Genomic DNA, 72,089 nt, shown 5'->3' on the forward strand with positions numbered 1-72,089 from the left:
CTCCGCCTTCACACGAATCTGATGATACCCAGACCTCAAATCAATCTTGCTAAACACACAAGCTTCAACCAACTGATCCATCAAATCATCAATCCTTGAAAGTGGATACTTGTTCTTAATCGTTACTTTGTTCAATTGCCTATAATCAACACAAAGTCTCATAGAACCTTCCTTCTTCTTAACCAACAAAATAGGTGCACCCCACGGCGATACACTAGGACTAATAAACTTCTTCTCCAACAAATCCTCAAGTTGACTCTTCAACTCTTTCAACTCAGAAGCAGACATTCTATACGGATCCATCGATACAGGACTAGTTCCAGGAACTAAATCAATCGAAAACTTAACTTCACGTTCCGGCGGTAAATCACTTACATCTTCAGGAAATACCTCCGCAAAATCACAAACTATTGGCAATTCCTTAATGGTTCTCTTCTCATGCATATCTAAGGTTGCCAATAAAATAAACAACTCAGCACCATCCTTCATAGATTCATCAACTTGCTTAGCAGATAGAAACAAATCGTCCTTAACACCAATCTCAGGAAAGATAACAGTCTTATCAAAGCAATTGATATACACATGATTAAATTCCAACCAATTCATACCCAAAATCACATCAAGTTGCTCTAACGGAAGACAAACCAAATCAATCCCAAAATCTCTACCAAAAATAGTCAAAGGGCAATTCAAACACACAAAAGAAGTAGAAACAGAACCCATAGCAGGTGTATCAATAACCATACTTCTACGCATATCAGATAACACAAGATTCAATCTCTTAGCACAATCCAAAGAAATGAAAGAATGTGTCGCACCGGTATCAATAATAACAATCAAAGGTGTACCATTAATAAAGCATGTACCTTGGATTAGCCTATCATCGGTAGAAGCCTCCGCTCCAGACAATGCAAACACTTTCCCTTTCGCTTGTTCCTTCTTTGGCTTATCACATTTGGTGCTAATGTGGCCTTGCTCACCACAGTTGTAGCAAGTCACCTTCGAACCACCTCTACACTCGTTTGCCTTGTGACCACTCTTGCCACACTTGAAACATGTTACCTCAACTTTGGAACAATTAATAGCACGATGTCCCTCAACACCACATTTGAAACACTTGATCGGAGCACTAGATCCTCCCCAACTTGGCTTTCCGCCAAAACCAGCTTTCTTCTTATTATCGTATGGTTTTCCACGGAATTGACCTTTCTTATCATTTATAGCCTTGTAGTGAGAAGCACTCTCCCTACTATCCTCATCATAAATCCGACTCTTATTGATCAACTTAGTAAAACGGGTAATCTGTTGGTAACCAATCGCCTTCTTGATATCCGGTCTCAAACCATTGACAAACTTCAAACACTTTGACCTCTCCGCATTCATATTATTGTAGTGAGGACAATACTTGATAAGCTCTTGAAATCTAGCAGAATACTCCGCCACGGTACCATTTCCTTGCTTCAACTCAAGGAATTCCACTTCTTTCTTTCCACGACAATCTTCCGGAAAATAGTTTTCCAAAAATGCATCGCGGAAACGATCCCAAGTAACCTGAATACCTTCCTCATCAAATCTTTGAGCCATATTGCCCCACCAATCCTCAGCTTCCTTTTCTAGCATGTGAGTACCAAACTGCACTCTCTGAGCATCGGTACAATTCATGACTCGAAAAATCTTCTCAATCGCCTTCAACCAAGCTTGAGCTTTATCCGGTTCATGCTCACCCTCAAAGATAGGAGGATTGTTCCTCTGGAACTTCCCTAAAGCACAGTACTCATCATCATCACCATTCTGATTTCCAGCATTAGCTTGAGGCATTTGGCCAAGAGATCCAGCCAACATCCTCAATGCATCAGCAATGGCATCATCATTCCTTCCAGCAATCATCGTCCTACGACAACCAACAACCGAAGCAAACAAAACAGTATCGATCGTGTCAGATACACAAATCTAATACAACGGAAATAAAGACATTAACGACTCTGACCAACTGGTCGACCATGCTTTGATACCACTAATGTAACACCCCTTTTCTAATCCCAAATATATCATTCAATCACACAGAGTAATCATGCATAAGGAAAAGGGAGCCACATGTTATTTTCATCACAATGAAAACCTAAAACAAAACATCCAACACTCTTAATACGCAAAGATCATATTTGTAACACAAATGTATATCTCATGCTTTCATACATTATGCATAAACGCTTGCGGAAAACAATTGAATTGCTATTAAAATTTCAATGAATATATACCATCCTATATTCATCTACCAAATTCGAATTAACATTTAAATCCACAATCTTGGCCACATAGCCTTAAACAACATATCCGAGATCTCAAACAAATACATCCGAATATCTAACAAAACATAGGGAATAGCAATATCCAAACATAAGCATAAGTCTAAATAAAATCCCCCCAAGTGTTACATGATCAGAGCATATGACTCGCTACCTAATCCAATAACAAACTCAGGAGCTCCTCGGCTAAATCCTCGGACAAGCTACTATTCGTCGGAACCTGCACGTTATCAACGAAGGATAACATTCAAACAGAAGGGTGAGAATTCAACTTCTTATAGAAAACATAATAATGGGAAATGCAACATAATTAAGAATACATTTCAAGAATTCATCACTCTTCACAAAACATGTATTTATCTCTGATATAAAGTTAACATGTTCCATACCATCAAGCATCGCAATCAAATTCACAACCTCATATATTGACGATTTACATATATACACATACATCACTCATACATATACATATATTCCACATTTCACATCAAATATGTATCAATCACATATATCTCATTCTCTAATTCATATAAAATGATTCATCATTCCACATATATGCATATCAATCAAATTCACATCCACACATTCATACCACATAATCACACATAACAACATTTCACACCGACACGTGCGACTCAAGTGTGACTCTATGCGATATGCATGTGGATCCCTCCGTTATCGTTTCCGGTCATGCCGATTGTCATTCTCTCAAGACTAGATAACCACCTCAAAGCCCCATACTCGTTAAGCTTTCAAACCTCATACTTGTTATGTTTGGGACAAGTAAATAACCTTCGCGAGATTACCCAACACTGCCACTTTCAAAGACTCATGCTTGTGTACGTGTGCAACAAAACAAGACTCATGCATTTAAGACGATCTCTCTATCTCTTAAAATACACAATCATATCTTTACAACTTTGCACAACATTACACGACATGAAATTTAATCCAATATCACACATCAATTAACATTTAGCAATCAATCACATAATTCATGGTATTAACATCTCATAAGGCATCCATGAACATTGATCATACAAGATTCATCCATAACATACATATATAATTACATGTTATTTTCAATTAACATCATAATTAAATTTAAAAAATGCCAATCAAACCTACTCTATCATGTATAAAATCTCATTAGCTTTCTAACGCTTCGAACGGCGCATAAAACGGAGTTACGGATCAAAAGTTATGGCCTTTACAAAAATCTGCCAAAAATAGAATCTGCAGGTCGACGCAAAGAAAGCATAGGTCGACGCATTGTTGTTTTCCATCTCTCTCGGGTATGCGCTCGCCGACTCATATGTCGACGCAAGGATGCTATAGGTCGACTCATAGAACCTATAGGTCGACGCATGTTGAAGGAAAATGGATTTTCTGCTGTTTTAAGATGCTCAGGTCGACTCATACCTCTGTGTAGGTCGACCTATGCTGCGTAAAACTCAGAAAATCACCATTTTTATTCCCTACTCCCCTCATACAACACCCATTAACCCAAACACAATCCATACATCAATAAACATCAAATACAACCAGTATTCATCATTATTGAACAACATATATCATCAAAATCATATTTAATCATGTAAATCCATAGAAAATAGCATAAACCCTAACTTTTCTATGTGTTCATGAAATTGCAAAGATGAAGAGATAATCACAACAAGACACATTACCCAATCATATAGTCTATAAGAACTTGGATTCAAACCCTTACCTCTTGAATTTCTCCTTCTAACTTCAAGAAATCTACAATCCCCTTCTCTTCTCTATGCCTCTTTTCTTCTTTCTACTCTTCTTTCTATCTTTCTATCTAATTTAGGTTAACTTATAAAATTCTATTCTAACTCTCATTATCTCATTGGGCTTAACCCATCCACTATTCTTATTTCTAATTCCCATTAAGCCCAATAGCTAATTCTAATAACATTCTACCATTTATTAATTAGCTAAGTAATATATTACCACACAATCAAATAATTATTACTCAAACAATAATTAAATAAACACACAAACAATTATCAAATATCAAATAATCATAATTAAATAAAATCTAATAAAAATAGGATGTTACATAGGACGCATGAAGAAACTAAAGCGCTGCTAGGTGGTGTTTAAGTCATTTTGCTTTGGCTTTCTAATTAATATTTTATGCTAACTCTCTGTTTTTTTTCAGATGCTATGCCGTAGAAGGACGAGAAGGTCCTGAAGGTGGCCCAAGATGCCAAAAGGCTCCGGGCGGCGAAGAACAAGAGCTGGACAGCTTCCTCGGGCGATCACTCAGGGTCGGCTGGTTCTCCTTTAGTGATTACGTAGGGGGGAGGACCCCGAAGAGGGCGCGCCAGGGTGAGGAGCCGTCCAATTTGGGACCCGATCGTGGATTCCTGCTCCCTCCCTGCTTCCAGGAGGGTAAGTACTTTGAGAAGTATCCTCTGACTGTCTCCTCGGGCGAGGCCCGGCAAATTGAAGGGATGACCGCCCCTGCCCGCCTCAAATAGCTTGCCAACGACAGCGCTGCTGTGATGAGGGTCGTGGAGATGGCTCAGGTGCTCGCAAAGGGGGGCACTGTTTCTGCCGATGCTTTGAAAAAGGCGGAGGCCGATAAAAAGGTCGCCGAGGACGAGGTGGTTAAGCTGAAAGCGGCGCAGGAGAAGACGAAGAAGAATATCGAAGATCTTTTGAAGCAGAAGGACGAGGAGATGGAGGCGGAGAAGAAAAGGTTTACCGACCTTGAGCTGTCCTGGGGGCCGTCGGCGGAGGAGTCTTCGGATGTGGCCGCGTTGAAGTCCAGGGCCGAGTTTGTTGAAAAGATTGATGACTTGAAGCCCGAACTTGCCGATATGGCCGAAGCAGGGTTCAAGAGTGCAGTTCGGCAGTTGAGTTTTCTGAAGAGCTGAAGACAAACGGTGTTGGGCTCTCGTCGAGGATCGTGGACGGTCAGCTTGTTCCCGGTACTCCTGACGAGGATGTATGAATTTCTTTGTTTTGACGTTTTGGGCCTGCGTGCCTATGTTTCCTCGGCCTACGTGCCATTATTTCTTCTTTTTGGATTTTGGGGCTTTGCCCTTGGGGGCCCGCGTGCCTGTCTATTTTTTGTAATATTTGGATATCACCGGCCAATTTGGTCGGGTTTTAATTATATTCTTGTCTTTGCAAATTTTGTTTATGTTTTGACTTTCTTCTTTGTGCTTAGAATGTCTATTGCTGCAGGAAATTTGTGATCGGATTATGCTTTGTAATCCGGGCGAGTGATATTATAAGAAATATTATGTCATTGGATTATGCTCGGCCTTGGTTGATTTTCCAGGTGTGTGGGGTACGGCCCGAGTGCGCAGAGCATGTGTGCGCTATGAGCGAGTACGAGACCGCGGTCGGGGCCAAGTGCTCGCGGAGTGAACGGTCCCATCGCGAGCTGGGGTTCTGCCGTGCAGGTACTGCCACGGTGGATCTAGGTGTAGGGTTCCCCGTGTAGTCGGTTTTTTTCCTCGGATGGGAGTTCCGACTGTCGTTGTCATGGAGTGCTCGCGATCGTACCATGACGCGAGTCCGTGCCTGGCCACCCTCTCGTGTTGGGGTGAGTGCTCGGGGAGTGTTAGATGTTTCTAGCTGTAATAGCGTCTGAGTTTTTCAGCATTCCAGGGTCGAGCAAGTTTTTCGCCGAGGAGGTTCTCGAGGTAATAGGCGCCATTCTCGGTTTTATCGTAAACTCGGTATGGGCCTTCCCAGTTTGGGGCAAGTTTGCCTTCGCGCGATTCTTTCATGTTTCTGCGGAGCACTAGGGCGCCGACTTCGAACTCGCGTTTGATGACTTTGGTGTTATGGCGCAGAGCTATATGTTGCTTTAGCTTGGCTTCGCGGAGGGAAGACCCCGTTCGGATCTCTTCGACCATGTCGAGTTCTTCCCTCATAGCCTCGTTGTTGAGTTCTTCTTCGAGAGGTGACTCGGTCCGACGAGAAGGTTCTCGGATTTCCACGGGGATCACGGCTTCGGTGCCATAGGTCAATCTAAATGGGGTTTCGCCTGTGCTCGAATGAGGTGTCGTCCTATATGCCCAGAGTACGTTGTGCAGCTCCTCGACCCAAGCTTTCTTAGCTTCCCCGAGTCTTTGTTTCAGTCCTCGGAGGATGACTCGGTTAGCCGCCTCGGCTTGTCCTTTCGTCTGGGGGTGTTCCACCGAAGTGAAATGCTACTTGGTGCCGAGCTTGGACACGAACTCTTGGAATTTTCTATCGGTGAATTGGGTGTCGTTGTCGGTTATTAATGCCTGCGGCACCCCGAATCTAGAGAGTACGTTTTGTTTATAAAAATGGAGCACGTTTTGGGCTGTGATCTTGGCGAGCGCTTCGGCCTCGATCCATTTAGTGAAGTAGTCTACGGCGACCACCAGGTATTTGTTTTAGTATGATCCTACTGGGAATGGTCCGAGGAGGTCCATTCCCCAAGTGGAGAAATGCCATGGTGATGATAGGGATTTTAGCTCGTGAGGGGGAGCTAAGTGCATATCGGCGAGGCGCTGGCACTTATCGCATTTCTGGACATGCTCCTTGGTGTCTTGCTGCTTGGTCGGCAAGTAGTATCTCGCTCTGAGGGCTTTTCTTGCTAGTGATCGACCGCCGAGGTGTTGGCCGTTGATCCCCTCGTGAAGCTCATGCAGTATCTCGAGCGCTTGGGAGGCATCGACGCATTTGAGAAGAGGGATGGAGAACCCTCGCCGGTATAGCTTGTCTTCGACGATGAAGTATGAGCAGGCTCGTCTTTTGACTGCGGAGGCCTCCTTCGCGTCTGTTGGCAGCTCGTCCTTTGTGAGGAAGTTATACACCGGGGTCATCCAGCAATAGTCGTCGCCAATGGCGAGCACTGGCATGTAGGGCGCGCTCTTACCTACACTTGGTCTTGAAAGGATCTCTTGGATCACTGACTTGTTCCCTCCTTTCTTTCTCGTACTCGCGAGTTTGGACAGGACGTCGGCCCGGGAATTATGTTCCCGAGGTATGTGCTTGACTTCTGCTTTTGCAAAGTTTTTAATTTTATCTTTGACTAGCGCGGGGTACTCGACAAGGACATCGTTTTTGGCCTGGTAGTCACCGTTAACTTGGGATGAGACGAGTTGGGAGTCGGTGTATATCTTTACCTCCCGGGCGCCTACGTCATCAGCGAGCCGCAGGCCCGCTAGGAAAGTTTCGTACTCGACTTGGTTGTTCGACGTGGTGAAGGACAAGACTAGGGATACCTCAATGATGAGGCCTTCGTCGTTTTCCAAGATGACGCCGGCTCCGCTTCCCGAGCTGCTGGAGGCGCCATCTACGTAGATGGTCCACTTATTCTCGACAGGAGGAGGGGAGGAGGTGATCGAGGTCATCTCAGCCACGAAATCGGATAATGCCTGAGCTTTCAGTGCTTTTCTGCTTTCGTATTGGACGTCAAACTCGGATAGCTCGAGGGACCACTTCAGCATTCTCCCGACCATATCTGGTCGGCCGAGAAGTTGTTTGATTGGTTGATCAGTTCGGACGATGATGGTATGAGCAAGGAAGTAGTACCTCAACCTTCGAGCGGCTATTATCAGTGCCATCGTGACTTTTTCGATTTGCTGGTATCGCACCTCGGGTCCTTGTAGGGCTTTGCTGGTGAAGTATACGGGCTTCTGCCCGTCTTTAGCTTCTCGAATTAATGTCGTGCTCACTGCTTCGTTAGAGACGGCTAGATAGAGATATAGGATCTCGTCGTTTCCCGGTCGAGACAGGACGGGTGGCTCCGAGAGGACTTGCTTGAGGTGAGATAGTGCTTGTTCGCACTCCTCGGACCATTCGAAGGTCGCTTCCTTGCGCAGCAGTTTAAAGAATGGGAGAGCATGCTGGGCGGATTTCGTGACAAAGTGGGACAGCGCTGTGAGCATCCCGTTTAAGACTTGGATGGATTTCTTATTGTTAGGTGTGGGGAGTTCCGAGAATGCTCGGCATTTGTCCGGGTTGGCTTCTATTCCTCTTTCGGTCAAGTAGAAATCGAGGAACTTTCCTGCCCAGACGCCGATGGTGCATTTCTCTGGGTTGAAACGCATCTTGCAGGACCTGGCCTGCTCGAATACTCGTTTGAGATGTGTGGTGTGGTTGGTGTCCTCTCAGGATTTGAAGATCATGTCGTCCATGTATACCTCGAGGGTGTCACCGATTTCTCCTCGGAATACCTTGTTCATCATCCGCTGGTAAGTGGCTCCGGCGTTCTTGAGTCCGAAGGGCATTACATTGTAGTAATAGTTGCCCGACTCGGTCATGAATGCCGTGCACTGCTTGTCGCATCTCGCCATGGGGATTTGGTTGTAACCTGAATAAGAATCCATAAAAGACAACAATTTATAACCGGCCGAGTTGTCGACCAGTCTGTCAATGTTAGGCAAAGGGTAAGCATCTTTGGGACAAGCCCGGTTAACATCGGTATAATCAACGCACATTCTCCATTTTCCATTAGATTTTTTAACTAGTACAACGTTTGAGAGCCAAGTTGAATACTTGGCCTCGGAAATAAAATTTGCCTCTAGGAGGTCTTTTACAGCTTTCTCGGCAGCCTCCGCTTTCTCGGGAGACTGCCGACGCCTACGTTGAACTACTGCCTTCGCGGCTGGATCAATGGAGAGATGGTGGCAGGCGACCTCAGGGTCGATTCCGGGCATTTCAACTGCGCTCCAAGCGAACAAGTCGGCATTGGCTCGAAGGCAAGCCACGAGTTGTTTCCTCGGCAGATCTGGGATGTCTTTGCCGATCTTTACCGCCTTGTCAGGGTTGTCGCCCAGCGGGACGAGCTTAAAGTCGCCGTTCGGGATTGGTCGGACGAGGTGGGTTGTCCTCGATCGCGGTTCTTCGCCGTTCTTCAGTTCTTCTTTCGTAAAGCGGGCGTCGAGGTCGACTGAGCTAACGTTGGTCGGTTGTTGAAGGTCTTCTCGAGCTAGCTTGTCTTTGGCTCTTGGCTTCTTGTTGGAGCTGGAAGGAGGGGCGATCAGCTGTAATCCTTTCATTGACGCGTCGAATATCCTTCTGGCCGCTTCGATGTCGGCGTTATTGGTGGCCACTCGTCCCCTTTTTGTATAGAACATCATCTTGAGGTGCACGGTTGAGGGGACGGCTGTAAGTTCGACTAGAGTGGGTCGTCCGATGATGCAGTTGTAGAGGGTCTTACAGTCGATCACCAGGAATCATGTTTTATCTTGCCTGGAAGATTATCCTTCCCCGAAAGTGACGATCAATTCGACGTAACCCCGGGGTTTGGTGGTAGTCCCGTTGAAGCCCTGGAGATCGGAGCCTACATATGGAGTGAGATGGGAGTCGTCCAGCTTGAGGGTCTGAAAAAGATGGGAGTACATGATGTCGACTGAGCTTCCCTCGTCGATAAGGATCCGAAAGACATCAAAATTAGCCATACTTGCTCGAACGAGCAGGGGGATCGTGGCATTTGGGGCTCCTCCGGGGAGATCTTCGAGGTAGAAGGTGACTGGGTCTGATTTTACTCTGAACTTCTGAAGGGTCGGGCCAAGATCTGAATTGGCGCTGATCAGCTCGTCAAACATTCTTTTTACTGAGCCGATCGTGAGAGAACCTGGATCCCTGCCGTTGGAGATGACCATCGCGGTCGGGAATCCTTCCCATGTGCTAAAAGCAGAGGTCACTCCAACCGAAGATATGAAGTCCTCTGGTCGGGTGACGGACAGAGCAACCTGCAATGGTCGGCTATCTGGTGAGTTATCGTTGTCAGAGTTCCTTGCCCCTTCTCTCCGGGAAGATTCTCCCTTCTTCGTGTATTTAGACAGACGACCTTCCTTAATCAGAGTCTCGATGGCATCTTTGAGGTGTATGCATTCGTCGCTCAGATGCCCGTGACTTTTGTGATACTTGCAGTATTTGGATTTGTCAGTCCCTGGCCTGGTGGGATTTGGCCTCGGGGGCTTAACGTTGGAGTTTTTGAACTCGGTGCTCTTGCATTCGGATAGAATACGCTCGCGTGAAGCGTTCAGGGGGGTGTAGTCATTGAAACGACCAGATGGTCCCCTGTGTTCCTTCGTGTCGCGGGGCATGTCATCTTTTCTTTTTTCGTGGCCCCGGCGCAAAAGAGAGCAGTCTTGGCTTGAGCTGCGGGCAGTGTCGTTGCCTCTTGAGGCTTTCTTCACAACTGCTTCGCCTTCCTCGAAAGCAATGTAAGCTTGGGCTTTGAGGAGGAGGGCGTCCATGGTGCGCACCTTCTCAATTTTGATGGTCTTCTTGAAGTCGCTCCTTGGGAGGAGTCCTCGTTCGAGGAGGTATCTTTTCATATGGTCGGTCGTCTGCACCTGGACGGCCTCTTTGTTGAACCTGTCGAGATATTCCCGAAGAGGCTCGTCGGTACCCTGTATGACAGCTCCGAGGGTCGCTTCGGATTTCGGTTATCGGCGAGAGGCCGTGAAGTGGTTAGAGAAGAGCTTCTTGAGTTCTGCCCAGGAGTGGATGGAGTTGGGGGAAGATTCCTGTACCAGGTCATTGCTCCCTTTCTGATTATGGTCGGAAAGATCCGACATTTGATGGATCCTCGGACCACGTGGTAGTCCATGACGGCTTTGATGCTCCGAATATGATCGTCAGGGTCTGTGGTCTCGTCGTAAAGGTCCAGGGTTTGGGGTTTCTCCATTCCCCGGGGCAGGCGGGCTCGCCGGATCTCCTCTGACAGAGGGCTGCGGAAGTCTTCCTCGTTGCTTGGTCCGGGAGAGGTTGAGTGCCTTCCACGGTTGTTGTGCTTTTGCCGAGGTTTTTCTTGTGGTTTTCCAGAAGCTTTGCGATTGTCCTCGGGAGGGGAACGCTCGCGGTCTTTCACCACGGTCTTGGTGGGACCCCAATGATCTTGTTTGGGGGAGGGGCTTCCCGTCTCTACTTCCTCGGGTTTCTGGTTCTTCCTGCTCTTTCGCCGAGGGGAGCGAGAGTAGGACCTTTGACGACGGTACCTCTTGGGCGGGGAGCGCGAAGAAGATAGTGAACGTCGGCGATACCTCCTTGGCGGGGAGCGTGAGGACGAGGAGGAACGCAATCGATAGTGCCTCCGCGGGGGAGATCGCGATCGTCGCTTCCTTTCTAGCCGGTCAATCCGCTCACTTTGTTGCTAGATGAGGCGGTTGGTCTTTTTGAGGGCCGCAAGTAAGAGGATAGTTGTAGGGTCGGCATCCTCGGGGAAGTCGACTTGCTCCTGGTCGTCCTCGTACAGGGTTCCTCGCCTCTGGGAGGTATGAGTGAAGGAGGAGGTGGGTTGCCCGTCCCTGGAGTCAGCTTCGTTGTTCTGGACTTGAGCTAGCTCGTTCCTGTAGTTTTGAGCTTGCTCGTTCCTGTCGTTTTGAGCTTGCTTGTTCCTGCTGGGTTGGGAGATTTCATGCCTTGGTCTCCCTTGTCCGTCAGCAGTGGGCTGTTGTCCCTCCCGTCGGTGTCGATTCTTCCCGTCAACAGTGGCACCGTGAATGAGAGGATCGAGGTGGAAAGGGTCAGGACCTCCTCGGTTGTTGTTGTTGCCAGCCATGACGATTGTAGGATGGATTTGCTTTGATCTTTGTTTGTTAAAGAAGGGGAAGCTTGTTTCCCACAGACGGCGCCACTGATTGTACCTGATCAGAAGGATCGTCACGGCCTGCTCGGAACTGGATCTTTGAGAAGTGAAGGGGGTGTACCTACAAGGTACTCCGTTGCTAAAGTAAGAACACGAGCAAAGGAGTGCAAGTACAAGCTAAAGATTAGAAGAGAATGAATACCTGACCCTCTAGTGAAAGAGGGTATTTATAGCTCCCAGCGCTGGGCCATGATCTCGCTATTTGGGCTGGACGCCCAGGCCCAATTAGGAGACAGCCAGGTTTCCTGGGCGGAAATATCGGAGGTGCGTGAGTGCCCTCTGTCCTGGTTAACCGCTCCGAAGTTTAAGGAAGACGCGGTCTTTTAGGGACCACGTGGACTCCGCATTATTCGGGGGGTTGGATATGAAGGAGCCCTACGAGGAGCAGGGTCCTCGGCGGAGAGGATGCTCGCGGGGAGCACCCATGCCGGGCGCCAGGGAGCTCGCGGGGAGCATTATGTCGGGCATAGAGTAAACGAGCAGTCTTTGCTCTTCATGGGCCATGAGATGGTTTGGACCTCCGAGGTTAAGTGGGCCGAAAGTGGATTGGGCCGAATCTTGGCCCAGTCCAGAACAATTTCTTTAATTTTACTTTTACTATATCATCGATTATTAAAATTTTCATTTTCTAAAAATAAATAAATAAGATGTCGCAAATCTATCATATAAGAAAAGTAAAGAATTTTCTAACTCCTTGTAATGCCACATCAGCTACTCTTCCCACAAAATTTCACCTCAGCATTAATTTTTTTTATTGTTCAGCCTAACAAATCTTCCCATTTATTTTCCAAATATTCCATTTTACTATTTTTCTTATATACTGCATTTATTAGTTTTTTTATTCAAGATGAAAAAGTTATGTGAGACCAAAAACAATTCTCATCTCCATCTTCCCCATTCCAAAACAGTTTTATCATTACTCTTACGTATATAACCGATTCTCTTTCTTCATCTTCTCCATTCCAAAACGGTTTTATCATTACTCGTACGTATATTACCGATTGTTTTTATACAATTTTCCAACTGAAGGACTCTAACCACACAACTGTTAGTCTGCTTTTGTATATTTTTCATTATCTTCATATATATATATATATATATATATATATATATATATATATATATATATATATATATATATATATATATATATATATATATATATATATATATATATATATATATAACGAAACAGAGTTACATATATTCTGAAATCAGCGATGAGGATGTCAGACAATCATTTTAAAATTTTGGTTTTGGTTTAATCATAGATTTGTTATTTAAGTAATATGCATGTATGGTGCCTCTTTTTTCATGTGTTTTACGGGTTGGTTATTCCATGTGTTTTACTTTTTACTCAAGGGCAGTGCCACCATCAACTACCATTGATTGTGAAGTCTGAAATATCTGATATATTTGATTATCTTATTATGGCTGAAGATTCTTTGTAGAAAATATTTTTGAATGCATTATAGAAAATATCCTTAATCGATTTACACTGTGAGGTTATTGTTTAATCTATTTATATTAATTTGTACATACGTGAATCATGATCTTTGTAGGTTATAATTTCACATGTATTGCTTTTTAATTTCGTTTTTATGTTATAGTATTACTTTTTAATTTCGTTTTTATATTATAATTTCACAAGTATTGCTTTTTTATTTCGTTTTTATTTTCTACAAAATATAATTGGAGAACAATTATGTATTGATTAAATTTAATTATTATATAATTTTTCTCATTTCGAGAACAACTCTAATGTTTGATTGAATTTATTGAATTAAATTTTGGAATATTTACAAGAGGACACGTGGAAGAAGATTTGGCCAGATCTGAGATAGGATGACTATACAGGAATCACGGGAGAATCAGCTAGGGAGGATATTTCACTCTGATATGATATTGGAATATCATAATTCCATACTATTATATCGTTTAAAAATAATCTATTATTATATTTATTAAGTATTATTGTTAATAATTATTGTTCTTTAGAAATTAATTCAGATTCTTAACCTAAAATGTCAATTAATTTTTGCATCATATTAATCCTCATAATCTCAAAATATTTGAAATTATTCCATTTTACTTAAAATCATTATTGATTGTTACAATTAGCTAAAAATCAAATATTTAAAAATACCATATACAGTTATATACAACACAAGAATAATGTATAAGAATAAAAATAACACCAAAAATACAATTATTAAACAAAAAATGAGAAAATAATAATTAAAATTCAAAATATTATATTATAGTAAAATATATTTATTTGTAATAAATTTTAAATTTATTAAAGAACAATTAATGTTGCATTAAAAAAAAGAAACAGAATTTATAAAATTTATTTTAATATATTTAAATATTGACATCATAAATTTATTTTAAAATAAAACGGGAGAGGATGAGTCTACTTCTAGACTTAAAAATTAATCTTTGATCTACTCTCTCCGTCTCATAATAAGTGTTTTATTTGAGCTTTGCACAGTTCTTAGATATATTGATTTTAATGATAAAATTAATATCATTTATTAAAATACCCTTATTTATTATAAGTAGTGGAGTAGTTGAAAAACATGAAAGTTAATAAATAAGGGTATAGTAGTGGAAAATGTGATTAATATTGTATTGGTATTCTAAAGAGACATTTATTTTGAGACGTAGAAAAAGTGTAAATGAGACACTTATTATGAGATGGAGGGAATACTATTTAACTAGCTCACTCAATTCTTCACACTTTTTATTTATAACATATTAATCAATACTTTATTATTACATAAATGGTTGTCTAACATGTGCAATATCGCACATGTTAAGACAACTAAAATTAGTAATTTTTCATTGAAAAACATTATTTATTAAAAACTTATACATTTAATATAAAATACACAAGTTTTAAGGTAAACTTTTATCATATGCGAATTTGCAGATAGAAAAACTCTAAATAGTTTTTACTTAAAAGTAAGATCTTTATTCTTCCACTCCATATTTTTTTTCTCAATAAACTTCTCTATATATAAAAATATAGTACCATTTAAAGCAAAACCATCAGTTACAGACCAATAATTTAATTGGTGTACAATCAAGACGTACCAATAATTTAATTGGTGTACAATCAAAATGTAAGAATATATTCTCTACTTCAAAATGACTTTAATATTGTATCACAAATTGAATTAAACAAATTTACATTAAAAGCTAATAAGAACTAATTTATTCCACTTGATTGTTCTCAAAAATAATTAATAAAACTATCCAAAATTATTCAATATCAAGACAAATTGAAACTTTTGTAGGTTAAAATTTAACATTATCATTAATTTAAAATATCACCTAAATAACAATAAAGGGTAGCAATTAAATAATTTTTATTTAATTATTAACTTATTTATGATATTTGAAATATTCATTAATGAAAAAATTTTAACTATTATTTGTAAAAGAAGTTTAATTAAAAATAAAATTCTAATTGATTTAATTATATTTTAAAAATTAATTACTTCTTTTTATTTTATTTTTTAATAATTACAACAAACATTAAAAATAAAAATAATAATTTACATTATTTTTAGTTAATTTTGCTACAAGATAATACTATTTTATTTCATTATTTGTTTCAATATGGAGTTTTTAAAAATTTAATTTTAAAAATGAATTAATATATAAGAAAGTTTTGTCTTACAACACAATACAAGTTATTAAAATATTTAAATGCACAATATATTTATATTTGGGAAATATTATAATAAATGAGTATCTTGCTATTGTTCATGGGAAAATCAAATGTTTTGATAAATAGTTTTGGATCTATATTATTTGGATTACTTGTTAATTTTTTTTTTGAACAAAACAAACTCAACGACTTTCATTAATCAAAAGATGTTCAATATAAAGAGGAATCGAACTCAATAAACTACATCGAGCCCAAGAATTGGCCACCCTCGCAAGGGAATGAGCAACCGAATTCGTTTGACGTTTGACAAACTTTACCTTAAAGTTTGGGAAGGACTGTAATAAACTACAAATTGATTCAATAATAATACAAAATTCAGAGTCACCCTTTTTATTTGATAGGACAGCTTGTGTAACAATTTGGAAATCACTTTCGAAAAGCACAAACTCCAAATTCGAGGATATAGCACCAAGGATTGCTTCTTTAAGAGCCAAAGCTTCGGCTTCAATGACGGACAAAGTTCTTGGATCCCATGCTATACCTGCATATATAAAGTTGCCAAAGTGATTACGCACACACCACCCCCTGTTAGTAGTGTCGTTATTATTATTAAAAGCCGCATCAACGTTACACTTAAGCCAACCCACGGGAGGTGGACTCCAATCTAAAGCATGATTGGGACGAGCATTATTATGTTAGACGCTGGCCTGAGGATCTAGAGGGGGTGAATAGATCTCACAGAGTTTTTCGGAATTATTTCGAACTAAAACGAAAGCGGTTCTGAATCGACTTGCGTCTATTCCGGACCGTTATTGCAAGGGTCGTATATGTGACAAAACCACAAGATAATTGAGATTAACGATGAAGTGATATGTTATCGAATCAATACGTTTCACAGCTGAAAATCAATTAACTTCTAAATTGACAAACTTTGGTTTGCAATGCAGTAATAATGGAATAAGCAAAACGACAAACACTTGGTGATAATGTTCAAATTGATGATGATTCAAGATGTGGTGAATTGTGATGTTTATGCAGAACCTTAATTCACAATTTTAACACTTGAATCGTTAATCAATTTTGCAATTATGACCAAATATGACCAGAACGTAAATGAAAAGATAAAAGCGAAAAGAACACGATATTTGTTCAGGCAGTTCGTCGATCGTCCTCGCTACGACTACGTCTGCCCCCAATTCCAAATTGAAATTGGGAAATCTTCCATTAATGTTGAAAGTAGTATATACAAAGAAGAAAACAAAGCGATAAACAATAAACCAAATTTGTCGATCCTTTGAATCTTCTTCCCCCTTAATCTTGAGTCAGATTAAGGTGATCCAAGAGCTTCACTTGATCCCTTTTCTGCAGTGTCTTGAATTGCCTTGAACCCTTGTTCTTCAATCTTCACACTCAGATGGATCCTCGATGAAACCTCTTGATAAAAACCCCCAAGAAACACCTATCTTGGAGGACAAAACCCTCGGATTTTACTCACCAAAAACCCCACAAATCTTCACCCACTAGGAATCTTCAATTCCGTTCCATGGACGTTATCGAACTCGATCACTAACCCTCAACGCAAGAATGATTATGTGTAATTGTGTTGGAGATGACGAAGAACGAAGATGAGAAGCCTTTGTGTATCTTTCAGTCGTTGGTGTGGTTTGCAATAATTGAACCTTGGATAATATATGTGAGTTGCTGGTATGTTGGAGCAGAGTGAACACATGATTTGGGAAGTTTTTAGCAGATAGGTCGACCTACCTTGGTGCTTAGGTCGACCTAACAGAGGTAAGAATGAGTCAGAATGAATTTGTTGCCAGTTGAGTCGACCTATTGCCAGGTTAGGTCGACCTAGAATCAGTTAATTTAGCTTTTTGAAGAATTCTTCAGATTAGGTCGACCTGTGGATGTGAGTGGGTCGACCTAACAGTGATATGACAAAAACTCTTCAGTTTAGGTCGACCTGGGAGTGTGGTTAGGTCGACCTACTTGTGGTATTTCTGAAACTTTCTTGTTTTCTTAGTTTTGAGTCGACCTAGATATATTGCATGTCGACCTGATTTGTCTTGAATAGCCAACCTAGCATTTCCTTGAGTTCTTTTGCTTAAGCCTTGTTGTTTGTTTGCTTGTGGAGTTTGCCTTGGATCAAAAACTTCTTTGTGAATGTGACCTTGTATTTACATATTAGTCAATCGCTCTTGGGCTTGAAACCATTCATTCCATAAGTAAGTCGCTTTTAATCCCAAAGTTGACGCTTCTTCTTGCTCATTATGCCAAACATAATCATTCCTGTTTTTCCAAAGAACATCTAACATAACAGCAAATCTTCCTGAGACTTCTTTTCTTTCCTTCGAACAGATATCAAAAATAAGAGAATTAGTATCCTGAAAAGAATGTAGTCGGGAATCTATAAGGTGAGACAAACCTGCTGCCCTCCAACATTGATTAGTAACCGTACAAGTCAGAAAAAGATGTCACTCATCCTCGATTGTACTAGCACAAAACTGGCAGTCAAGCGGGCACTCCACAAAGCGGTTCCTTAGTTTCTCTCAAGTAGGAAGGCAACCCTTACAAATTCGCCAAATAAGGTGCTTGACTCTAGGAGGAGCTTTGATCTTCCAAACATTCCCCCAATTCTCTGAACTTCCCACCACCTCCTTACTTCTAGCCGTGTTATGCCAAAGTTTATAACCCGTTCTCACACTATAGACACCATCCTGTTCATCCTTCCAAATCATTTTATCTTTTGTAACTTCTTCAAACAAGGGAACCTGAAGAATTTTTTCCATATCCGACGCTTCAAAAAGATTTCTAACGATATCAACATCCCATTGCTTAACATTGGCCTGCATAAGATTATTAACAGACATATGGTAAACCTCCTGTTTCTGCGGCCCCCTTAATGTACCTTCAATGCTGCCACGAAACCACGGATCCTACATAATATTTATCTGACAACCATCCCCAATACTCCACCTGCATCCTAGAGTTAGAACCTCACGGGATTTCCAAATACTCCTCCAAACAAAACTCGGATTATAACCAAGGGAAGAATCAAAGAAAGAATTATTTGGAAAATACCTTGCTTTGAGGATTCTAGAGACGAGAGTATCTGGCTTCGATAGTAAGGACCAACCTTGTTTTGCGACCATGGCCATGTTAAAAGCTTTAAAATCTAGAAATCCTAAACCTCCTTCTTCTTTAGAGCACGCTAATCTATCCCAAGACATCCATCGAATTCCTCCGCCTTCCTTCCCACCTCCCCACCAAAACGCATTCAACATCCTTTCAATATCCTGAATAACCGCCTCCGGAAGAATAAACAAACTCATAATGTACGATGGTATAGCCTGGAGAACTGATTTGATCATAATTTCTTTGCCTGCTTTTGATAGAGATCTCCCTTTCCAAGAGTTAATCCTATTCCAGATGCGATCCTTAATGTACGCAAAAGTATCCTTCTTACTTCTCTCAATCATAGAGGGTAAGCCTAGATATTTTCCCGTTCCTAACACATGACGGACTCCCATAATACTGGCTAGATCCTCCTGAGCAGGTTTGGATAAATTGCGACTAAAAAACACCTCCGATTTAGTCAGATTGATTTCCTGGCCTGAAGCCTCCGCATAAGTCTCAATCACCTTCATCATGTTTCTCACTTCGGTTAAGTTTTCCCTACAAAACAAAAAACAATCGTCAGCAAAAAGTAGATGGGACACTTTAGGTGCCCCTCTACAGATTTGTATATTTTATTAGACTTGTACGAAAGTGTATATTTTATATACTTAGGCTCTGTTTGGTAACACATATTTTCGAGCTTATAGCTTATGTCTTATGTCTTATAAGCTCATATGATAATTTAGACCCGTTTGGTAACGGTCTTTTCATCACGAGCTTATAGCTTATTTTACTAGCTTATAACTTATTTTCCAGACGCTATTTCAAATAGCGTTTTAGCTTATGTCTTATAGCTTATTACTTTTTCTTCCTTTTTTATCCTTATTATTTCAATTAAAATCCATTTTTAACCCTTATAATTTATTTTAATTTAAAATAAAATAATTATATATTAAATATCTTTTATTCCATTTTACATTTATAAGTTAATTGAACCGCTAATTTTACCAAACACTTCAATGAGCTTATAAGCTATCAGTCTCAACCATCTGCTATAAGCTATAAGTCATCAGTCATCAGCCATCAATCATAAGCTATAAGCTATCAGCTAGTTTATCAGTCAACCGCTATTTTTACCAAACATACCCTTAATAGAAAAAAATTTACACTATTTTTTTTGCCAACAAAATTTAAACACATTATTTAATGACTATTATTATAAAATAAACACTAATTAAATATTATTATTATTTATACAATTAAAACAATATTTATAAATACTAAGTTTTAAGTAAAGATATATATATATATATATATATATATATATATATATATATATATATATATATATATATATATATATATATATATTACAAATTTGGAATTAGGGATGGCAATTTGGCGTATACCCTGTGGGTACCAGCAAAAAAACGCCAATAACGGGTAGGGTAAAAATTCGCAAAATAGGTACGGGTACAAACACAGGTAATTATCCATTAAAATAAGCAGGTATGGGTGCGAGCACGGATATTTTACTATCCACCCCGCCCCATACCCGCATTGCATATTTATATAGTAACATTTGTATTATTATATAAAAATGCATGTTTATGCATTTTTTAAAAATATACCGCCATTAAACGATTATGCATTTGTATTATTATATCGAATATTAACGGAAATATTAAATTACTGATCAAAATATTGAATATTAACGTGAACATGAAGTTACTGATCAAAATATTGAATAATATCATAAACGTGAATTTACTAATTGAAATATTGAATATTAACGGAAACATGACGTTATTGATCAAACTATTGAATATTAAGGGTAACATGAAGTTACTGATCAAAATATAAAAGATTAACGGAAAAATAAAGTTACTGATAAAAATATTGAATAATAACGAAAACATGAATTTACTGATTAAAATATTGAAATTAACGGGAACATGACGTTATTGATCAAACTATTGAATATTAACAGATTTTTTTTAAGCCTTTTAATCCTAATATATTAACTAACATTAGGCTATATAATTAAATATTAATTATATATTGAATATTATACGCTATATAACTAAATATTAATAATATTAATTTTTTTAAGCCAGTTAAGTTATACTATTAGGTTACATACTTTGAGAAATACTTAGGTCCAGACTATTAAAAAATAATTTCTGTTTTTCACACATCTTTTTACCTTATATTAACTTCTGACCTAACTTTTAATCTTTTACTAAGGTAGTGTTTGACCCAACTTTTTAGCTACTTTTCTTCTCCTTATAAGGAGATGGAGGGCCAAACACATTTTTTATAAAGCTCTTATGAAAAAAAGTAGCTTTTTTTTCAAGGCAAAAAATTAAATAAAAGGAGCTTGTAAAAAAGGCGTTGAAACCAACTTTTTCAGAGCTTAAAACATGTGGTCGCGGTTCGAATCCCAACGAAAGCATTTTTTTTTTAAATTGTGCTAGTGCAGTAAACGGAAATTTTTCAATTTTTTCTACGGTTCATAACATCTAGAGTTATGTTTTATTTTATTTTTTTCTTCTTCTGTTTACATCATCATTTTTGTAGATATTAGTTTTGTCCAACTTTTTATTCGTTTTGTATATTATATCTTATTTTACTATATAATGATTTTCAATAATAATATTATTAAACTATACACTATATTATAGATGTTAATACAACAATTAATCAATACGCATTATATATACAAAAACGACGGATACTCGAACGCACATGTATTACATTGAATCTTATCAAAATAAGTTGTCTTAACTAGACTCAACCATTCGCATTTATTACACCACTTTTTTTTGGTGTTTGACCAAACATTTTTCAATTTAAAAAAAAAAACAAAAAAAAAACATTGGTCAAAAAATATAATAAAAATAAAAAAACAATTAATAAATGTCCCATAATTTGACAGCCACTCACTCTCCTTCTTCCACCTTTAAATATCCATTGAATTGAAGAGGAAAGTTACAAAACCTACATACTCTTCCTTTACTCCACTGTCTCCTCTTTTCACACACAACAACAACACTGTTCCAAACAAAAACAACCGGGACCATGATGTTGTTTCAAACACACAACAACATCGTCATCATGTTTATGATCATGTTCTTCATCATAAACACAATCTTAGTAACATCATCATCACCATCAATTCTCCGACCTGGGTTTTACTCAAAAACATGTCCAAAAGCTGAAACTATTGTCAGAGATGTCATGAAAAAAGCACTTCATAAGGAACCCAGAAGTGTTGCTTCTGTTATGCGCTTTCAATTTCATGATTGCTTTGTTAATGTACCATCAAAATTCAATCTTTTTTTCATTCATGATTGCTTCTTTTTTTTGTTGATTTGGTTGATTGGTTTGTTGAATTTGTGAAGGGGTGTGATGCTTCTATGTTGCTTGATGATACACCAACGATGCTTGGAGAGAAACTGGCCCTTTCTAATATAAATTCTCTGAGATCATTTGAGGTTGTTGATGAGGTTAAAGAGGCTCTTGAAAAGGCTTGTCCTGGAGTTGTTTCTTGTGCTGATATCATTATCATGGCTTCTAGAGATGCTGTAGCTCTGGTTTGTACTATTTATCTTTTCTTATATGATTTATGAAAATATGACTCTTGTAGAAAATCAATAGTCACTTTTTTAGTTTCTTATTATAATTGGTATTCGAGAGCGCTCGGATGAGATGGTAAGAGATCTCTTTCCTCGTCCTGAGCTCAGCCTGAGTCCCGACTCGAGGGATTAGTCTATGTGAATGTAATGAATTTGTTTCACTTTTATTGCAGACAGGAGGACCTGATTGGGAAGTGAAGTTAGGAAGATTGGACAGTTTAACAGCAAGTCAAGAAGACTCAAACAATATCATGCCAAGTCCGAGAGCCAATGCGACTGCTCTCATTACCCTCTTCGAAAAATACAATCTTTCTGTCAAAGATCTTGTAGCGCTATCAGGATCTCACTCTATCGGCCAAGGTCGTTGTTTTTCGATCATGTTTAGGCTGTACAATCAATCGGGAAGCGGTAAACCCGACCCTGCAATTGATCCTCGCTTCAGAGCCGAGCTTAACAAGCTATGTCCACTTGATGTTGATCAAAACAAGACAGGAAACCTTGATGCAACTCCTGTGATTTTCGATAACCAGTATTTCAAGGACTTGGTTGGCGGAAGAGGGTTTCTGAACTCGGATCAAACACTTTACACTTTCCCTCAGACACGGGGTTTTGTGAAGCTTTATAGTAAAGATCAGAGTAAGTTTTTCAAAGCGTTTGCGGAAGGGATGGTGAAAATGGGTGACTTGCAGTCCGGTCGACCGGGCGAGGTCAGGAAGAATTGCAGAGTCGCCAATCCTCGTCCTGAGCATTTCCTGATTGAAAACAACTTGCAGGACAGTGATCTACCAATGTAAATTACATGTTTGTACTTAAAGACTAGTGGATCAATAAGATGTTATCTTAGCTTTCAATATATGAACCAAAATTATGAAATTATTATAGTTTAATGCATCATGGATAATTTCACCATATCAAGCATCTTATTCTCATCCCAATGGCAATTCACATGATATGAAGTCTCTTAAAACATATTGTGTTCTCTGATATAAAAAAGATGTTGGATTAATAAACATCCATAGGTGGTTTAGGATGAATACAATGGGCCATAGCCGGTAGCATTAATTTCAAGTACATAGAAAGTGATTTGGAGGAAGTGGTTGTAGTGTCCACACATTTGGAATATACTTGAGTTACACTCAATCAATGTTGCAGAAAATCACGGTACCTTGGAAAAGAAACTTTATTCTTTTGTTGGAATATTCTCTGTGAAGGCAGTGGAATATTTTGGGAGAAACTTTCTCCGTCACTCTAAAATAAATCACTTAAAATAAAAACTTATTCCAATTTCATGGCTATAAGTAACTCCTAATCACATGACAGTAACTCTAAAGGTTGTTTCAAAACTCTGAATAAAGCAAAATGCAAACCAGTGAAGGTTACGCTGGTATAAAGTAAACAGACTCAAACTTCTAACGACAGCCGAGTAGGGTTGTTATATCAAGTTAAAACCGAGTTTTCGTAAAAGTTATTTACATTAATTGTTTTGCTTACAGTTTTAATAGATCTTAAATGTGACAAAATTATGAGAGAAAAGAATGCGAGTAGAACGAAAAGAAAAAATGGATGAATTTTGTATATGAGTGGAAAGATAATGAAAAGGAAAACCGAGAAAAATGTTCCCTAAAGATAATGAAGACCAATGCATTGAAGTTGTCATCATCATATCTCAAGGTTAAGAGGAATAATCATTATTTCAACTTTTCAGATCTTCTACATCAGCAAATAAATAGGACAATGGGATTGGGGAAGAGAAAAACAGTACTAGTACCATTTACACACAGTTGCAAACCAAGAACAGAAATTACAAAGTACTAACAATAATTCAAATGAATCAACTGGAGAAACCATAGTTAAACATGTAAGGAAACCTGATGACTTTTACTATATTGTTTCTTTCTTGGTACTCATTTTAAGATCAATATGTCATTATTGTATGAATGAAAAGTGCTGGCAAAGTAGCATCAGTCACTTGGACACTCTTTTCAACACTCACTATCTTAATTAGTGAAGTTTATGTAGGGCCCGCCACTTTATGTGGGACCTATTCCCAAAATGACTGGACCAACATCAATTTTATCCAATAAAGAGAGTTAGAATGAGTGTTGCTCACACTAGTCTTCTTTATGAATTTATGAGTAAACTTAATCCATAGTCCAGATCATTACCAGCAGTTACAGAAACATTCAAATTTCAAGTTCTTAGAAACCTCAATCTTCTTCGTACACCGTGCTTATACGTCCCTGTCAGTCTTTGATTGTTCCCCGCCCTGCAAAGTTTATAATAATAACCGACAGCAATCTTAATCTCATAATTGACTGATAAAATCCAGCCAAGGGAAAGGAGGCAACCCCTATTCAACACAAATTAGGGATTATAAAAGCCAAAGTAAGGAATGCAAAGAGTAGAAGTAAATGGTTGCAACATCACCTCTCCTATTGAATTAATCCACCAATAACAAAGTAATAAGAGTCAGAATGTTTGTAGATGAAAAAGTAACATAAAAAATAAATGCACAATCTATTAATAATATGATAAAATATGAGTTTCATCCAAGGCATAAAAGAAAGACCTAAGAATCATTGATGATACAACTGTATTGTAACCTTTACTTACTAACTAGAAATAGTACATGTCGGAAAAATCATAATAGTGGCGATAACAAATCCATATCCATTGGTAATACAATCTGGCCGCGGAGCTTTGTACATCAACTCTCCTCTATCCAAGAATGAATAACATAACATGGAGATATAATAAAAATTAAAATCTCCACAATATAAGAGCACATGATCAAATCAATGATTGAACGATCAAAGAATGTTACACTGCTACCTCAATCAAAAATCCTCTCCCCGGTAGAAAACAACACGAATATCACAGAACTAAAAACACACAAAAGTCCCGGAATGAAAAACACTGCCCTCCAACTTTCCGGACTCGAAAGATCCAAATCAGATGCCTTAGCGGCTTCAAGCAGTTTCCCCGTAAGATCAACACCAACAATACCAGCCAAAGTACCAGCCGTATTCGAAACACCCATCACAATTCCAGCATACCTCGGAGCAATATCCATATGATTCACCGCAAACCCAGCTCTACCAAGCGCCAAAAAACCAAGAGCCACCGAAGAACAAAACACAGCACCAGCCGAAGTTCTAAAACTCGGTATCACAACCAACGCAAACGAAGCAACTAAAAACCCAACCGTATTCAAAAACTTCCTCGTCCTAGTCACCGACATTATCCTCCTCGTAATCAAATAATCAGCAACAACACCACCAATATTCGAAAACACAAACATATTCAGATAAGGCAACATTTTCGACGAACCCATTTCATGAAGACTAAGCTTAAGCCCTAACTCAAAATAAGTCGGCAACCAATTCATCAACACATACAAAGCATAATGAAAAGTAAAATTATTAACCACAATAGCCCAAACAGGTAAACTAGTCATAATCTTCCCCCAAGGAATCCCAACTCCCGTCTTCTTAACACCATTTCTCTCAACTCCAGTCTCCACATTTCGATCCGAAACCTTCCTATCGAGTTTCTTATTAACCGGCAAAAGCGATTCCCCGGCTCCCGAAGCCGAAGCCTTAGGATCAGAAGCATATCTAAACCAAATCATCGACCAAACAAATCCCAAAAACGCTTCAGCAATAAACACAGATTGAGGACCTTTAAACTTAACCAAACTCGGAAGAAACAACATCCCCAAAGCAGCACCAAGATACATACCCGAAGTAGTCAATGAAACCGATCTAGATCTCTCATGAGGCGGAACCCACTGAGCTAAAACAGTATGAATCGAAGGAAAAATAAAACCTTGCGCAACCCCAACAAGCAAACGCGCGGTTACAAGAATTAGGGTTCTGTTCGGATCTAAGGGAAGAAGCGCACACGTTGAAGACCATAATAGAAACGAAAGTAAAAGAACCTTTCTTCCACCGATTTTCTGCGCGAAGTAACCTCCGGGAACTTGCGAGAAGGCGTAACCGTAGTAAAAAGTTGATAAAATTGTACCTTTTGTTGATTGGCTAACTCCGGCGGCGTCGGCGGCGACGGTGTAGGCGATTGAGAAGCCGACGCGTTCGATGTAACAGACTGAGGTGCAGATGAAGGTTAGGAGTACGATTAGGTATCGAACTGGAAGATTCTTGATCTTCATTGTTGTCATGAATTATTGATTTGTGAAGAACAATTGGAACTACATGAGTGTGATTGGTGTTGATTGTTGAAGAAAGTGTTGATTTTTCTGTGATGTGATTGTTGATTTTGATTTGGATTGGGATTTTGGGATTTTGGAATTAGGTCAACTGAAAGACTCTGAAACTGAACACTGAAAGGTTAACGATGAAGCAGAGACAGAATCAGAGAGTGGGTGAATAAAACGGCGTGTTTTTCTTGCGTTTTGTCTTGATAGGAGTAATGAATTGAAAATTTGGGTGTGTTTTGATAATTTGAAATATTAAATATATGGTGGATTCTTTCTTTGATATTTTAATTTGTACTATTTTATTATTTGAAAAATTTGAATGATATGTAAGGAATCTTTTAAATTGTTTTACTTTATTATTTAAAATATAATATAATGCAAAAAAAAAAATATTTCTATTTAAGAGAATAATTTTACTACATGAATAATGGCTAGTTGGTGTCTTATCTGATTTCCAAATCAAACACTTGCAACAGCAATAACCATCTTATAACTCTTGAATTTGCATATTTATTTGTCAATAAATACTTATTTAGAAAATTTGTGAGAAGTTTTTGATATATAATCACTTATATAATCAATCATTTCTAAAAAAGCTTTTCACTCTTTTTACTAATTTTGGAGGTGGAAACGTCTCAATACTTCAATTTTTATTTGGTCAACTTTCAAAAAAAAAAAACTTAGAAATCTTGTGCCCCAACATTATACGCTTTTTAAGCATAAAATAACATTTTTCTCAATTAAGAACTAAATTGATTTTCTTCACATATCTTAAATACTTGCCTCAAATTTTATAAACATGTATGAAATTATTATTCAACCAATGAGAAATCATCCATAAATATTTCAAAAAAAATATTTCAATAAAATGGACAACCATGCACATTTAAAAAGTCGTTGGAACATTTCACAAATCAAAGAGCGTTTTTATAAAGTAAAATATTTCCATAAAAATATGTAAAAATGGTATTTTCTTGATTCTCACTGACTATATCGATCCGGTCATACTCTAAGTAGTCATCTAAAAAACAATAAAATTTTAATCTTGTCAACTTATCCAACATATAATCAATGAATGGAAATAAGAAGTTACCATTCTTAAATAATTTGTTAAACTACATGGAATCCTTGAAAAGCTTTGTTCTTTCAATTCTTCAAGATCTTCTTGCAATTGATCCATCTCACTAAAGTGTTCAAACTTCGATAAGTGTTCAAACTTCCATATATATGATCATCAAGCACCTCATGGTTAATTCATCCTTTTAAACATAAATCATGGCTGCAAAAGAATATTTTCTTTTTATAACTAGTTATAAGTATTTTTTTCAATACCTTCAAAGCTTTGAGAGACGTCACATCTCTACATAAAACATTAAGATGTTAGGTAAATGAATTATCTTTCTTATAAATTAAACATTTCACTCATTCATAAGGAATGGGAGATTTTAACCACCCACACTTGCATCCAAAAAAGAATGATTTTATATTGATAGAAAATACACAACTTGGTCTTCCATTCACAACATTGAATAAGCGACTAACTTGATTTTCCAAGTTCTCTGTGTCATAGTCAACATATCCTTGAATTTAATTCTCATTTTTGGCACAAAGATCTCCATCCTTTTAATAGACCCATGGTAAATATTAGTTATTATATATAGTTTTAACAAGGAGAAAACATTATCTATTTGACTTGTTCATAAGCCTTTGTTTAAGATACCTAGCTATTGTAGAAAAAAATCTCTATTTGAATGTGCACTAATATAGTGGTATCAAATAGGGGTGTTCAAAACTGAATCGATTTAATAAAAAACTATAAAATTAGAAAATTTCTTTACCCACCTCCCTATGGGGGGTCACCCCCAGCGAAAACCCAAAACTGCCCCTGCTTCGGAAATGAACTTCCGAAGTTTTTTTTTTTTTTGAACTTTTTTTGACTTCGGAAATGCATCTCCGAAAACACCACTTTTTTGGTGTTTTCGGAGATGCATTTCCGAAGTCATAAAAAATTCAAAACCGTGAATATTTTCGGAAGTTCATTTCCGAAAATATTTCTGCATATACAAATTTCCCTCCTTCACTATTTCATCATTTTTCTCCAAAACTTCTCAAAACCCTCTCTAAAACCCAATCAATCTCCATCAATTTTTCGCCCTAAAATCAAGTTTCAAACCGTTGATCACGTTAAAGGGAGCATAGAAAGCTACAATTTCAAGTAAACATCTCTCATTTCATCCCCTATTTCACTACATTGATTCAACAAATTTATGCTGAAAACTGATATGGTTCGGAAGTTCATTTCCGAAATATATCACCTAATAAATTTCGGAAATGAACTTCCGAAATATGCCCTGGCAGTTAAAAAAAACAGTTTTGGCCAATTTTGATAATTTTTGCATTTGTTAGGTATGGTGCATCCGGACAACATTGTGCAAGACGATGGAGTATTAAATCCGGAAATTGTCAACGTTAATAACGATCCGGTTATTGACGCTACTCCCATGATCAATGCGGTCGATGTTAGGCAACATTTTACAAATGATCGGAGTTTCGGTAGTCGAGAACAATTGATTGATTGGGTTCGGAAGGAAGCTAACAAACATGGATTTGGAATTGTTATTTTAAGGTCGGACAACGGAAATAGTAGGCGGAAAGCTTTCGTTGTTTTGAATTGCGAACGGGGTGGTAGATATGTACAATCAAACCGGGTGCTAAAACACGAGGACACGGGATCGAGAAAGTGCGGGTGTCCGTTTAAGTTGCGTGCCACTCGGAGGGTTGATGATTTGTGGCGGTTAACCGTAATTTGTGGAATGCATAATCATGCCTTGGATGTCAAGTTACACGGGCATCCAATGGCGTGTCGTTTGTCCCGCGAAAGAACAATTGCGAAAGATCGCATTTCCGGAGACCACCGATTTGAAACCGCCATCTCAACCGGTTAAAACGAAAGGTGCACCGAAAAAGTCCAAAATTACACAAGATGACACGTCAACAAAACGATCTCCTTCCTACTTTGAACATGTTGATGCATCGTTCCTGGAAATTCATGAGACACCGAAGTCTAAGTGTAATGGTAACAAAGGAGCCCGTATTTCGAAGCCACCTCGTACACCGCCGATCAAAAAATCACCAATTATCTACATTGATGAGATGCCACTTTTTATGCACAAATATATCGATAACATCGTTGATGTTGGAGGTGACGGCAATTGTGGATATCGGGCCGTTGCGGGTTTGCTCGGTAAAGGGGAAATAATCACACTTTAGTCCGACGGGAACTCATTGCGGAGTTGACTTCGTATCGGGACATCTACGGCTGACTATATGAAAATCAAGAAAAGTTTGCAAAAATTCATGATGCACTTGTTCCATCACTTACCGGTATCGCTCCGGTTTTGAAGTGGATGTCATTCCCCGATATGGGTCATCTAATAGCAAGTGCGTATGATATGGTGTGTATCGATTTGACGAGGTTTGGACTAAGTGAGACTTTCTTTCCACTTCATAGTCGACCGTCGTTGGACGCGTCGGGCCGCATCATATGCATCGGGTATCTACAATCGCGGCACTTCGTTCAAGTGTTTTTGAAACCGGGTTGTCCTATACTGGCTACTTCTTGTCAATGGACGGCACATCGTTCAAATGAGGCGGAGACTTGGCCGGATCCGTTCGTTTCGAGGATGGCGGAGTTTGAAGAAATGATGAGCAAAGAGCGCGAGCAAAATAGAGAGCGGTCGAAGAACGTGTCTATTTTGGACTTAGGATCCACCGATTGGTTCGGTGAATTTTAGTTCGTTCCGGATTGTTTTTGTTTGTAACGATCATTTTTTGTATGTATTGTTGTTTATCATGTAAAATCGGACCGATTCAATACATATATAATATAAGTATGTTTTATGTTGTCATTGCCTATTTTATGCCTATTTTGTATGCTTTTGGTATTGTTTACACAAAATAGAATGCAATGCACAAAATGCAAAATTCACCTCTGTTTCAGCATAATTCGGAAATGAACTTCCGAAATATACATGTCTGGAGCCTATTTTCGGAAGTTCATTTCCGAAATGTCCCCTGAGGCAGGATAAGGTTTGTTGGGCCATCAATGCTCCAATAAGTCTATAAATACTACACACTCTTCTTCATCCTCTTCACACCACAAAACACAAATGATACAAACCTACCTCCACCTAGCATTCGTCTACTTTGAAACCGGCTACCCGATGCCGTTCCAATTTCGCTTCTCGCGCAACACGCCGTTTGCGGAATTGATACCGTCGCTCAACACGCTTTTGCGCTATCCCGAGAATCGAAAGGTTGTCAAGCTCGAGTACCGCTCGCCATCGCTTAACGACGAGGGAGGCATTAAGTTCACACCTTTTGAGATCAAGAACGACGAAGATTTAGCGGTTATGTGGACAACGTTCGACCGATTTTCTTCGAAAGGACCGATCGAGTTGGACGCCAAACTTCAAAGATCGGCAGACGACGTTATCAAAATGTTGACTCATCCCCACCTACCCGTGTTCAACAATATGTAACTTTAATTCTCAGTAATATTATTGTTGTAATCTTCACCCGATTAAATAAAGCGAATCGTTGTTGTTTTTCATTTTTCTTCTGTCCAGACATAAATTCGGAGGTTCATTTCCGAATTCCATCATGGGGGTGCGTTCGGAGATGAACTTCCGAAACACCACATTTTCTGAAAATGTAACTTTATTTCGGAGATGCATCTCCGAAACCAATATTTTATATTAAAAAAAACACGTTTTCGGAAATTCATTTCCGAAAACACCTTTTTTTCAAAAAAAAGTACCGTTTCAGAAATGAACTTCCGAAACAAGGGGTAATGTTGTAAATTCACCAGGGGTGAGCAAGAAGGTTAGGAGGTGGGTGAAGAAATTCTCTAAAATTAAACCGAATCAAATCGAAACTGTAAAAAATCACATTTGATTTAGATGTGTTTGAGCCATTTTTTAATAAAATCCGCGGTTTAGTTTGATTTACAATTTGTATTTTGCAAACCAAATCACATTATGTTAAAAAATATTATTAACTAATATAGATTTTTTTATTTTTTTTTATAGAGAAATAGTATTATGGGTATATTTTTATTTTAATTTATATATCATTAAAAAACAAAATATTATTTATTTATTAACAAAATATATTTTATCGTATTAGATTTATTTACGAATGCAAACTCATGTATATCATTCTTTAGACCTAAGATAAAATTGTAAGACGTATTTTTATGTATTTAATCATAAATTTATTTTGACAATTATAAACTTTTTTATGGTAGTGTATGAACGATTAAACACAAAATTATACGTATGTATGGTTCAATAATTTTTTTTATAAAAAATCGAACCAACCCCAATCACATTAGTTCGGTTTGGTTTGGTTTATTTTGGTTTTATTTTTAAAAGTTAGCCGAACTGAACTGCACGTTTTTTTCTCTTACCATTCGAATAATTTTTAATGTCATAGCGGCCAAAACTGCACCGCGAACCCTAGTATCACATGGTGCAAAGTATACAGGTTTGGGGGCAAGAAGCAAAAATAAAATGATAGAAAGTATTTTAATACTCTTCATTCTTTCACATATAACCATAAACTAATATTTGAAGTAAATGAACGTAGAAAGTGGTTACAAAAAATAAAAAACAAAATGACACTATTTTATATGATATATCATTCTAATTTTCAGTACTACTTTAATTCTAAGCACACAAGTTTATACAAAATAAATTATATTTTGGAGAAAAAATCATATTAAATATTATAGATTATTATAAAGAACTGTATTACAGAAAAGTCTTGCAAAACTAAGACAGATACATTTCAGCTAATCGTACCTTTGTGTAGTTAAATCGACTCACTGTAATATGGAATGCATGATCGTATATTTGACTTTTCAACATATATATATTAATGAAACTACTTACTTATCAATCTAGCATATATCATCATATTAACATTTAACATAGATGGTTCTAGAGATGCATCTCTGAATTCACACCAGATAGTATCCCAAGATGTGTCTCTGTAACTAGACTAGAAAGTAAATTTTAAGTTTGTTTTAGTGATGCTCGGATGAAATTGTCGATATAGTAAAGGTATATTATGATGAATTAGACAATACAATCGATACGTATAAAATGACACGTATAAAGAATAAATCTAAAGCACACAAAAAAGTTGAATTAAGTCAAAATGAAATACAACAGAAAATAAATCCAAAGTCTGAATACTATAAACCACTGTGTATGACAAACTCGGCCTTGGGACCCCCCTGCTCCTACGGTGCCTCATGTACTGCAGTGCCTCCTGTGTATCCGTCATCGTGGCATCTACAACGTCCCTCGCTTCAGAGTCATCCATAAAGAGTCGTTTTTCAATACTGTCTGTCCAATCTCCGTGATATGGCGACATCTAGCTAGGAAACACAACAACAACATGATCTACCCTAGCCTACTCCTCCTCTGGTATCTCTAAGAGAGTTGGCCTCGGTGGATCTTTTGGAGCATCATGTATCATATAAGGATGTGACACCCTAAAGAACCATCAGATGTAGCCGTCTACTTAGCTCCAGTCGCTCTCGGCTATGGTATTTTGTGCCTCCTCCGATACCAGGTGATTAAGATTACCATCAAACATAGCATTCATATATCAATGTGTCATAGTGAAAAGAGCAGACACAGAAGAGTCTTTGGGAATGTACTGCATGTAGCCAAACTGATACATGACGTGCGCGCTAAGGAAGATGAGCAAACGCCAGACGTGAACCACAAGCCAACCATATCGAATATAAGACTATGTCATCAAAGAGACGTGTCTCACAGTGATCGACGTAAGAATGGAAGTGTATATCCTCTACTACTAAGCGGTCAAGATACACTTTTAACGGCTCTGTCGCATAATTTCCTCTAAGTGTAGTGAATGCAGAAGCATGTGGCATATCCTTAATATAAGTCAATACACATGACCAGCTGGAGATGTGTGGAAAGTGCTGGAGGATTCAAGCCTGAAAAGTGTTGGAACACGTGAATTATTAGTTAGCAACGGCGTTGCAATAATGTAATGAAATGACACATAAACATTAAAAGACCAAGAAATGTTTGTTAGACGATATGTTGCGATCTAGAGGGGGTGAATAGATCGTAAATGAAATTTTCTTACTAAAAATTCTATTTTAAAAATGTTTTAACTATGACGTTCGGAAACAATCTTAGATTGACAATTGTCTAGGTTTAATTGAATTTTTTTTGGGTTGGGGGTAATTGAATTTTCTGGGTGTAGATGAAAACATATATGGAAGAGGATGAAGATGAATGGAAAATGATGAAGATTAGAATAAAAATTCATTCATTCTTTTTAAAAAAAAATATCTTAAATTTTATAACATAGATTTAGGTTTTTTTAATAATTAAAAGGTTATTTAAAATGTTTTTGAAAAATGAAATATTACATTTTAAATTAAAAATTCAAAATTAATTAGTTTTAATGATGTGGTTGGTAACTGGACAATTATAGAGGTGTCGTGTGTAACACCCGTATTTTTAAATTATTAGATAAATTGAATTTTGGTTAATTATTTAATTAAAATTTAGTTTATGAATATTTTTGAAAATAATGGAGTAAATGAATAAGAAGAGAATATTGGACTTTTGGGGATGTGAGGTGTAATTAGTGGGTGTATGGAGCAAAAAGCTCTACACTTAGTCCTAATTATATTATTGTTTTATTATTGAAAAAATAGAAAAGAAAGGAGCAAGAGAAGAATTGGGAGAAAAAGAGTTTATCGTAGAAGTGAGAAGAGTAAAGGAAGGAGGAAAAACCCCAAAGTTCAAGGATCAATTCAAGAACCTCCATCAAGGTAAGGGGAGACTTTTCCTTTTAGTATCTCTTATGTGATCTTAAGTGATAGGTAGATTGATGTATGGTTTGGTTCAATTAGATATTGAGATTGTTAGGTTAGAGTGTTATAGTTTAGATTGAATTGATGAAAATTGCATGAACTATTGATTAATAATGAGTTTAAATGATGGTTGTGGTGTATGATTGAATGTATGATGATTGTATGCATGTATATGATGTTTATAGTTGATTTTGGACTTAAAATATGGGAGATCGCAGGGTTTGTCGCAGACCTGAGAATTTGTAAAATCGCAGGTCCGCTAAGCAAAGGGGGGTCCGCTAAGCGGAGGACCCGACCTAGTTAGCTTCTGTCGAAGGTCGCTAGTGGTCCGCTGAGCGGAGGTCTGAAGGTAGTTCGCTTCTGTCGCGAGTCGCTAGTGGTCCGGTGAGCAAACCCTGCTGTGTTGAAATTTTTCTAAACTTTGAGATAGCGTATCTTTTGATCTGTGTACCCTTTCTTAGTGTCGTTTTGGGCGTTGTAAAGGTAATTAAATGTTTTATATGATGAACGATGAATATGGGCAGTGGCCGACTTTATTTTTAAAAAACTCGATTTAATTACTTGGTGAGAATTAAGCATTGTGTGCATATGAGATAGGTGTGACAATGTATTTGATGTGGTGATGAATTGACTGTGATTATTATTATGACTGTGATGAATGCATGGATATTTGAATGATGTTGAAAACATGTACATAATTATTCGGTGATGTGGTGTTGAGATGAGTTGTTCATCGTGATCGGTGATGTTTTTAAGTATGTTATGCGTGTTCATTGATCGGTCACCATTTCTACCAAATTTCTATCATGGATTCGGTCTAAATTTGTTGATTCGGTAACACTTTGATCAATGTTTTATTGTTTTTGTTTAAGTATTTCATGTTTGATTATTTTTATGTTTACTTTGCATTATGTTTTAATTTAAGTTGTTTAGATGCTTTTGATGTCGTTTGGTTAGTTGTGTACAAGTTTTAGCTTTGAACAAGTCATCTTAAATGTCGAAGCAACCATGAAGGAAGGAGAAGCAAAAGAAAGATGAAAATTCAAGGTTCTGGGGTCAAACACGGCCGCCCGTGCATCCACTCACGGCCCGTGTCAGATGATCAACTCTCCTCCATACAAAATCCAGGGGCGACACACGGCCGCCCGTGCTTCCACGCACGGCCCGTGTCAGGATGGCTGGGAGCAAAAATAAAAATAAAGAGCAACACGGCCACCCGTGCGTCCAAGCACGGCCAGTGCTGCTGAAAGCGTGAAAACTTCCAATTTTAGGGCTTTTTCATTAAATCTCCACCTTGAGGGCACTTTAGACATTACATTTGGCTGAGATTTGTACCTAGACTATTTAGTTGAGTTTGAGAGGATTATTGAGGGACTTTTGCATCATATGATAGAAAACCACAGAGGAGAGAAGATAGCTTCATCAGGAGTTTTGGAGACGGAGAGATTCAAGGGTTTCCACCATTGAAGATCAAAGTCACCTTGAGTAATGTCTACATTCTTTATTATGTCTTTCTTGAATATTATGAGAGGCTAAACCCCCCAATGCTAGGGGGTGGTCCTGATTTGGTTTTTGTAATAACGATGAATTTGTGATTTCGTCAATACATTGGTTTATATTATTCAGTTAAATTATGCAATGTTCTTCTTGTTTTCTTTATCGGTCAAATAAGGATTAATCTATGGCTAACAAATACAGGACTGTAGTTGTTAGGGTTTGTGCATAATTTGATTATAGTAGATATCACCTAGGACTAGGGATACCCTATAATTACCACATAATCTTGATTATATAAAAGCTTGGTTTCAATTTAGGTTCCTAAGGACTTAGGATTTAGGTTGGAAGACCAAAGGTTTCCTCACTAAGGACTTAGGAGGAAACACCCTAAGGATCTGGTAATTGAATGTTATGAACTTGTTGAAGAGATCTTAATTCTGAGTGTTACATGCCAAATCAACCACTCACCCTAGCATCTCATATATTTGATAACAAAAATCAATTTATTTTTCTCATTATTTTACTTTGCAAGGATTTAATCCCCCAAAACATTAATCTTTTGTTCAATTGAATCATATTTTACGAATCTGTATTTCCTACGCAGTCCTTGAGATCGACATTCGGGGAATTTCCCCTATTATTACTACAGAGGCAAAAATAATACACTTGTTATTTTTCCGATCAAGTTTTTGGCGTCGTTGCCGGGGACTGCCAAAATACAGATTTTTAACTTAAGTTCAATTGAAATTTTGTTGCTCTGCGACTAAAATTTTATTTTCTGCACTTTTTATTTTTATTTTTTTTTATTCTAAAAATTGTCTAATCTGTTTATGCGAGGTAAGGCCTCAGCTGAATTTCTTTTTGACGTAGAAATCGAAAGAACTTTGCATGCAAGGCGCAGACAAGCTCGTCGAGAAAATCTGGAATTTGAAGAAGAAATTATTTCAGTTCATTCTGGTTCAGATTCTGAAAGTGAAGGAGAAGTCATGGGAGAGAATCCACCAGCGCCGGAGAGACTCCTTGGTGACTACGGTGCTACAAACACGCCGGGAGGTAGACTGACAATTGTCAACCAACCGGTAAATGCGGCTAACATTCAATTGCATCTGAGCACAATAAATCAGCTGGAAAGAAAACCTTTCACCGGAAAGGTTAATGAAGATGCAAACAAGCACCTACAGAGGTTTCTTACCATGAGTACGACTTTAAAAATTGAAGGGCATACCGAAGAGGCAAAGAAGCTGAGAATGTTCCCGTTCACCTTGGCCGAAGAAGCAGAAGAATGGTTCTATTCTCTTCCAGCGGGCAGTATCACGTCATGGGAAGAGATGGAGAAGGCTTTCTTGAATGAGTATTTCCCCGCCTCGGTCTTTATAAGGAAGAGGTATGATATTTTGAATTTCAAACAACAGGAGGGTGAACTCTTAGGAGATGCTTATAAAAGATTCAAAAGGACCCTAGTGGCATGTCCCACTCACAACATGGACAAAACTGACCAAATGCAGATATTTGTGAATGGGCTCAAAATGAAAACAAAGCAGTTAATCGATACAGTAGCTGGAGGCTCGACAAATTTCACAACAGCCTCCGGAATTATCAAGATCATTGAAGCGATAGCTGCAAATGAGCATTTGGAGTTGTATGACAGGTGTACCAATAAACCTGAAAGAGTTATTGATCTGAAGTTGGAAACCTCAAAAATTCGGGTTGAAGATGCTATAGCTACAGAGGTAGAAAAGAGATTAAAGGCTATGAATATAGGTACTCAACAGGTTGCTCAAGTCCAACAAGCTCAACCTGTAATTTGTGAAATTTGCCAAGGTCCTCACCAAACTGTATACTGTGTTGCTACTCCCAAACAGATTGAAGAAATCAAATTCCTGAGGCAAAACAATCCGTATTCTAACACCTACAATCCAGGGTGGAAGAATCATCCAAAATTTGCTTGGAAAGAAAACCAACAACAAGGCCCTCAGAAGGCGGAATGGGAAGTGGCTATCGAGAGATTGGCTGGACAATGCCTTCAGTTTCAAGAAGAAACCAGAAACAACCACAGGAACACTACAGCTTCGATCAAAAATTTAGAAGTTCAAGTGGGTCAAATAGCACAACATCTCACTCTACAGGCACAAGGTAACTTTCCAAGCGCAACTGTGAAAAATCTGAAAGATCAAGAGAAGATTAATGTTGTTACAACAAGGAGTAAAAAGGTTTTAGAATCGGAAAAAGAAAAAGAGGAAATAGATGACCCTATGGTAATAGAGGTGGATCTGGAAATAAGAGAGAATCCGAAAGAGCCAGAAGTTGTGACACCACCGGTTAAACCCGTTGAAGAAAAAAATAATAAGAAAGATGCTGAACCGATGATCAAACTACCCTTCCCCTCCAGAGTGACAAAGAAGAATTCAAAAGAGAAAAACTTTGAGAAGTTCACTAAATTGTTCAAAAAGCTAGAGGTAAATCTACCATTCTTTGAAGCACTTGAGCACAAGCCCTTGTATAAGAAATTTATGAAGGAGGTGTTGGCAAAAAAGAGATCACTGGGAGGAGAATCAAAAATTGGAACTGAGAAGTGTGGAATAGTCTCGTCAGCAAGAAAGATCCCAATAAAGAGGAAAGACCCTGGAGCGGTGGCGATACCATGCACTATCAAGAATATAACATTTAAAAAGGTACTCCTCGATTCTGGTTCTAGTGTGAGTTTAATGTCGTTGTCCATTTTCAAAAAGCTTGAATTGGAAAAGATTAGTGAAAGTAAGACACAATTAAGGTTCGCCGATCACACTGTTAAGAAATCATATGGGGTAGCTGAAGATGTACTAGTGGAAGTTGATAAGTTTGTATTCCCTGTTGACTTCCACATCATGGACATTCCGGAAGACGAAGAAACTCCTATCCTTCTTGGGAGACCATTTTTGTCGACAGGCCGCTGCAACCTCAACATTGAAAAAGGGACACTAACACGGAGATCTTTTGATGAAGAAGTAACCTTGAAGATGTTAGGAGTTAAGAAACATAGGGCGGTTGTAAATGATCAAACTTTTGGTGGTATGACAGCAAGTGAGGAAAAATACAAAAAGCCAAACAGTTCCAAGAAAATGTTTCAAGCATAGCCTCTCGGGTGGAACCAACTTATGTAGCTGTCAAAAGTCCTAAGAAAGCTAAGGAAGTCAAGAAGAATTTGGGAAGTAAATTGAAGAGAAAAGTTATCCATGCTTTTCATCTTCATGAGTTCGTGGTTGCGGAAGTGAAAAGCAACAAGGTTTGGAAAAGGAAATACCCTCCATAATAAAGGGTAATGGACCGTCGAGTCATGCGACGTTAAACGAAGCGCTTCGTGGGAGGCAACCCACGGTTTTAATAATTAATTTCTTTGTTTGTTTGTTTTATTTTCAGGAAATAAAAGAGAGCATCTCTAGTGGAAGCTAGGAAGTGATCATTGGAATGCAATACCTCTGTAAGCAACCTCTCCAAGGCTGGTTCTAAAACATTGAGGACAATGTTTAGTTCAAGTGTGGGAGGGGTTCTTTTCATTTTCTTTTAGTTGTTTTCCATTTTTGTTTTTGTTTGTGTGTTATGTTGACATTGTGTTATAGATTGACTTATGGATACCGAATGAATGATGAATGGTATTGAGTGGATGAAAGGTGCAACCTGAACCTATTCCCCCGAGGCACCCTGGAAGTTGATGCAGCCGAAAGAAAAGTAATTGTTGGACGCGACTTGCTGATAGTGGACCAAGAGGATTGTATGGTATACCTGCGCCGGAAAAGAGCCACATGACACGAGGAGTGCTTTGGAACCTGTAAGCTTACCCAACATGGTGAGGTTATAAAAAGCCAAACACAACAGATTATCATCATGAGAGTACATTCAGGTATGACTTTATCATTCTGATTTTGCGTATGTTCTACCGACACAGCATAATATGAGGACACACTCTGAGGCATTTGTTTGTTTTACCACCTGATCCTTTCTAGCCATCCTAAATTATATGTTTATCCGTTGTTACCCCAGTTGAACCATATCCTTTTGTTTGTTATAACCATATCTGTAACCCGCAGCCAAACACTTCCAACCCTTGCTCGGCATAAATGTTGTGGTTTTCAGAGTGGTGCTAAAATCTAAGTTTGTGGTAGTAATCATCAAAGAAATGGGCAAGTAAAAAAAATGAAAATAAAAATTTTGAGACATATGAAGGTATGTCCCACAAAAAAAAGAGAAAAACTTGCCCGAATGAAAGACTCAGTTACATTAAGCACTCACGGAAGAATGAGTGAAGCAAAAGAGTCTAAGTCGAATAAATTCCCAGTGTAACAAGTAGAGCACAATTACGAGAAACACAACATGAATGTCGAAGCCAAAACCAATTGTTTATCCATTTCCTTGTGTATCCCACCGTACCTAAACCCCATTACAACCCAGAAGACCTCGAAAAGTGTGTGAACTTTGTTAGTGTAGTGAAGGTAGAATTTATTCAAAATTAAGAGTTGATATTGCATATCTTTATTTCGTGAGTGCACAACACTTTAACCCTGAGAGGTTTGGTGAGAAGTGTGAAAAAGCTTGCAGGTAAAAAGGTACTCTGAAGTGGAAGTGTGGTAGAAAGTTTGGTTCGGCAAGCCAGAGATTCTATTAGAAAGGTAGACGCAAGTTGCGAATAACATCGGCAGTGTTGTGGAAAGAAAAATCCAGGGTGACCTCTATTTGGTCTCTTGCATCGCTTGAGGACAAGCAATGAGATAAGTTTGGGGTTGTGATCGGTCACCATTTCTACCAAATTTCTATCATGGATTCGGTCTAAATTTGTTGATTCGGTAACACTTTGATCAATGTTTTATTGTTTTTGTTTAAGCATTTCATGTTTGATTGTTTTTATGTTTACTTTGCATTATGTTTTAATTTAAGTTGTTTAGATGCTTTTGATGCCGTTTGGTTAGTTGTGTACAAGTTTCAGCTTTGAACAATTCATCTTAAATGTCGAAGCAACCATGAAGGAAGGAGAAGCAAGAGAAAGATGAAAATTCAAGGTTTTGGGGTCAAACACGGCCGCCCGTGCTTCCACGCACGGCCCGTGTCAGATGATCAACTCTCCTCCATACAAAATCCAGGGGCGACACACGGCCTCCCGTGCTTCCACGCACGGCCCGTGTCAGGATGGCTGGGAGCAAAAATAAAAATAAAGAGCAACACGGCCACCCGTGCGTCCAAGCACGGCCAGTGCTGCTGAGAGCGTGAAAATTTCCAATTTTAGGGCTTTTTCATTAAATCTCCACCTTGAGGGCACTTTAGACATTGCATTTGGCTGAGATTTGTACCTAGACTATTTAGTTGAGTCTGAGAGAATTATTGAGGGACTTTTGCATCATACGATAGAAAATCACAGAGGAGAGAAGATAACTTCATCAGGAGTTTTGGAGACGGATAGATTCAAGGGTTTCCACCATTGAAGATCAAAGTCACCATTATTTTTGAGTAATGTCTACATTCTTTATTATGTCTTTCTTGAATATTATGAGAGGCTAAACCCCCCAATGCTAGGGGGGTGGTCCTGAGTTGGTTTTTGTAATAACGATGAATTTGTGATTTCGTCAATACATTGGTTTATATTATTCAGCTAAATTATGCAATGTTCTTCTTGTTTTCTTTATCGGTCAAATAAGGATTAATCTATGGCTAACAAATACAGGACTGTAGTTGTTAGGGTTTGTGCATAATTTGATTATAGTAGATATCACCTAGGACTAGGGATACCCTATAATTACCACATAATCTTGATTATATAAAAGCTTGGTTTCAATTTAGGTTCCTAAGGACTTAGGATTTAGGTTGGAAGACCAAAGGTTTCCTCACTAAGGACTTAGGAGGAAACACCCTAAGGATGTGGTAACTGAATGTTATGAACTTGTTGAAGAGATCTTAATTCTGAGTGTTACATGCCAAATCAACCACTCACCCTAGCATCTCATATATTTGATAACAAAAATCAATTTATTTTTCTCATTATTTTACTTTGCAAGGATTTAATCCCCCAAAACCAAAACATTAATCTTTTGTTCAATTGAATCATATTTTACGAATCTGTATTTCCTACGCAGTCCTTGAGATCGACATTCGGGGAATTTCCCCTATTATTACTACAGAGGCAAAAATAGTACACTTGCTATTTTTCCGATCATTCATGCATTCATATGCATTCGGTGACGGATCCCGGTGATGTTTGGATTGATGGTGGACATATTTCCCATTGTGTGGAATTTGTGTCGGTGGGCCGTATCTCGATGAGGCGTAGATCGGTCAGGTGGGTTAATTCCACGGTTTATTGATACCACATGCATAGTGTCAGTTGAGTCATATGCATTTTGTTATATCATGATTGAATGGATTTCAGTGTTATGTGGTGTAATATATTATTGTACGAATTGATGAATAATAGTTGTGAATCTGAATATTTATGATTGGGTGAACGATATATTATGATGCTTGTTGCTTATGAATTGCATAATATTTACTAAATGAGAATGAGACTCACCCTTACATGTTGTCATTTTCAGATTGAGGATAGCGGCTTTACGACTTGGTGAGGATTAGCTCATGAGTCAGTGTATCTAGTTTAGCGTCAGGTGTCATGCTCTGATATTGTAACACTGGGGACGCGAGTTTTGATCGTTCATGTCTGATGATTTCATTGCTTTATTTTGAGTTTTATGGATATAGTTTCGAAGGTGTTGGACTATTCCGTATAATTGTTTTTCGCTGTATTTAACATGAGTTACTATGAATTATGATGAAACTCCTTAGTGTTTGCATGACAAAGACGTATGATGTTTGTTTTAAAATTTGAAATTGTGACACCCTTGTTCCATGTTACTCTGATATATTTATTTAAATTGCCGCAGGGTTTAGAAGGGAGTTATATCATGTCATTAAAAAATCTACCAAATAACTAGAGACTAACAAAAGTTCACTTAATTTGATATTTGGGGACCTAATAGTTAATTTTTTTTATGGGTACTAAAATGTTAGAAAAATCAATATAAGAGAGCAAAAGTGCATTTAAACCTTGTTCTTTTTAACTTCATTGTTTCGGCTATGCTTCTCTCTTTAATTTTTTTTTCTTTTTGATCTTACTATTGAGTGTTGAAGAGTAGTTCGGGTAATTTTTGGTTTTAATTTCTTGCGCGGTTAAATCAATGCATCCATTCTTTGTCTAGACTCTTAAATTCAATGCTAAGAGTGTATTAAATAGGTTAACCTATTTCATAAAAAAATTACACTGCTTTCAGTTTAAAAAATTACTAAATATTAAAAAGAAAACTGACTGCAAAACTTATTTCACTAACAAGTCCTGTGAGTTGCACTTACAAGTTACAACTGACACTATCATATCATCAACAGCCAAGTCATACATAATGGAACCCAAATCATTCTCGTTCAAGAAGAAACTTAATTTTATTATTTTCAACTCAGTCGCAGTAATCAGGACTTTTCTGAATACAATTTGCCTGACACCCTAAGAATATAGCAAGACATATATTGCGACCAAAAAATTTAACATAATAATCCAAATTTTTGCAAGATCACTATAGATAGACTAAGCAACATACAACAAAACCTTTACATAGTCTCTTACAGCAGATGTAGCGTGGCAAGATTTTCTGCAATTTCCTCCTTTATAGCAAATGTCTCTGAGCATTCAACATGATTGTTGCATAAATATACAGTCTGAGAGAACAATAACAGAAGCTAGTTACCCCAACAAATCCAAAAGGTGTGGCTGCTCAGTGCTTGACTTTGTATGAGAGGGCTGTTTGGTTGAAGTAGCACCCCTCCCTCTTCCCCGCCCTCTACCCACTGTGGTTGAAGGGGGTGGAGCAAGTCTAGGTGCAATTTGCTCATTCTTGTTGGAAGAAAATATTGATCCAAGATCGGTTGATTTAACGTTATTATATGATGACGAAACAACATTTGATGCTGGAAAGGCCTGGCTTTGTTTTAGGAGCCCAATAGGACTCTGAGGTTGAAAGCCATTATTCGGGTTGACAGACCAATTGTTGCTGGCTTGAAGATTGCTTGAAATGCTTGTCATTGAATTATGCCCTAAGTTGTTTAGTGGCATTCCTGAAGTACCATTGTTAGAATTTCCAAATCCACCAGATAATGGGCCACTAGTGCGCGGAGGCCAGTCGGCAAAAGGATCATCATCTTCATTATTAGATGTGGATGAGGTTCCTGCTGCAACTGTTTGCCTTTCGGTATCGCCAAATTGTGAGGTAACTCCTGAAGATGCACGGGGCGGCCACTCTATATCTACTGAAGGACATGATTTGGCTGTCTGTTGATTAGATACACCAGATAAGGACAAAGGATTTTGTAAAGATGCTACTTGGCCCACAGGGTTTCCTATCACTGGCTGACTAGATGTATTAGTAGGATTTGTAACATAATTAGCTGTTCTCGTTGTTTTGGGACCCCAATCTGCATCCCAAGAGGAGCTGCTTTTTGTTGGAGTAGAAATAGTGCTGTTGATTGTCCTCGGAGCATCAACCTGAAGGCCATTAACTGCAGGAGATAATTTTACCTCTGGGAGCCCAGAATCAGTCACAACAACTCCACGCTTCTCTTCTATCTTCCTGCATGAAATATGGAAAGTTCAGAAAGAAATTCAAAGAGAAGCTTATCAGAGATTGAGAAAGTAAGACGAACAAAATGACAAAATTAGAGGATGACAAATATTTCGAAGGAAAAAAAATATTACTGGAGTATATTCTTGACAAAAAGCATATATTTGGCAAACTGTTGAACATTGAGTTGTTGAGCAGTCAGGAGTGGCATAAGCAATGGAAGAACATGTTCAGCAACATATTCTACTCCATACTGAACAAGAGAAATCAAACAAGATTTAAGTAAAATCCTAACTATTGCTGATCACAGCAGTCAATAACCTAAACTGCAGTTCATGGTTCAGGCTGTTATTGTGATTACCTGCTTAAAAATAGAATTTGCAACCCCAAGGGTACACATAAGGGTTGGAGGAGAATGGTCAACAGCGGTACAGCGCTGAATAGTTTGCAAGATTTCCAGGACAGCATTTTTATCAAGTCGGTTAACCATTTCTCCTAGGCACAGCAAAGCGTTGACTCTAACCTGTCAAACCAAAGAGACAGTTACAGACTAAAAGTTTACCCTCTACATATAAGGTGAAACTACTAAAAGCACACAAGCACACAAGGTAGAATAAGGAGTAGAGATGTAACTTTAAACACAGATAATATTTCCTTTCAATTAAATAACTAACATGGTAGAATAAAGACCTGATTAATTTACAAAAATTAGGATATGTGTGCTAAAAAGACACCAAATATACAATGACTGTCTGAGGCATTTGAACCAAAAGGTAAAAGTTCAAACAAAATAACATACCGCGGCAACCGTTGTTTTGAGTGCTAGTCCATGAACACGGGGTAAAATCACTTGCTTTACCAGCTGAAAGAAAGACAAATATTAAGGGACTTCAAAGAAGTTGCTGTTTTAATATCAGAGAACAGAGTACCAGACATTTAAAGTGAACTTGAGTGAAAAAGTGGCCCAGGGATATCTGATATTGGGCTAAACAGTACTAGAGTTATATAAAAATATAAGCCTCTAATTTGAGTAACAAATAAACTGCAAGGACATGTTGATCTGCCTCTAATTTGTTGTCTCTAAAGTTTTGGAAGTAATTTTGTGTATGGAGATTATTGCTCTAGGTTTCTTTATTCTGTCAATGCTGCTTTGCAGATTGAAGACATGCGGCACAAGTAAAGGACCCTTATTTGTGTTACTGGGTGGTATGACATGCCCGGCTTGGTGTTTTGAATACCCTTGGTCAGTACTGGGGGTATAATGCTCAACTCAGTGTTTTGGAAAACATTTTGGAGGTTAAGGTCATTAAAGAGAAAGGTCAAGATTCCATAAACTTATGGCATTTACTTGAGACGTGTGCCAAAGCAACTGAGGACCCTTTAAGGAGCCATCTACCCAAGGCATTACCAATATTTATGATTGAGGAAGAGTCCTAATTGCCTGTCTTTTTTTATGTATTTGCTACTTGTAGTAGCTAGCTTATGGTTTGAAAAGCTTTAACTTGAGGGAGGAGTTGTAAGATTTTAGGGATATTAATTTCACTAGTATTGGGATTAGATTTATGCTTGTACTAATTAGTGATACCGATAAGTGCATTAATTAACTTATTGTAGTTGAAATAACATCTTATTATTACTCTCGTCGTAATGCAGTGTTAGCATTTTTTTTTCCTATTCATTGTCTAAATGCTAAAGTTTCAACAGTCCCTAAAAATCTTCATACATCGAAACAATAAAACTTAGAAAATGTATAAACCAATTTAAAAAGTACTCAACAGATAATATGTAATATTTCAAAACAATTTACACACACTCAAAAATATAGAAGTCCTGTATGATTGAAGTATAGCATTCACCTGGGGATCAAGTTGTTTGGTGAGGGATACAGTCTTTTTCAGGACCTCTTCTTGTAAACGTGCATCATTATCATCATAGGCCCGAACAATCATTGGAAGAACATGTGAAATTAAATGTTCTTGAGTAGTCTAATAGAACAAAGAATGGCATAAGTTAATACAAATATAGTCATTAGACTCGACGATTTTTCAATCTTCAAAATAAAGGAACCACATTTAAACTCAAAAATACCTTGTTTATTATTAGATCAGCATGCTTCAGAAGCAGTAGCATTGTGTCACCAGAAGCAGTGCTTAAGACAGGGACAAGGGCTGGAAGTGTTGATTGCTCAAAATCATTTTTGTCCTGAAAAGAAACTTAAAATCTTTGTTTCCTTCATCTTAATGAATTTCTTTCTTTTTATTGAAAAACAATATGGACGCAGAGTATTCTTTAACTAATTGTTGGAATATGTGTGAATAGTGCCTAGGTTCATTGTATATAGGCTAAGACTAACCATAATCTTGTAGTTATGGTAATAGATTAGGATACCTGCAATCTACGTATTACTACTTTTTATATATATTCTCTCTTTGCTGTTTAGCTTGCTGGACAGTACGCCATCTGGTTTGTACGTGTCAATGGACATAACAATTAATAATTTGTATGTAGCTAACTTGATAAAGTTGGTTCCATTGATGTTAAAACAGGAAATTTGGCTCCACATAGAATAGAAGCTGCTTTGGTCTGGTGCATCCAATTATACTTCACCCTTGAAGTGTGCAGCGACAAGAACTCAGGAACAACAAAAAGCTTCTCCTTTACACTAAGACTCTTATAGCCACTACTAAATGGCGATCAGCTTAAGGAGAACAATTTCAAGAATATGGACCATTGAATTATTTGTAATAAAGCGGTTGATATTTAGCTTTGATTTATAGAGCACATTATGCCTCAATTTAAAAATGTATTGATAGAATGGGCACAAATTTTAGATTAATATGGAATTTTCTAAGCATAGCATGTATCATGTATATTTTCAACACAATGGTGGACTCTAAAATATTCACTCTACAAAAGAATATTTCTTGATGCATTTGTGTTTGATTAACATTGTTGTCAATACTACCATTATGACTAATATAGGAATATAGGAACTTTATCGAAGTGATGAAAAGAAAGAGAGAATAGTACCTGAGACTCTGCAATGGTCAGAACCATTGGTAGAATCATTGGCTGTATCACTACATTCCTAAGTTCTGCACAAAGTGGTGGAAGGACCTGCATGAAATTTATTTTGTCAAGATTACATTCATGACAAAAGAGAATAAAACTCGTAATTCTATAAATTTAATAGATATTGGGGGTAAAGAAACAAATGTAATTTAATTACTACCTCAGTCCCAAATTATAAGTCACTTTGCAAAAAATATTTGTCCCAAACTATAAGTCACTTTGGAATTTCAATACAACATTAATGACATTTTTCCTAATATACCCCCTCTAACATTTATTACTCTTTCTTCTTCCTATTTTTTAATTTCGCTTTCCAATGTAATTAATGAAGGGCATTTTGTAAAGACATAGATCATTTCACTTTTTCATACAACATAATTGCATTTCTTAATTCGTGTGAAATACTCAAAACGTCTTATAATTTGGGACAGAGGGAGTACATATATTAAGGAAAAACAAGATGACTAAAACATGTTTTGACATTTCAAAATGCAATTATTGACATACTCAGCTTATGTCAAACCCAAAATCAACGAAGTCGCAGGACACACTACCAAGTGATTGATGAATCAAGAGTGTGGTGAAATATATACAGGGAAAGAGAACTAACATAAAATTGATTTACAGTAGTAAATGAAGAAACATATTACATAACCAAACGATGGGTTAGGATCTTCTCCGTTTCTATGAAGAAATAGAGGGAATGGAGAGGATGCTAACTCCCAAACAACATACCTTGTATCGCAATACACGGGAATCAAAATCTTTCCACATATCTGACAAGGCTTTTAAGAACTCTGACTTCTGCATGTTATCTCTTTCCTGAACGAAAATAAGTTACTTCATTAAGAAATTCACATCTAAATATTCTGCATGTTACCAATTTGTGATGCTAACAAGCGAAACTTAAAACTCTTACAAGCATGTGGTCCAAGAAGCGCAGAGCACGTAACCTAGTGTCATTCCGAAAAAACTGTGAGCCTGCAAAACAAGGGACATATATCCTGTAAAGATAACCATAATAAAGGTTGTAAATAAAATTATTTTAGGACTCATATTCCTTCTGTATTATTTCCCCTTTGAACATAATTCCTTTGAATTATGTACTTCGATACTCGGATAAAACGGGAAAAAAAATACTTGTTTTAAAGCTTTTTGCATAGTCTTGCTCTACATTATAGGAGAAACTATCAAGAAAATCCTTGAAGTGAATTGTCTGAATAAAGACTTGATATATAATAGAGCATTATGGGATTTTATTTTGCCGTGTTCATAATTAAATCATTTAAAATTATTTTTTGTCACCGCAAAACCAAACACACAGCATGTCGGCTTGGCTCAACTTAACATGTCTAGCTATGTCCTGTCCGAAGAAAAACATCCATTTGTTTGCCTTGATACTAGTTACAAGTTGGTTGTTGGTCGTCTCTTTAAGTCAATCTTATCCTGATGTGTCTTCTCCCTTCACTCATTAGTCATTGGTCCTGCCACACCGTCAACAAGTAGTCATGTCATCTAGCCACTATCAAGGCTAATCCACTGGTACCGGATCGAAAACTTAGTGACCATAAATATAGTTAAATTGATTGTTCCCTAGTTCTAGTTTGTTCAAAAGACTATCCAATAGTTGTTCTAGTTTTGCTTGTTCCGGTTGTGTCCCCCTAGTGTGGTTCGTGCTTTCAGGTGCCTCTTTGGTGTTACTATTAATACTGTTTTGCTATGCCATAGTTGATTCCAGTGTTGTCAATGGCGGATGCGGTTCATAACGGAGAGCCGAAATCCCGCCATACCATCCGCTTTGCGGCGTCGTTATTGCGGATTATGGAAGAAAAATGCACATTAGGGGCCGTTATTTACCATTGCGGCAAGCCCAAAAACCGCCATGTATATCTGCCATAGCGGCCATGGCGGGGCAATTTGATAACACTGGTTGATTCCAAGCTTTAGTTGCTTCGGTTTCATTCTATGATATGACACTGATAGAAAACCAATCAATGCACAAAAGTCAATAGAGCGAATCCCTTTGAAATGCAGAATTATACCCCAGAACTCAGAGGGTCTGCACCTCCTCTAATTGCTATAATGGCCCCTTTCAATCAAGAACTTAGGGTTTGCACCTCCCCTTGTGCCAAAATGGCCCCCTTTCCAATCAAATTCCAAGATAATAAACCTCATCTATTTCCCCCTATTTATTATAAACATAAGTAGAGAATTAGTAAAACACAAATGCTACAAATAATATAATAATTTCCTAATAATTACTTCTAATGATATAATAATTATCACTTATAAACATAATCAGTTTTCCTTAATGTGATGTCTAACAATACTCCCCCAAAGATATACACAATAGAGTTTCACCTCATACCATTATGGGGAGTATTGTTAGACCTCTCATTAACAAAAATGGATGACTTAGAAGTTATGTTTTTAAGGGGAAATTGTTTATATTATTACAAGTGGTTAGTGGGAAACTATTAAGATCATTAGTGGAAAATTGTTATATTATTAGCCGTTACATTTTACTAATTATGTGTTTATCTTTAAACTAAATAGGGGAAGATAAGGGAGGTTTATTATTATCTTGGAATTTTATTGGAAAGGAAAGGGGTCATTTCGGCACTAAAGGAGGTGCATACCCTCAAAGTTCTGTTGTATAATTCTAGAATTCAAAAGGATTTTCCCTATGTTTTTTGGTGTATCAGTTGGTTTCTATCAACTGGTACCAGAGCAATTCTGATCCAGGAAGATTCAGCTTGTGTGCTGGAAATTCTGGAATGAAGATCGCTCCAGATTTGATGGAAGGGGGGCCTATTGGTGGCTGATCCAGACAGAGCAGTATTTTGTTCAAGAAGAATAATGTAAGAGATAAGTTTGGTGGGTTGTTGCATTTGCATTGAGATGAGATGTTCTTTGATGCTGCGTTGATACGACCGGGATGGAGCTTAGGTAGAAAAGGAGGAAAGAGAGAATGGCAACAATATTCTGTATCAACGACATTAGAATAATATTGAATGTGATATGATACAAAGTCACACCTATTTATATTTGTTTGTTAGTATATACGTGTAATTATTAGCACTAGCTTACACCAATTATGCTACTAGCATACTAGTGATCTTAGTATTAGTTTCTAACCAGATCCTGTCATCGTAACTAATTCACAGGTAATTCATTGTGAAGTCTTGATTTATCACTCACATATCTGACATAATTGAGACCTTCCTCTTCAGATCAGACACCAAAAATTTAATTTATACACCCACTAAAATTTTGTTTGAGAAAAAATCCCAAGAAACCCCATTTACTGTTTTGTCCCAAGACTGTTTTCCTTTTTCATTCAAGGAATGAAGAAAATGTATTCATTTATAGGGCAATATTTACCTGTGAAATCCATCGCACTTGGCCTGTAAGATTCATTTGAAGAGAGCATCCTTTGCAAGTCAGGAACTAGTTCCGATGGGATAGATGAGAAAGCATCACTGGATAAGTAAGTCAAGGTATTCATGTACTGCATAAGTACAAAATCACAACTTCTTATTACTTTCTAATTAATGAAATAATATAGCCTAGTGTTATCAAATAATAAAATTTTAGAAATTTTTTGTCTATCTAAATATATAGAGTAAAAACCAATCTAGTGAAATGTATTTGATCATTAATATAAATACTCAATATTGTTAGCATTGACTTTGATTAATACAATAGTGGTATTTTAGTACTTCTGCGTATTGAAAATGATACACCTCGAATATATTATACTAGAAAACCTAGTGAAGGAGCTAGCACGTGACAAACTAATTGCAAGTAACATAAGCTTTAAAAAATAACTCAGACGGAAAAAATCTTACTAGAAATTAAATGTACAAAAACACAAGATTCAACCTGAACCAAAATAAACCTCTTTCCACAAGTTTGCTAGTTTCAGCTTCTTATATGACATCGAGCTCATTTTTTTCAGATACCATTACCAGTCTATGGAAAAGGAAGACAAAGGGATTTGTACATACCATCTTCACATTGTTGTGGCAGTCAAACAAAGGCTTGCGAGCAATCAAATGGTAGGCAAGGCATCCAAAACTGAAAATATCAGAATAGCACCCAGCTGAAGAAGCAGTGCTCCTCACCATCTCGGGAGCAGTGTAATTAATCGATGGCTGAAGTGGCAAAATAGAGTCTTCAACGTCATATTCCTGCATAATAGCCAAGGCGAAATAAGATACAGATCATTTGAGCTCTTGAGGATTAGAAGGAGAAACAAATATTAAATAGTTTTATGTTGAGTTAAAAATTAGAGTTTTATGTTGTATTTCATTTATAGATTTACTCTATGGTTCTATCACATAACTACTTAAAAAGGCAAACACGGAAAATGGATTTTGTCATGTCCTGCCCCTCAATTTTAAGCAAATGAAATGCACCCTTACATTTCATTATGGTATCATATATGATATATATCTAATATTTTTGGATAATTCATTGACGAGCAAATCAACCTCTTCTTTTCTTGGATGAGAAAAAATATTATTACATCTGATACGGCCGACAGACTGTAGTATACAGTTGAAGTTGAAGAGGTTTTTGACAAGGATCTGACCCTTCCAGTCGAAGAAACTAATCTTCAATTTCTTTGGCAAGATTATGACAATATCAACATGGAAATTTCTGTTTTTTTTTTTTTTGCCTAAGTGAACACATATTTTTCATCTTCAGATTGTTGCATATTTTGTGACCGCTAATGTGCTGCATAGATTTCTTTTCCACATCTAGGTTTGCAGCATACTTGTTATCACCATTAGTTAGATTTCTACCCAGAAATTCAAGCAAAACATTCAGAGCAAAACTAAGACCAAATACTAGTAATAATAATGTCTAAGTACTACTTCTGTTTCTAAATACAGACCTCATTTGGAAGAAGAAAATGTATCTCAATATATAAGTTCTATTAATAATTTACAAGGTATATTTATTATAATTTTTCAAATATATCATTTATTAATACTACTAATTTGTCTTAAGAGATGAGAAGTCGTAATTGGACACACATATGCAAAAAGGACTGCTTAGTAATATTCATACACAAAGTGTAAACATTAATTATACTACCAACTTTGCCTAGTATATGTGAAAAGTGTCAAAAGGGATTATAAAAAGGGATGGAGATAGTATGTTCTTAATTTGTATTTTAAGAACTGAAATTAGATGAGTATATTATATTTTTTGAATTTTTGTCCTATATTTTTCAAGAATATCCATATCTTCTGAGTCATCGTAGTATACATAACATCATCATATTAGCATAAGGCATTTAAGACATCCAATATGTCAGTCAATTAAACAATCTCAGTATAGAAAATCCTAATCATATCAAATGTTTCCACTCACAGCATAATGGAAGGCTTGCTGATTAGATAACTCGCCATGGTTCTGCGAAGCAGGAATTGCAAAACCAAATCCACCAAGTTTCCAGGCTCCGCTCAATGTGATAAAAACATTCTGCAAAGCATAAAATTTGTATTCAATGAACCACTCTGAAACTTTATAGAAGTTGCTCACCATTACAAAGGAAACTCCAAATTTAGAAACACATTTTACATGGCTTATACCATATCTAACTATAATTGCAATCACTTTCACCGGTACTATTACTTGTCAAAAACTTCCTTTTATCAAAAGAAAAGTTACCCACAGCATGAGAAAAGTCGAAGGAAAAAATAACTAAATTAATTACAAAGATCATTATAAAGGACAAAAAAAGAAATGAAAAATATTGTCACCTCAGGAGATATAGCTCGATGAATAAGATGAGCCTGATTGTGAAGAAAATCCAACGATTCCGCCAACTGAAGTAAACCATGCTTCACCTCCAACAATCCCATTTCCTGCAAATTAAAAAATTACAACAATATCATAGCAATCCTCACAAAAATACAAAAAATTATCAATGAAACGAAAACGGCACTGAGCATATAGACACGGTTTTAAAATAGGTAATGAACTGCAATTTAATCTTCCTTATCAATCTATTTGTCTAGTTATTCTAAGACAAATCTTCTACCTAGTAATACATAGTGGAATTTCACACCTCTACTTTATATCACGTTTGTGCAATTTTCTACATGATCTATATTCTATACTAGTTACAACTAATAACAATCATTCTCCGTATCAAATGATCACAACACGGCCGCGATTTAAAATCATGCTTATACATATCAAATTAAAATTAGCAAGCACTGGCATTTGCATTGCAAATAATTGAATTGAATTGGACTAAATTGGATCAGGACACTAACCATTCCCCTAAGATCCTTAGGAACATTAGCAACATTATCCAGATTCCCAAGCGTATTCGCAACAGAAGCAAACAACGGCTCCGTGACCATCGCCATCGCGTTCTTACTCTCATCAAGTCCCTGAACAACATGCACAACTCCAGGATGCCTAAGCCTAACAAGCTTCCCCGCATCCGTCCGAATCAAATCCAAAAACGAATCCTCCGCCGCTTTCGTCAATCCCGCCCGCATTCTCGCCTCCGACAAACTCCGTTTATCCAACACCCAAACGCACACAACAGGATATTGATGCTGCCGCGACGGATCCCGAGCCCGTGCCGAATAAAGCCGCCAAGCTAAACCCGGTCCGGCCGAACCGATCTGATCGAGAAGCTCGTAGTCTTGAAGTGGCTTCGGACCGGTTACCTCCTGCACCGTTGTTTGCACCCTTTTCTCGATTACTGCTGCGGTTTTTGCTAGAGCTTGGGTTAGGGTTTTCATGTTGAGCGACATTGTGATTGATGATTTATAGTTATTTAGATCAATTGATTGATAATGGAGAAACGGAATTGAAAGAGAAGAGGTGAGAGGTTCGAGATTGATCTGAGATTCAGAGTGTGCGCGTGTTTGTTTGATCTTGCTCGGATCTCTGTCTTCTTCTCTGTTTCTCCGTGTTTCAAGTCATCTTTTCTACCCCGAGGCTTACTTCTCCATTTTTGTTTTTCTTTTTTTATTATTTTTGTTATTTTAATTTTTTTTTATTATTATTATTATTATTATTTTGAATTTTTTAATTAAAAAATAACAGTTAGTATTTTAAGACAAAAAAATATTTTTATTCAATATTTTAAGATGTCACTTATGAATGTAATATACATTACATTACATGGATGGTGTAAAGTGATTTTTAGAATATCAGATAAACCACTTGATCGTACCTGATCAGAAGAATCGTCAAGGCCTGCTCGGATGCTGGTCTTCGTAAAGTGAGAGGGGGGGTGTACCTGCAAGGTACTCCGATGCCAAAGTGAGTAGATGAGCAAAGGAGAGCAAGTACTAGCTAAGGTTAGAAGAGAATTGAATACCTGACCCTCTGGTTAAAGAGGGTATTTATAGCCCCCAGCGCTGGGCCATGATCTCGCTATTGGGTTGGATTCCCAAGCCCAAATAGGAGACTGCCAGGTTTCCTGAGCGGAAATATCGGAGGTGCGTGTATGCCCTCTGTCCTGGTTAACCGCTCCGAAGTTCAAGGGAGGACGCGGTCTTTTAGGAGCCACGCGGGGTCCGTACTACACGGAGGGTTGGGTATGAAGGAGCCCTGCGCGGAGCAGGGTCCTCGGCAGTGAGCGACGCTCGGGAGTAACGCCGTATCCGAGCGTCTACTTGTACGGGGAACGCGTGATCTTGCTGGGTGCCCTGTGACCTAGCCGAGGATGACATCATGCCGAGCGTGCCTTAGACGGGCATCTCGGGCTTGAGACTGGGCCGTGGATGATTATTGGACCCTTGGGGTTTCGCTGGGCCGAAACCATGTTGGGCCCAACCTTTGGGTCAGTCCAGAACAGGAGCCCCCCAAGTCGGAGCTTTCTGGTCAAGAAGTTGTGACTTTGATGGTGTTCGGATTTCGCGACCTAGGTGGTGCTCGGCTGCTCAATGTTTCCCGAGGATCCTTCCCTAGCTTGAGGCGTCGCGCGTGGGGGACACGCGCTGACGTGGCATAGGCAATGATGGCCTACGGTCTAGGAGACGGCGCTTGTCAGAAGGTGCGACGTTTCGCCTTCCGAGCTTCTTTCCTATAAAAGGGGGTGAAAACGTTCATTTGGGAATTTCCCTCTGTTTGTTTACTTGCTCGGCTTTAGGTGGACGACCAAGGGAACAATTTCTCGGTTGCCCAGCCTTCTTGTTCGTCGCTCCGACCATCACTCCGCCGAAGGGATCTTCCCAGTTGCTGTCACCATGTCTGCAAGTAAGTTCACGTTTCCCTCCTAGCTTATTATCTTCTTGTAGTGTTCGATGGGATTACTCTTGCGGTCCCCGTCACTGATAGCTATCCGTGTCGGTTGGGCCAGGCGCGCGGTCGGCGCTTCCTTACGGGTTATCTAGGCGATGCTCGGGGGACGCGACGGCCGGCGGGTTAGTCATCGTCTGTGTCGGATTATCGCGTTCGTCTAAAATTTATACATCGTGCTTTTTACTGCTGTCGAGAGTCCTCGGCTGACGAACGTATTTCCTCGATGGGGGTTTAGCCGGGGGCTCTGCTGCTCCTGCTCTACCCTTTCGCTTGCCTTGCGGTGGAAGGGTGGATTTGATGGACTATCGAATTCACTTCTCCCTTCTGCGTGCAGGTGAATCAGATTCGAGTGCTACCTCAAGATCCGGCTCGGACACCGACTCGACGACCAGTGACTCCGACAGCTCGACGGCAACTAGTTCCGACGTCGAAATTATTGAGGAAGATGGCACTCCCTCGGCCGAAGGCGCTCACACGGGATCCCCTGGTTCGGATGCCGAGGGAGGGGTTTCCCCTATGCCGTTATTCAGTTATGAACATATCGTTGCGCCCGATTGGATAGCCGAGGAGGCTCTATCTGTTGTTTCTCGGTACACCGCGTCTCTGGATGGGGCGTTTACAGAAATTGAGGTTCTGGGGGAAGGCGATCCGCCCAATTATCAAATAGGTTGCCCGTCTCCGGACGAACGCATATGCTCTCGGTTTGGCGGGGACGGATTTGCGATGTACGATTACGTGTTTAGGGAGCTCGGCTTCCGGTTACCTTTCTCTGGTTTTCAGGTTTCAGTTATGGCGTTTCTATCTCTGGCGCCGTCCCAAATTCATCCGAATGCTTTTGCTTTTATGCGGGCATTCGAGATTGTGTGTGATTATTTGGGTATAGGCGCAACGTCTGCGTTGTTCGGAAGATGTTTTCGTGTTCAACGGCAGGCGTCAAACGGGCGGTACAGCTGGGTTTCGTTCAGGAACGCCGAGCGTAAACTCTTCGGAATGTATACTGATTCCGTGAAGGGTTTTAAGGATCGATACTTCGTTGTCCGCCCCCTGAGTCCAACGGCCTACTCTTCGGTGTCGGATATGGTGGCCGAGCGGGATGCCGAGGGGGAGATAGTGAGGGATGAATATGGGCAGGAAGTAAGGGAGTTCTGCACGACGTTTCTGTTTTTCTGGTGGAAGGGTCATTTTGCGTCTCCTCCGAAATACTATGCTTGGGAGGACGATGATTTGGATGATCAAGACCGGGAGTCATACTCGGTCCTCTGCAAATACGTAGATAGCTTTACTATGTCTCGTTGGGTGACGAGGAATGGGGATCCCGTATTGGACGAGGACGGGGTGCCGATCACGGAGCAGCGGCCTATTAATACTAAGGCTTTGCTAGCTTGTCGGACTCCCGAGGAGACCCGGACGTTGCTAGGTTGTGTCCATTCACCTTGCTTTGTGATCTCTGTCCGGTATTTTGCTAACTTGTTTATTTTTTCTTTGCAGAAGCTATGCCGGAGAAGGAGGATAATATCCTGAAACAGGCTTTGGATGCGAGGAAGAATCAGAAGAAGAAGAACCAGGGAACCGGAGCTGGAGAGAACTCAGGCTCGGCAGGCTCTCCTCACAAGACTCATGTCGACGAGAGGTCTTCCAAGAGATCTCGTCCTTCCGAGGGGGGACGTCCAGATCAGTCGAACCTAGGTCCCGGGCGCGCCTTCGTGTTGCCTCCTTGCTACAAGGATGGAGGCTATTTCGAGAAGTTCCCCTTGGTTATCTCACCGGACGAAGCTCGTCGGATCAGTGATATGGACCCCCGTCCCTTCAGAAACAGTTGGCGTGCGACAGTGCCGCCGTGATGAGGGTCTTGGGGATGGCCCAAGTGTTGGCCAGTGGAGGTTCGGGCTCGACCGAGGCCCTGAGGGAGGCCGAGGCGGCTAAGAAGGTGGCCGAGGACAAGGTGAAGGCCATGGAGACCGAGCGCAAGGAGTTGAGGAAGAAGGTCGACGCGGTCCTGAAGCAGAAAGACGCGGAGGTTGCGGCTGAGAAGAAGAAGCTGACTGACCTTCGACTTGAATGGGCTCCCTCGGCTGACGAGTCGCCGGATGTGGCAGCTCTAAAGTCTAGGGCTGAGTTTGTGGAGAAGATAGAGAGCCTGAAGATAAGTCTGGCCGACATGGCCGACGTCGGGTTCGAGCGTGCTCTTAACCAGCTGAGGCTTCTGAACCCTGGTTTGAAGGAGGATAATGTCGGGCTCTCTTCGAGGATCGTGGATGGCGTGTTGGTGCCTGAGTCCCCGGGGAGCGAAGAGTAGAAAGTGTAGTTCCGGGCCTGCGTGTCCGTCTTTCCCGGCCTGCGTGCCATTTTTTTTTTGTTGGGCTATGCCCGGATAATTTTTGGGGCCTGCGTGCCCGGCAATGATTGTAACTTTTGACATCGCCGGCCAATTTGGTCGGCAGCCTTAATGTTCTGTAGCTTCGCTTGTCTATATTCGTTTACTCGCTCCTTTAAAGTATTATCGTTGTATGCGCGTATTTTGATAACACTTCTCGGTGCTCGGAAACCGGGGTGTTTCTTCCATACTTAGGATTTTTTCGCTTTTAGCCGGCTACGCTCGGGTACGCCGGGGATCTGCTTATGTCTGAATTTTACTGTCGCATGTTTGCATTGCTGTGTTTTGATGATTATGGGATCCGCTCGGGTATTCCGGGGACCTATCTGATGATTAGAATTTTGAGTAAGGACGATGCTCGGGTTAGATAGATTGCCCGGGCGTGTTGAGTACGGTCCGGGTGCGCAAAGCAGGTGTGCGCTTTTAGCGGGTACGAGACCATGTTTATGGCCAAGTTCTCGCGGCGTGAACGATCCCATCGCGAGCTGGGGTTCTGCCAATCAGGTACTTCCGCGGAGGGTCTAGGTGTAGAGTCTTCCGCGTGGTCGGTTTTCCCATTTCGTGGGAGGATCCGACCGTTGCTGTCGTGGAGTTCCCGTGTTCGTACCGATGACGCGGGTTCCTTCCCTGCTTGCACTTGTGCGGGATGCAGGTCTCCGGGGGTGTTAGGTCGAGTCTAACTGTGATAACGTCTGAGTTTTTCAGCGTTCCAAGGCCGAGCAAGTTTTACTCCGAGGAGATCTTCAAGGTAGTAGGCGCCGTTCTCGGTTTTATCGTAAACTCGGTATGGGCCTTCCCAGTTCGGGGCTAGTTTACCCTCGCGCGAATCTTTCATATTTCTGCGGAGCACTAGGGCGCCGACTTCGAATTCGCGCTTGGTGACTTTGGTGTTGTAGCGGAGAGCTATCTGTTGTTTTAATTTTGCTTCTCGGAGGGAAGATCCCGTGCGGATCTCCTCGACCATGTCGAGTTCTTCCCTCATAGCTTCGTCATTGAGCTCTTCTTCGAGGGGTGCCTCGGTGCGCCGAGAAGGCTCTCGGATTTCCACGGGGATCACGGCTTCGGTGCCGTAGGTTAATCTGAATGGGGTCTCACCTGTGCTCGAATGGGGGGTTGTTCGGTATGCCCAGAGTACACTATGAAGTTCTTCGACCCAAGCTTTCTTGGCTTCGCCGAGCCTTCTCTTTAGTCCCCGGAGGATGACTCGGTTAGCCGCCTCGGCCTGCCCGTTCGTCTGAGGATGCTCAACCGAGGTGAAGTGTTGTTTCGTGCCGAGCTTGGCCACAAACTCTTGAAACTTTCTATCGGTGAACTGGGTGCCGTTGTCGGTGATTATGGCTTGAGGCACCCCGAATCGGGCGAGTATGTTTCGTTTGTAGAAACGGAGCACGTTTTGAGACGTGATTTTGGCGAGCGCCTCGGCTTCTATCCATTTCGTGAAGTAGTCGACGGCGACCACTAGATATTTATTCTGGTATGAGCCGACCGGGAATGGTCCGAGGAGGTCCATTCCCCAGGTGGAGAAAGGCCATGGTGACGATAGAGATTTAAGCTCGTTAGGGGGAGCCAGGTGCATGTCGGCGTGACGCTGGCATTTGTCGCATTTACGGACATGCTCTTTGGCATCTTGTTGCATGGTCGGCCAGTAGTAGCCGGCTCTGAGGGCTTTTCTCGCGAGTGATCGGCCGCCGAGATGCTGGCCATTGATCCCTTCATGGAGTTCTTGGAGTATCTCGGATGCCTGGGATGTGTCGACACACTTGAGGAGAGGGATGGAGAAGCCCCGTCGGTATAGTTTGTTCTCGATGACCGTGTACGAACAGGCTCGTCTCTTGATAGTTGATGCTTCCTTCGCGCCGGTGGGCAGTTCGTCCTTGGTGAGGAAGTTATACACCGGGGTCATCCAGCAATGGTCGTCCCCGATGGCGAACACTTGAAGAGTCTGAGCGTTTTTGCTTATACTTGGTCTCGGCAAGATCTCTTGGATTACCGACTTGTTTCCACCTTTCTTTCTTGTACTCGCAAGTTTGGACAGTATGTCGGCTCTAGAGTTGTGCTCCCGGGGAATGTGCTCGACATTAACCTTTGAAAATTTACACATTTTCTCCTTGACGAGAGTGAGATACTCGGCCAGCGTGTCGTTCTTTGCCTGGTAATCGCCGCTGACTTGGGATGCGACGAGTTGGGAGTCGGTATAGACCATGACTTCGCGAGCACCTACATCCTCGGCCAGGCGTAGGCCTGCTAGGAGGGCCTCGTACTCCGCCTGGTTGTTTGACGTGGCGAAAGACAAGACCAAGGATACTTCGATGACGAGTCCCTCGTCATTTTCCAGGATTATTCCGGCTCCGCTTCCCGAGCTACTCGAGGCTCCATCTACGTAGATGGTCCATTTGTTTTCGGTGGGGCCCGGGTAGTTAGCAATTGAGGTCATCTCGGCAACAAAGTCGGCGAGCGCCTGAGCTTTAAGCGCCTTTCTTCCCTCGTATTGGATATTGAATTCGGATAGCTCGAGGGACCATCGTAGCATCCTTCCGGCCATGTCTGGTCGGCTGAGGAGTTTCTTAATCGGTTGGTCCGTCCGAACGACTATGGTGTGAGCGAGGAAATAGTGTCTCAGTCTTCTGGCGGCTGTTATCAGGGCCAGCGCAACTTTCTCAATCTGCTGATATCGCACCTCGGGCCCTTGTAGGGCTTTGCTCGTGAAGTATACGGGCTTCTGCCCGTCTTCTATTTCTCGGATTAAGGCGGCGCTGGCCGCCTCGTTCGAGACAGCCAGGTAGAGATATAGGATCTCGTTGTTGTCTGGTCGGGATAGGACGGGCGGTTTGGAAAGTATCTGTTTGAGGTGTGATAACGCTCGTTCGCACTCCTCGGACCATTCGAAGGCTGCCTCTTTTCGAAGCAACTTGAAGAATGGGAGGGCATGTTGGGCGGATTTGGCGACGAAGCGGGATAGTGCTGTGAGCATCCCATTTAGTACCTGGATAGATTTTTTATTGCTAGGGGTAGGAAGTTCCGATAATGCTCGGCATTTATCTGGGTTGGCTTCTATTCCTCGTTCGGTTAGGTAAAATCCGAGGAATTTGCCTGCCCGTACCCCGAAGGTGCATTTTTCTGGGTTAAAACGCATTTTGCACGATCTGGCTTGCTCGAACACTCGTTCAAGATGTGCCGTATGGTCGTCGTCTTCACGAGATTTGACGATCATGTCGTCCATGTATACCTCGAGGGTGTCGCCGATCTCTCCTCGGAAGACCTTGTTCATCATCCGCTGGTAAGTGGCTCCGGCGTTTTTGAGTCCGAAGGGCATTACATTGTAGTAATAATTGCCCGATTCGGTCATGAACGCCGTGCACTGCTTGTCGCATCTCGCCATGGGAATTTGATTGTAACCTGAATAAGCGTCCATAAAGGACAATAATTTATAACCGGCCGAGTTGTCGACCAGTCTATCAATATTAGGTAACGGGTATGCATCTTTGGGGCATGCCCGGTTAACATCAGTATAATCAACACACATTCTCCATTTTCCATTAGATTTTTTAACTAGTACAACGTTTGAGAGCCAAGTTGAATACTTGGCCTCGGAAATAAAATTTGCCTCTAGGAGGTCTTTTACAGCTTTCTCGGCAGCCTCCGCTTTCTCGGGGGACTGCCGACGCCTACGTTGAACTACTGCTTTTGCGGTCGGATTGATGGAGAGTGTGTGACAGGCGACCTCAGGGTCGAGTCCGGGCATCTCTGCTGCGCTCCAGGCGAACAAGTCGGCGTTGTTCCTCAGACAAGCTATGAGCTGCTTCCTCGGTGTGTCCGGGATGTCCTTGCCGATTTTCACAGTCTTGTCGGGTTCGTGACCCAGAGGAATGAGCTCGAATTCCCCGTCTGGAATGGGCCGGATGGGGTGATCTGCCTTGGGCTGTGGATCTTCGGCGTTCTTTAGCTCTTCTTCTGTGAAACGAGCGTCGAGGTCGACCGAGTTGAGGTCCGCAGTCGTCTGCCGATCTCCAGGGCGAGATTCATCTTCAGCTCTTGCCTTTTTGTTGGAGTTGGAGGGCGGGGGAATCAGCTCCAGTCCTTTTACTGATGCGTCGAATATCCTCCGAGCAGCTTCGATATCGGCATTGACGGTGACTACTCGTCCCCTCTTCGTGTAGAACTTCATCTTTAAGTGGACGGTCGAAGGAACGGCAGTGAGTTCGGCTAGAGTGGGACGCCCGATGATGCAGTTGTAGAGGGTCTTGCAGTCTATCACCAAAAACCGTGTCTTGACCTGCCTGGAGGCTTCTCCCTCCCCGAAGGAGACGAGCAGTTCGACATAACCCCATGGCTTTGTGGTTGTTCCGTTGAATCCTTGGAGGTCGGAGCCCACGTAAGGGGTGAGATGCGAGTCGTCCAGCTGTAAGGTTTGGAAAAGGTGGGAGTACATGATGTCGACCGAGCTTCCCTCATCGACCAGAATCCGACGGACGTCGAAATTCGCCATCCTTGCTCGCACGAGCAGTGGGATTGTGGCGTTTGGGGCTCCGCCGGGTAGCTCCTCCAGATAGAAGGTGATCGGCTCTGACCTTCCTTTAAACCTCCTCAGGGTTGGGGTCATATCCGAGGTGGCGCTGATCAACTCGTCGAACTTCCTTTTCACTGAGCCGATCGTGAGGGAGCCAGAGTCCCCGCCGTTGGTTATGAGCATTGCTGTCGGGAAGCCTTCCCAGACGCTGAGAGCAGAGGTCACTCCGACCGAGGGTATGAAGTCCTCGGGTCGAGTGATGGACAGCGCCACCTGCAGCGGTCTGGCGTTCGGTGACTCGCCCTCGTCAGAGCTCCGACGATCCTTCTTTTTGGGGGGGTCCCCTTTCCTTGTGTATTTAGAAAGGTGACCCTCTTTGATTAGTGTCTCGATGACGTCCTTCAGGTGAATTCACTCGTCCGTCAAGTGCCCCTGGCTCTTGTGATACTTGCAGTATTTGGACTTGTCGGTCCCCGGCCGGGTGGGATTCGGCTTTGGTGGTCTGATGTTGGAGTTTCTGAACTCGGCATTTATGCACTCGGCCAGGATCTTCTCCCGAGAAACTTTCAAGGGGGTGTAGTCGTTGAAGTGTCCCGCCGGCCCTCTGCGGTCCTTCATGTCGCGGGATCTGTCGTCCCTCTTTCTTTCGTCTGCTCGGGGCGCGATAGACAGGTCTTGGTTCGAGCTCCGAGCAACAGGGTTTCCCCTTGACGCTTTGACTGCGGCCGCTTCACCTTCCTCGAAGGAGATGAAGGCCTAGGCCCTTTTCAAGATGGCGTTCATAGATCGCATTTTTTCGATCTTTATTGCTTTCCTGAATTCACTGCCGGGGAGGAGTCCCCGTTCGAGGAGATACCTTTTCATGTAGTCGGTAGTCTCCACTTGGACGGCTTCCTTGTTGAATCTGTCGAGGTAGTCTCGGAGAGGTTCGTTGGTCCCTTGGACCACAGCTTCGAGGTTAGCCTCTGATTTCGGTTGACGGCGGGAAGCAGTGAAGTGACTCAGAAAGAGTTCCTTGAGCTCGGCCCAAGACGTGATGGAGTTAGGGGGGAGATTCCTGTACCAGGTCATTGCCCCCTTCCGGAGCGTGGTCGGGAAGATCCGGCATTTGATGGAGCCGTGGACGACGTGATACTCCATGACGGCCTCCAGGTTTCTGATGTGATCGTCGGGATCTGTAGTCCCGTCGTACGCATCCAAAGTCGGGGGTTTTTCCATTCCTCGGGGAAGGCGGGCTCTTCTAATGCTTTCGGACAAGGGGCTGCGGAATTCTTCCTCGTCGCTGGCACTCGGAGAGATCGAGCGTGTGTTGCGCCGGGCGGGTTCCTCCTTGCGAGGTTTCCTCCCTTTCCTGGCGAGCCTTCTTTCCTCTCTGTCGGGAGAAGGGCTCTCCTCGTCTGCGGGCTCAGGCTTCCGATTTTTCCTGCTCTTTCGCAGAGGGGAGCGCGAGTAGGACCTCTGGCGGCGGGATCTTTTCGGTGGAGATCGAGAGGAGGACGGTGAGCGTCGGCGAGTCCTCCTAGGCGGGGAGCGCGAAGAGGAGGAACGCGACCGACGGTGCCTCCGCGGGGGAGAGCGGTGACGATGCCTCTTCTCCAGTTTCTCAATCCGTTCGCCCTGGAGTCGGATGAGGCGGTTGGTCCGCTGCAGCTCTTTGAGGATGACGAGGGCTGAGGGGTCGGTTTCCCCACGGGCATCTGTAGCATCCCGAGTTTGCCGATGGTGAGTTCTCGGTCTCTCACGGGAACGGGTGGAGGAGGAGGCAGTCTGCCCGTCCCTGTGGTCGGTCTCGTGTTGGACGCGAGTCAGCGGTTGTTCAGGCTGGGTTTGGATCAACTCGGCGTTCCGATCGTTCCGAGCTGTGTCCTCTCCGTTGTTCGGAGGCTGGAGCTGCTCGGCATCATCATTCTGAGCCTGCTCGACGTGTTGAGGTGGTGGTCTTCTGACGGATTGGGGGGTCTCATGACCTGTCCTCCCATTCCTTTCAGTAGAGTGTCGTCGACCTCCCCGTCGATGCAGAGCCTGGCTGGATTCCTCGATCATATCCGCAAGACGGAAAGGATCGGGGGTCGGGACGAGGACAGTGCTGTTGTTGTTACCGGCCATGACGATCGAAGGATGGATTAGCTTTGATCTTCGTTTCTTTAAAGATGGGGAAGCTTGTTTCCCACAGACGGCGCCACTGATCGTACCTGATCAGAAGAATCGTCAAGGCCTGCTCGGATGCTGGTCTTCGTAAAGTGAGAGGGGGGGTGTACCTGCAAGGTACTCCGATGCCAAAGTGAGTAGATGAGCAAAGGAGAGCAAGTACTAGCTAAGGTTAGAAGAGAATTGAATACCTGACCCTCTGGTTAAAGAGGGTATTTATAGCCCCCAGCGCTGGGCCATGATCTCGCTATTGGGTTGGATTCCCAAGCCCAAATAGGAGACTGCCAGGTTTCCTGAGCGGAAATATCGGAGGTGCGTGTATGCCCTCTGTCCTGGTTAACCGCTCCGAAGTTCAAGGGAGGACGCGGTCTTTTAGGAGCCACGCGGGGTCCGTACTACACGGAGGGTTGGGTATGAAGGAGCCCTGCGCGGAGCAGGGTCCTCGGCAGTGAGCGACGCTCGGGAGTAACGCCGTATCCGAGCGTCTACTTGTACGGGGAACGCGTGATCTTGCTGGGTGCCCTGTGACCTAGCCGAGGATGACATCATGCCGAGCGTGCCTTAGACGGGCATCTCGGGCTTGAGACTGGGCCGTGGATGATTATTGGACCCTTGGGGTTTCGCTGGGCCGAAACCATGTTGGGCCCAACCTTTGGGTCAGTCCAGAACACCACTAATCTATAATCTATCATATCTTGAAAATATTTTGGAACATGTTTAGAATTGACATGAAAAAAGAAAAAATATTTTGATCAATTTTATTGTTTGGCATCTCTACCACGTAGTTCTGATCTCTATGGGTAAATCTCATTCCGAATTTATAAATTTTAGAGTGTATTTGGATGAGGTAATTGGAAATTTTAAAGGAATTTGAAATTCAAAGCAATTCAAATGATTCAATTGAAATCCATTCATTTTAAATTATTTTGTTTAGATGGAGTATTAAGGTAATTCATTGTTAGATTTTTGGAATCATTTTTTATAAAATATAAATTTTTTTAACCAAATTAAAAAAATTGAAAAATAGGGACAAAATTGTAATTTTTAAAAAATCGAAGGACCAAATTGTAAAATTTAAAAATTATTAAGGACCAATTTGCAATTTTTAAAAAAAATTAGGGTCAATTTTGTAATTTTGGAAAAGGTTTAAATGCACCTTTGGTCCTTGTAAGTTAGCGAGTTTTTGATTTTCATCCCTGTAAAATTTTTTTTTTTGTCTGAGTCCCTATATTTCACTTTCGCGTTTGTTTTAGTCCCTAAAATCAAAATCCGCAGGAAAATTCGCAGGAAAACCTGCAGATTTTCCTGCAGATTTTGGCTTTAGGGACTAAACCGCAAGCAAAAAGTAAGATATAGGGACTCATACCAACAAAAAAAACTTACAGGGGTGAAAATCAAAAACTCGCTAACTTACAGGGACCAAACGTGCATTTAAGCCTTTTGGAAAATATGAGGACCAATTTGCAAAATTTGAAGAAATAATAGTAACAAATACATCTTATGGAGTATGAAGGAATTTTAAATTCTTTGGTTTTTTATGTCATTTCAAAATGATTAAATTTAACTTAGATAAAATACTCCATAAATTTCCATCATTTTAACAATTCTTCATTTTTGTATCCAAACAATAAATTTTGTGCAAATCATATTGAATTTCCTCAAAACATTACATTTCCTCAAAATTTTGTGCCCCGATTTTCGATATTTATTTTATTACGTAGTTATTTGGTGTATTTGGTGCTTAAACTGATATTTTAATTATTATTATATTAGTTAATAATTATTTATAAGTAGTAAAATGATTAATTAGTTATTTGGGCCAAGTAGTGATTAGTAATTGGGAGGGTGTGTATAGTAAGCCCATTAGCAAATTAAGGATTAGTAGGAGATTAATAAAATAAGGAAAAAATTAGAAGGAATAGTTTCTTTTGGCAAAATTGTGAAGAACGTAGAAACAGAAAAAAAGGCTAGGGCAAGAGAGAAAGGAGACTTCCACCATTGTTGAAGGATCAAAGCTCAATCCTAAGGTAAGGGGGAGAATGGGTTCTTTAAATGGTGATTACAACATGAGAGGGTAGTGAGGGTTCCTTTCCCTCTTTAGGTTTCACAATTGATATGTTTGATCCCTTCTTTGATGTGTGAATTGATTTGACTTGTATGTTGTTCTTCATGACTAATGAGCATTGTATAATTGTGGACGAAATTCTGTTTGGATTGATGAATTATGGTGTGGTTTTGGATGTTGGTTGAGTTGTTGTTGTGTTCATAAGAGGAACTGAATCTGAATGTAAAACTGTCCAATTTGATGAGTAGGAATTGAGTTGTTATCATGTTAAAATTGATGTAGCATAACAGGTTAATGAATATAGACGAAAGGTGTGAGTTAATAGGTGAAAATATGATGTTTCGGACCTGAAATCGCAGACTGGAAGTGATGAAAACGAGTGAGAACGAACTGGTGCGAGTGCAGACTTGGATAGACAGTTTTCCTGTCAGTTTGCGTATGGTACGCATATGGGTTGGGGCCATACGCGTATGAGGGACACACCTAGGGGGCTATACGCGTATGATACGCAGCCCTGTCCCAGCATAGTACAACCTCCTGGTGGAATGCGTATGGTACGCGTATGGAAGAGAGGTCATACACGTATGAGAAGGTGATACGCGTATGGAGGAGTTTTTAGTGTAAATCTGATTCTGGTGATACGCATGTGGGAAGGGGGTATACGCGTATGGCTTAGCTGTATGCGTATGGTTACGCTAGTAGGCAGAATTTTCCATTTTTGTGATTTTCTACTGATTTTTGAGTGAGATGAATACCTTTATGAGTTCCTTAAAATTGTAGGACTTAGGTAAACACAGAGAGACTGTAACAGTTATGCTTTGGACATAAAATATTGTGATAAGTTGGTGTTGATTGTTGTGAATGTAACTACAAGATAATGAAATTATAGTTGTACGTTGTTGAGTTGGTTGATAGCCTAAATGGCAATGAGTTGAAGGCTGAAGCCTTGTGATGTTGAATTGTGTTGATTGGATGTCCATATTGCATACATATGTCGTTGAGGGCTTATGCTCTGTTGTTGACCTGTATTGGCATTGTTGAAGGCTTATGCCTTGTTATTGCCTCTAAGATAATGGCAACTGTTGAGGGCTTATGCTCTGTTGGTACCACATGCATGTAGAGTTGATAGTTGCATTTTCATTCATTTGACTCATTGTAAATGTCATGTATTGATGTTGTTGTGTGAATGATGGTGTGAGAATCGGTTTATGTTTGTGTTTGTGCGTGGTGTAGATACTACTCCTTAACCATGTGATATTTCACTGTATATTTATTGAATGTAATTCTCACCCCTTTTCTGTTGTTGTGTTTGTGCTTCTTCGGGAGTACAGATAACCAGGTACCAGAGTAGTGCTTGGATTTTTGAGTGTTACCTGATCGAGTCTTAGGAGTCACTATGATACGTAACACGGGGATGTTGGGATACGCCATGTTTTGTTTTCTTTTCAGTTAAATGTTAAATTGTTACGTATCTTGATTTTGACATTATTGTTGGACCACCTGTTTAGTGGATATGATTTATTTGTTGGGGCTGTTGTGCCAAGAGAACTAATAAGCTGTTTGAATTCCGCTGCAGTATTAGAAATTCTATTTTTAATGAAAAACTATTGAGTACGGTGATGTTTTGTGAATTGTTTAGAAGATGTGACATCCTACTTGCATTACTCTGATTATTTATGTATTTACAATTCGTTTATTTTCCATATGGGAAAGTGGGGTGTTACAGTTAGCGTGCCCAGATGATCTCTGGTTATGAGGAGATCGTCTTTCATACGTGCTAGGTAGATGGGCAAAAGAGGAAATATGGCATCTATTTGCTCGAGCGAATAGGCCAATGCTTATCGGTGTTTTTATGCTTATGAGTGGATTGGGCCAATTCTGATAATTGGGCTGGTCCGAAACAGGAGATCCCCAAGTCGTTGCTTTCGGGCGTGGGAGTAATGACTTAAGGTTAACTTACAATAGTGACGGGGAGACTTGGCGAGGAAGAGGCGCTTCTCTTGAGCGAAATGAAATGATGTAGCATTGTGATTGGTGGACAAGGAGGTGAGTAGTTGGCTAAATGTGAGAAGCTGGTGTGTGTGTGCTCGCCTCGAGCCTTATGCTGCATTTAATGCGTAATGATGGCTAGTCTAGCCTCTAGGGTCTTTAGGGTTTAATGATGATTTTCCCTCTTCCCGAGATGAGCGTGCAAGTCACAAGAGGGCCTCAAGTGTCTATAAATACTTGAAGTGTCCCCTCATTTGAACTTTTACATTCTCTCTCCTCACTCTTCAGCTTTCAATGATCGCTTGCCCTCGTCGCGACCGCCGCTGCAGACTCTTCGTTTTCCTTCAACATTACAGTCTTTTTTCCCATTCCAAGTAAGTTTTCTTTATGATTTACTCCGTTTTATTGCATTTTCTGTATTTTGCTTAGAATTGCATGTGGCTAGGATAAATTAGGACGACTGATAGGATTTTTCGGTGAGATGTTGGTTGTTCACAGTGGTGATGCTAAAATCTTCATCGTCACCGATGAGGGTTTAGTATGATTATGTGTTATCTTCATCGTGAGTAGCGCTCTACGCCTAAGGCTTTCTGGTTCTAGTTAAAGTTTTATCTTTTCTAGAAAACTGCGTGGGTTTTCTAAGGAAGTTCGATGAGTTTTCCGATGGAGCTTCAACCAGCATCTGGGTTTGCCAAGTCCTTCATTTGCTATTCACTTTGGGGATGTCAGGCACCTCATCTTGAGTTGTGATTGTCGGTACCCTCGCTAAGGGAGTTAGTCGTCTTCTCTTCGAGTAGGGGTATGTGTAACGCTCTAGACTGCTTTTGGGATTATCGACTGGCCCCACAAACCAACACAGGTCTTTTCAGCATACTTTGACCTCGCTCACACGCTTTTAGGGAAACTTCCTAGAAGGGTCACCCATCCCAAAATTGCTCCAAGTTAAGCACGCTTAACTATGGAGTTCTTATGGAACGGGCTACCAAAAAGAAGATCCATTTTGTTGGTATAGGTAGTACCTATCAATCCTTATATGCACTCCTTCAACCATGCAGTCCCATACTTGCATGACCTTAGAATCCCACTCATTATAATATGGCGACCACCCTTGCCCTCTTCATCCTCAGGTGTTACATGTCCACCAGCTTCCGCATGGTTCGTCCTCAAACCACATCGTACTGAGAGATGTATGGCTCTAATACCATTTGTAATGCCCCAAACTTCTTTTGGGATGACCGACTGAACCCACAAACCAACACAGGTCTTTTCAGCATGCTTTGACCTCGCTCACATGCTTTATGGGAAACTTCTTAGAAGGTCACCCATCCTTATATTGCTCCAAGTCAAGCATGCTTAATTGAAGAGTTCTTATGGAACAGGCTCCCGAAAAGAAGATGCATCTTGTTAGTATAGGTAGTACCCATCAATCCTTATAAGTTTTTCTTCAACCATGCAGTCCCATACCTGCACGGCCTCAGGATCCCTCTCATTCCGATGTGAAGGATAGAAAAACACTTAGAAAGGGGGGGTTTGAATAAGTGTGACTTTAAAAACTCTTAAGATAAAAACAATTGCACAATGATTTTTATCCTGGTTCGTTGTTAACGAAACTACTCCAGTCCACCCCCTTAGAGTGATTTACCTCACCTGAGGATTTAATCCACTAATCAATCTTGATTACAATGGTTTTCCACTTAGATACCCTCTAAGTCTTCTAGAGTATTCTGATCACAACCTGATCACTCTAGGAAATCAATGCTTATATACCCTCTAAGACTTCTAGAGAATTCGATCACAACTTGATCTTCTCTAGTACCTTTACAAATGAATGTAAACTAATTCTTACAAGAGTATTACAATGCTTCTTAATAAGCTATAATCACAACTGTGATATTTCTCTTAAGTTCTAAGCTTTATCTCACTAAGATATTACAACAGTAATGAAGTGAGGTTGAAGATGAAGTTTGAGAGCTTTTGAATTTGACAACGTTTCTGTATTTTGCGCAAGTGTGTTATATTCAGCTTCTCATCAGAACTTCTATTTATAGGCGTTTTGAGAAGATGACCGTTGGGAGCATTTAATGCGTTGCGTGATCCGTACAGCATTGCATTTAATGTTTCACTATTTTGTTAACTATCTCGAGCCTTGCTTTTCCTGCTTTAACTGACTTTGCCTTTAATAGCTTCTAACGTTCCTTTTGTCAGTCGGTGTAGCCTGCCATCTTGTACTTGCTTCTGATCTGATCTTTGTAGATACAACGTTTGAATTAATTAGAGTCAAACAGCTTGGTGCAGAGCATCTTCTTGTATTCTGACTTTGAAGTGCTTCTAGCGTGATACCATAAGAACTTCAGTGCTTCTGCTTCTGATCTCAAGTTCTTCTGATGCTTCAATAGACCATGTTCTGATTCTGCTTGACCATCTTCTGATGTCTTGCGAGAGCATGTTCTGATGTTGCATAGTGAACCTTCTGAGTCAGTGCTTCTTGCGCTGAATTGTGCATACTCATCATATATTTCCTGAAATGGAAAATGCATAGGATTAGAGTACCACATTGTCTTATACAAAATTCATATACATTGTTATCATCAAAACTAAGAATATTGATCAGAACAATTCTTGTTCTAACAATCTCCCCCTTTTTGATGATGACAAAAACATATATAATTGATATGAATTTGCAATCAGAATATCAGATGACTAAAGACAATTACACAGTTATAGCATAAGCATATAAACATAGTGTGAATATGTCTCCCCCTGAGATTAACAATCTCGCCCTGAAATAAATACTGGAAGAATTTATAAATAAAAGACTTCCCTGAGTATTTTCCATTTCAGTCGAGACATTCACATTTTCCTAGAACTTCAGAACATTCAGTTTCTGCTTCTTGCTTCCATAGGACAGCTTCAAAGCTTTGAATTTCTTCTTGAGTCATTGCATGCTTGATTGTATCAGAACATTCTTGAATGTAACAGAGCATCATCAGAGCATCTTTACATCCTGAAATGTTTC

The 72,089-nt window shown here is 40.1% G+C and overlaps 5 protein-coding genes across 5 annotated transcripts; 1 reads left to right on the forward strand and 4 right to left on the reverse strand.

The window, feature by feature from the left end:
- Positions 1-6,715: 6,715 nt before the first annotated feature.
- Positions 6,716-8,377, reverse strand: LOC131633201 (uncharacterized). The gene has a single exon (XM_058903913.1). It carries the CDS (start codon positions 8,375-8,377, stop codon positions 6,716-6,718), a length of 1,662 nt encoding a protein of 553 aa, XP_058759896.1.
- A 1,152-nt stretch (positions 8,378-9,529) lies between these two features.
- On the reverse strand, positions 9,530-10,534 carry LOC131633202 (uncharacterized). The gene has a single exon (XM_058903914.1). The coding sequence runs from the start codon at positions 10,532-10,534 to the stop codon at positions 9,530-9,532; it is 1,005 nt and encodes a 334-aa protein (XP_058759897.1).
- Positions 10,535-21,709: 11,175 nt separating this feature from the next.
- Positions 21,710-23,246, forward strand: LOC131633213 (peroxidase 17-like). Its single transcript, XM_058903925.1, has 3 exons — positions 21,710-22,045; positions 22,132-22,323; positions 22,539-23,246. Exons 1-3 carry the CDS (start codon positions 21,809-21,811, stop codon positions 23,157-23,159), a joined length of 1,050 nt encoding a protein of 349 aa, XP_058759908.1. The 5' UTR covers positions 21,710-21,808; the 3' UTR covers positions 23,160-23,246.
- A 437-nt stretch (positions 23,247-23,683) lies between these two features.
- LOC131633212 (probable anion transporter 5) lies at positions 23,684-26,805 on the reverse strand. The gene has a single exon (XM_058903922.1). The coding sequence runs from the start codon at positions 26,543-26,545 to the stop codon at positions 25,199-25,201; it is 1,347 nt and encodes a 448-aa protein (XP_058759905.1). The 5' UTR covers positions 26,546-26,805; the 3' UTR covers positions 23,684-25,198.
- A 16,630-nt stretch (positions 26,806-43,435) lies between these two features.
- LOC131633210 (SCY1-like protein 2 A) lies at positions 43,436-54,688 on the reverse strand. Its single transcript, XM_058903921.1, has 14 exons — positions 54,001-54,688; positions 53,482-53,586; positions 53,090-53,200; positions 51,715-51,897; positions 51,089-51,215; positions 48,624-48,685; positions 48,440-48,526; positions 47,663-47,749; positions 46,721-46,834; positions 46,489-46,617; positions 45,432-45,494; positions 44,994-45,155; positions 44,767-44,885; positions 43,436-44,641 (listed from the first exon to the last, which is right to left on the reverse strand). Exons 1-14 carry the CDS (start codon positions 54,490-54,492, stop codon positions 43,759-43,761), a joined length of 2,724 nt encoding a protein of 907 aa, XP_058759904.1. The 5' UTR covers positions 54,493-54,688; the 3' UTR covers positions 43,436-43,758.
- Between the last annotated feature and the right edge of the window lie 17,401 nt (positions 54,689-72,089).

Source organism: Vicia villosa, unplaced genomic scaffold (genome assembly GCF_029867415.1).
Source record: "Vicia villosa cultivar HV-30 ecotype Madison, WI unplaced genomic scaffold, Vvil1.0 ctg.001085F_1_1, whole genome shotgun sequence".
NCBI lineage: Eukaryota > Viridiplantae > Streptophyta > Magnoliopsida > Fabales > Fabaceae > Vicia > Vicia villosa.

What these genes read in the sequence shown, in the direction of transcription:
- LOC131633201 (XM_058903913.1), bottom strand. Translation starts at nt 8,377, where the DNA reads ATGCGTTTCAACCCAGAGAAATGCACCATCGGCGTCTGGGCAGGAAAG.
- LOC131633202 (XM_058903914.1), bottom strand. Translation starts at nt 10,534, where the DNA reads ATGGACGCCCTCCTCCTCAAAGCCCAAGCTTACATTGCTTTCGAGGAA.
- LOC131633213 (XM_058903925.1), top strand. Translation starts at nt 21,809, where the DNA reads ATGATGTTGTTTCAAACACACAACAACATCGTCATCATGTTTATGATC. An exon ending in TTCATGATTGCTTTGTTAAT is followed by an intron (nt 22,046 to 22,131) that starts GTACCATCAAAA and finishes GAATTTGTGAAG; the next exon opens with GGGTGTGATGCTTCTATGTT. An exon ending in CTAGAGATGCTGTAGCTCTG is followed by an intron (nt 22,324 to 22,538) that starts GTTTGTACTATT and finishes CTTTTATTGCAG; the next exon opens with ACAGGAGGACCTGATTGGGA.
- LOC131633212 (XM_058903922.1), bottom strand. Translation starts at nt 26,545, where the DNA reads ATGACAACAATGAAGATCAAGAATCTTCCAGTTCGATACCTAATCGTA.
- LOC131633210 (XM_058903921.1), bottom strand. Translation starts at nt 54,492, where the DNA reads ATGTCGCTCAACATGAAAACCCTAACCCAAGCTCTAGCAAAAACCGCA. An exon ending in ATCGAGCTATATCTCCTGAG is followed by an intron (nt 53,201 to 53,481) that starts GTGACAATATTT and finishes TATGCTTTGCAG; the next exon opens with AATGTTTTTATCACATTGAG. An exon ending in GCTTCTTGGACCACATGCTT is followed by an intron (nt 48,527 to 48,623) that starts GTAAGAGTTTTA and finishes ATTTTCGTTCAG; the next exon opens with GAAAGAGATAACATGCAGAA.